A 72089-nucleotide genomic window follows, 5' to 3' on the forward strand; every position below is an offset into this window, starting at 1 on the left:
TGTGACTTTTAGTATTATAATGGACACAGTTGAGCTATAGGATACATGGACATCACATATTTTTGCCAAGTTAATAACTTATCCTTAGAAGCGCATCAACACCTTGCTTTAGTACATCCTTAAAGTCTGTTAGTTCCCAGATGTCCCCGAGTATGTTTTACTGACATACAACGTTTTTGATTTACTACATCCAGCTCACTACCTCTTGATTTGCAACACCCACAGCTTACAACTAACAAGCTTTAGCTGCCGGATGTCCGTGACTGAGGGGCTCTGGCTGCTGCCCGTTGCCCTGGTCACATCTGCTTCCCTGCTTATCGGGCCTGCAGGCGGGCAGAGACCGGAGCCCAGGGATCATCCCGGCCCCGCACAACGCGGGCGCACTCCCTGCGGCAGCCGCGCCGGGCCGGAAGTGACGTCTCCGTGCCGTCAGAGCGGCCGGAAGCGCCGCTGGGAGCAGTAAACAACGGCGTCGGGAGCCGCGGCCGCCGCTTCCATCTTGGAGGAGCCCGAGCCCGAGCTCACCGGGGACCATGGGCAGCGTCCTGGGCCTCTGCTCCATGGCGAGCTGGGTAAGGTGGGCGCGGACGGCGCGGGCGTCCCTCCCTGCCCTTCCCTGCCTGCCGCAGCCTCGGAGCCGGCGGCCGGTGCTTCCCCCCCTTCCCTTCCCCCCCGGGCCTCGCCCGTCGCCTCCCCGCGCCTGTGTCACTCAGGGCAGCGGTGGCGCTGCCTTCCCTCCTCCTCCTGCGGCATGGGGAGGTTGCGGGCCCCCGCCCGGACCTAGCCGGGTTCTGTCCGCCCCGAGCGGCCGCGGCCCCGCGCCGCCGGGCAGGGCTCTCTCGCCGCCGCGCTGGAGGGGGCGGGCCCCGCCGTGGTGCCCCTCTTTCGGGCTGCTCCCGGGATCCCCAGGGAGTCGCCGGAGCCGTTTCGCTGGCGCCATGGGGAGCTTTGTCCTTAACCCAGGCCTGTCGAGCTGCTGGGCGCTGCTTAATCCGCGTTCCTGTGCCGGAGTTGTTACGGTGTCCGCTGAAATCACCTCTCCCCGAATCTGTAAAGAGTCTGATCAAATGCTTTGAACCCCAGCGTTTTTTAAGGGAAAATCAAGACCCGCACGTTTCACTGATCGTAATATTTGTATTTAATTTTTCTTTCTTACGGCTTTGTCTTAAGCAGCTCCACCCTTTGTAGCATCTTTGTCTCTCCGAGCCATCGTTACCTCGCGGCACAGTAATCCGTGGTGATGTGTCACCACCGTGCTGTGGGAGCACCGTCAGGTGACTTTTGTTCATGGGAAACAGTAGATTGAGATGGCATTTACACTGTTGGCACTGTGCAGGAAAGCAAGAAGTTGGTAAAGTCTCCAGCCGAAGCATTGTTTTTTTATCCATAAGTGATATGTCTTTCCAAGTCTAGTCCTTGTCTGTATTGACACAATAAAGTGCTTTTTGAGTTTTTAGATGTTTGCTATAAGAATGCCAGTGGGATTGTGAAAATTTGAATTTCATGCCAAAAATATTGTACCATACACAAATTAAATTACGTATTCTTAAAGCATTGATACACACACATCTAATGATATAACAAAACCTCATATGTATCCAAGCTCCTGTTTTTGGGATATCTGAAAGTATAGGCTTTGGCTCCTTTAATACAGAGTGACCTTTAATTAAGAGAGATGATCCATAATCCTTTAATCTCATGTAAAAATTATATGAAATTATTATAGAATTGGAAAATCTGCATAGGTTAACTTCCAGCTGATATGCCTATAAATAATCAACTAGAACACTGATAATATCCTTTTAACTAATTGCTGTTAGAGTTAATTTCGCTCTCATTAATATTTTAAATACTACTTTAGCCAGTTAGGCTTTAATTACTAACCAAAAATAGTTAACATTATTATTTTTAATTATTGTCTAATACTTCATGACATTGTGACTATAGGCTGTAATTCAAATACTTGAGTTAATATATACTGTATTTTCAGTTTCATCAGCAGCCTTTCTGAAACTGGTTGGTGTTTGTAGTGTATGAAGAACCCCTGTCTACTTTATCTTGATTGTTTGTTTCTCTACAGAGAAATTCAGCTAATGGCTGATAAAATGATTTGCATGAGATCATAATCTTAATTAAACCAGATTTACTGTGAGTAGTTAACTCCTGTCCCTTCTTTTAAAGTGCCCGAACAAATCAGGGTGGGTAGTTTTTGTTGGTATTGTTTTTCTCTTTCCCCTGATGGCTTTAAGGTGTTCATTTTCTTTCCACATTTAAAGCCACAGCTAATCAGCAGTTAAAGCCTGTACAGCAGTTCTGCGTAGGAGGAATCTGTCCATGCTGGTCTCTAAGGATATGGCAGTACTGCCTCTGTGGCTCTGAGAAGGGAGCGCTCAGTGAGGGGGAGGGAGCAGCTGGACCAGGTGCACTGGGGTTGGTGTGGGCGGTGCCGCGGCCAGCAGAGCTGCTCTGCCCCTGAGGACGCTGCTGTCAGTGTTGCTCCTCCGCAGGGGCGGGGCGACTTGTTGTGCTGAGCAGAGCCTCTGCTTGAGGCCCCCGCGTCAGGCCTCATGCCGTGCTTGTGTCTTCTGGGCTTTTGTGGTGTGTTACTGCTCTGCCCTCCCGTGTGCTGATAGGCAGTGCTTCAGGTTAGCATTTTTAAGAGCAGTGGTAGCCTGTCAGAGATGGGCATGAGGCCAAAGCTGTCTGTAAGAGCAGAGCCATCTCACCAAAAGTCTTCTGCTCCTGACAGCCTAGATTGATAAGGCAGTACCGTTTTCCCTCTGCTGTGTCTTGCCTCTGTTATCTTCTCTGAAACGGCTGGGTTGCTGTTTTGCTCTTTATTCTCTGTCAAGGCAAAGGTCTTGATTTAATTCAGTGTCTTTGAGCTTAAGAGTAGGGATGATGTAGCTAAATCCTGACTAGACCCATCAGGGGCTTAGTGTTTTTGCAAATAGTTAATTCAATATCTAATAATTTAGTCATTACTCCAGTAGGAAGATTACGTTTGATGTTAAAAACTAGTTCTGTATGCATCAGTAACATTTGACCTTCCATGATTTTGTGGGGTTTTCTGTCTCCTTCTCTCTCCAGTATGTCTTGTTACGTGTTCCTCATGCAATTTCCACTGCCCTGGGGAATGAAGTGACTTGTTAAGCAGGCATGAATTTACTTGTCTGCCCAGTTGGATGCTCCCAGAGTAGGTGTGTGGGTTGTCTTTTCTTATTTTGCCTTAGTAAACACCATTGAGCTGCTTTTTTTTTCCTCAAAAATATAAAGGCATATGAGTTGGTAGGTAAGTAAAAGAGTTTCTGGAAGGCAGTAGATTTTTTCAGTTGAGTCTGAGTAACTTTTGTCTAAGCTTCCTTATGGAAGCAGATGAAAAAGTAATTGTAGAGTTGCTTTTTGTCTGCCTCTGTGACTAAGCTGAGTCACACCTGGGGAGTTAAGCTTTGATTCTCCATGGTATTTCCATATATATATTCTCCAAAGTATTTTGCTGTTTGTAGTACTGAAATTTTTGTGGGAGGTAGGCTTTAAATTTAGGAAGAAAGTGGCACAAACTCACCTCGTCTCCTCTGCTGGTAAGCTGAATTCCATGGGCAGAATGTTCTTTGGTTTTTTTTTCTTTTTTCAAGTCTGTAACAAGTAGTTTTGCCGATAATATAGTACTGTTTTGTTGGAACGCTATGTATTTTATTATCTTTTGCCAAAGAAAGAGAATTGGACTGTAACATGAGTCCTCGTGTAAGTATCCAGCTTGTATAAAGAGTGTCACATATCAAGAGGTGTCTCTTGTTCATGTGTGTGCATGAGCTGTTTAGGGGCAGAACATTTTAAAAGCTGGTGTTGGAGCTCAGACACTCCAGTGAGGTATGGATTCTCTTAAGGCACATTGTTTTCCAGTGAGGTGGCAACAATCATCTTCATTTCAGCTACTGCTAGTCTCTCCTGTCTGTAGAAGCATTTGTGCTTCTGCTTCCCCTGAGCAAGGAGCGGGTTGCTTGAATTATTTAGGTCTTTAACAAACAATGTAACACTGGGATTCCTTACAGAAGTGAGTTTTTGTAACACATGCTCCTGCAGATGAGCATAGTCATACAGTCTATTCTGCCAAACTCAACCTTTTATTCAACAGTATGTTTAGAAATATTAATGCAGACAGAATTAGTTCAGGACAGTAATTTTTTGAACAGAGAACAGATATTTTTCACTGGAAAGGTTATTTGTATGTGTAGGAAATAGTGTAAGACATTAGTAGTATAAAATTTGGGTGCACTTGGAGACAATATTTGCCATACATTTCCTGCTGCTTACAAAGCATAGATGCCCCTAGTGAAATTGCTTGCAGTAGTAGAGCAGCCTCAAAGGTCCACCTGGTCCATGTTCTAGGAAAAAGATGGCCTGAGTGGAATGATCTGGTACCCTGTCCAGTTGCATTTTGAAAACCTCCAGTGATGGAGACTACCATCTCCTGCGGAGGTTTTCGCAGGGACTGGTTGCTCTCAGTCTTCTAAATAATTTCTGTATTATGTTGAGGTGAAACCTCCTGTAATCAACACCTTCATATCATTTGTGCTATAATGATGCTGAGTGGAGAAGAAGATAAAAAGGGGCAATATAATGACTTGTACATCCTGAAATACTTAATTGACAATCTGCCTAGTTTCACTGGTTTAGCAAGGCAAATGTAATGGTGAAGTTTGCTAATTCAGTGATGATTCTCTAGGGGAGTGGAGTGAAATTTCTTGGCTCCTTGGGAAGGAACATGTGTAAAAGAGAATACCGGAAGTTATGTAAAAGATGAAGTTTGTGGGTCCTGTTTGTGAGTCTGGTTGAAACTGTAAGGATGATAATTGGCCTTTTCCCGAGGGCTTCTCAGGAGGCTGCCAGGGGTGTTGTGGCAATCTGTCTGCTTTTCCCGGCAGCCCCTGGGGCTTCTCCAGTAGCAGCGGACTGCTGGCATTTTTTGGTTGTCGTATGACTAGACTGCTGAGAACTCTTTCTGACACATGCCATACTGGGTGATTGACATGTCCCGGTCATGTGGCCTTGTAACTGCTTCTGTCTTTATGTGACTGCATGTCTCTCATGCAGTGATGAACACCTGGGGCTTTTGTCCCATGGTGGAGTTGTCCCTGGATGTGTGCTGGGGGAGAAGCTGGGTTTAACCCTGGTCAGTATCTTTCTGTGTCAAAGGTAGCATAGTTTGTTGTAGCTCAGAGAACACCAGCGATCACACATTTCGATTGTACCTCTCTTCCTTTGGCTGATGTTTACTTGTGGTACCTTGCCTTTTAATTTCCAAATTGTCATTCAGCAAGTGGCAAGAATTGTTCCCTGCTACCCAGTCCTTTCCTGATGAAATGACTTAGAACAATTTTCTATGTAAGAATGAAATACAGGTAAATTTTTCCCGTTTGTTGTTTTTTTTGGTTTTTTTTTTTCCCTTGTAGTATTACAACTGTACAGCATTCCCATCTACTTCTGGCATTGATGTTTGGTATCAGTAACACATGTGCTTGCATATTTGCTCTGTTCTTAGTGTTCGTAACTTTTACATTGCATAAGTTAATTTTGCAGACTAACAGAATTACACGATATGTGAGTAGCTGCTAATATTAAATAGTTTTCAACCTAAGATTTAGGTTCCATCACCTGGTTTTTGTGTTTGGGAAATATTTATGGCCCCAGTGAGGATTGTATCCCAAATGTGCCGGGTGCTGGGAGTGTACCTACGTGGCAGTTGTGCTCCTATCTTTTTCCTGTGGTGTGTTTATTTAATCTCTGCAGCTGTGGAAGGGAGGATGTAGATGATAACAAAAGCATTTAGCATGTCATTTAGCTGAAATTAAATAAAATTCAAGAGAACAAATGAGCCTGAATCTCCTATTTATTCCTTCTGAATGGCTAAATGATTGCTTCTGGCATAGCCGTAATTTCACTGTGCAGCGATGCATTGGGAAGCGCTGTTGTTTAGTGGCTCTGTAACGTGTTGCAGTGACATAGTCTGCACCAGTGGTGGGATGTACAGGATGAGTCATTTTCCATTATAATTTCTGATGATCTGCCCAGTCTGATTAAATACTGAAATCTAGTAATCCATAGCTTTTTAAATAATTCATGTTCTGTCTTTCTGTCAGATACCGTGCTTGTGTGGAAGTGCCCCGTGCCTGCTTTGCCGATGCTGCCCCAGTGGAAACAACTCCACCATAACTCGGCTGATTTATGCCTTCTTTTTACTTCTTGGCGTGAGCGTTGCCTGTGTGATGCTAATACCAGGCATGGAAGAGCAGCTGAAGAAGGTCAGGTTATTTATTGCTGACATTTTTGGTGGAACAAATGTCACAGATAATAGTAATTGACATCTTCAAAAGCATGGATATCATTTTGCTGCCAGCTGTGCTTCACAGTCACCATTAATTTGTTTGTAAGTCAAATCAAGAGGTTGGGGGAAGATCCCTCTGTAGATGAAAAGCACTATTTTGAGGTAAAACCTCTTCTTTGAATGCTCAGAGCAGAAAAAAAAAAACTTTTGCATCAAATAAAATTTATGTATGTGTAGTTTCAAATTAAGTTAATTATTGAGATGCTTGTATTTATGGCACTTAATTTTTATTGTGGTTGTGATTAAAAAAAAAAACCACGCTAAGACGTCTTCTGGTTTGGTTGTGCTGTACTAGTTAAACTTCTGTTTTAAAGTCTGCAGTAACAAAAATACTTTTCACTAATCATATCAGCATGGTTTCCATCCAGGGAATTAGGAAGTGTTTGTAGGATCTTACAGTTTATTAGCTGTATGAAAACATGATATAAAATTGGAGAGTGGTAATGTGAGTTACAATAGAGGTTCAGGTTCACTGAACTTGGGTTGCATGTACTTCAGTTCTGTTTTGCAGTCTTCAGTTTTTTTCAGTAGATGGTAGCTTTGTTTAGACATGATTTTCATGTTCTTTTCCCCCAAATGATTCATCTGTAAATGTGTATTGTAGGTTGGTGTAGTTACCACATTAGAGCTTCAGTGAGAGCTGTTTTAGTCGCCTAGGAAAGAAAATTACATCCTTCTGGAGCATGATTTGACTTCTAAAATATGTTGCTCATGTCCTGGTAGTGACTGGAGAGATTGTTTTCAGCTGTTTCATGTGGAGATTACTGATACACCTAATTGGTGGTGATGGTACTTTTTTGGAAAAGGCTGTGTCTGTTTTAAAGAGATGTAAGCGGGCTACCACCACCTAGGTGGGTCATAAGCCTGATGGTAACTGTCAAGTCAAATTTACCAGTTCCCAGATCTTTGATTATCTCTTGATTCAGATCAGCAAGGGAAAAATTCATTTCTTTGAGAAGTTCTGAAATTGCTATTAACGTAAAAAACCTGTTAATAAGATCCCTGTCCCATTTCTGGAAACACTCAAGGTCAGGTGGAATGGGGCCTTGAGCAGCTTGATGTAGTTGAAGATGTCCTTGCCCATGGCAGAGGGGTTAGTCTAGGTGAGCTTTAAAGGTCTCCTCCAACCCAAACTATTCTAATGAAAGATTTATTTTATTCTGGCTATAGAGTTTTGGGTTTTTTTTTCCTTGCATGTGTTTGATATTCTAGTTGGACTGTAGCTAATGATACAGTCCTTCAAATCTTATCATATTTTCTATCAGTGTTAATAGTTTTGCGTAATGTTACAATATTAATGAATTGTTTATTGGAAATTTATTAAAATACATTTGATGACAGGAGGTCTTCTGAGGATGACTGACTTGTCTTGTGTTTGTCAGATTCCTGGATTTTGTGATGGAGGGTTGGGAACAAGTATTCCTGGTGTGCAAGGCCATGTGAATTGTGATGTCCTGGTTGGCTACAAGGCCGTGTACCGCGTGTGCTTTGGCATGGCCATGTTCTTCCTTCTCTTCTCCTTGCTGATGATCAAAGTGAAGAGCAGCAATGACCCCAGAGCAGCAGTGCACAATGGGTAAGATGCGGAAATGAGTGCTGAGATGAGTTATTGATTAATTTTTGTTTCATTCCACAGAGATTTTTTTCAGGAAATAAGATTTAAGAGCCTCATCTGTTCTCTGACAATTATATTTCTCTTAACTTAGAAATTTATAAGAATTTTTGTTCTTTTCTGAACAGTTGTCTTTTAAAGGTTATAGCTTTAAAGGTTATAGTTACATGTCTATATCTACATATAGATGTGTAAAATGTATCTTTTCTCTTTCTGCTATGTTTTCAGTTGCCCCTCTCCAAAAAGAAATGAGTTATGTGTCTAGTTTCTGAACTGTACAGCAGATTTTCTTTTGTATTTCATTTTAGCTAGGGTAATCAGATGGAAGAATATAGTGGAATTTCAACTTGTGTGTTGACACAAGTGGTAGCTTTCATCCAGGCTCTGCCTATGTGTAATGTAGCTCTTTGAACCAAGGAGATGTAAATATTTGTAAGAGGGCTTGATGCTAAAAACCCTAAAACCATTTATGGTGCCTAATCTTGGTGGTGCTGATTGCTTAGACTACTGCTTTTTCAAGGTGACAGTATTTAACAGAAGCTATGAACAGCTGAGCCATGAAATGTTAGTTTATATTCAGTATATAATTTATATTATAGTAGCATTAAACATGTCTAGCATAAAATGAGAAAAAGCTTCAAATTATTTCTGTAGGGGAAAATAAAATAATTAAGCAGTATATTGCTTTGTTTATTTTTGGGTTTTTTTGGTCTAAAGGAAAAGAGAGCACAGTATTAAGATATGTTAGCAATAGTAACTCAGTTCAGCCTTTCCCTCCACCCTGCTTTGTTCAGGAGAACATGCTTGTGGTAAGCAAGAAGAAAGTGGTTCAGCTACATTCTGTATCAGAGCTCTGTTGTGTTTTGGGCTTTTTTTTCAGAAAAAGGCACATGGTGAACTTTCATGATGTGGGGTGTTTTTTACCTAAAATTTTCTTAAGTGTTTGGGATTTTCTTGATAACCTTATTTGGAGTTGTGCTCTCCAATACAAATTTAGGTACCGTTTATGCAACCCATAGCAGTTTGTTCTTCTTAGCCAATCTAACATCAGCACTAGGATAAAAAGAAAAAAATATATTATTTAACTGTTGCTGGTAAAATATTTAATAACATTACTTTCAACACTTCTGTAATAACTCATTGCTTTATTAAAGGCTTTATGGCTTTTAATTTTTGAAATTGTGTGTATGTTCAGTAATACTTTGAGATTTAATCTTTTTGTTAGTGATTTGAAATATTCAGAATACGAGGTTTTTGCATATATGCGTACTAACTTTTTCATGCTTGCATGCAGGTTAAGCCCAGTAATATGATCTAGTACCAGTGTTCACCTTCTCTGCTTTTTTTAATGAGTGTTTTCTTGCCTCAGGCTTATGATAACAGTAGAAAAAACTACTATAATGTATCTATGAGACAGTTGCTGGCTTGTACAGGATGCGCAGCAGCTTTAGGTGCTATTTCAGATGACTGTTGTTTTCTGTTGTCATATGGGGTAAAAGCATTAAGACCCCTTAAAAAAGTCTAGAGTTGGAGATTAAATTTATACAAACTTGAACCCATTCTTACTTGTATAATTGAGAATGACATTGATTTTAAAAACTGGGTTCTAAAACTAGTTTTAGTGGGGTTTGTATTGCACTGTAAATGTTACAACTTAATTTGACTTCCAGACTGGATTTAGTCAATTCTCTATATCCCAGGGAATTAGTCCATTTTGTTCTGTATTCTACACTTCTGTCATCACACGTAGTTCCTGTCCACACGACTGGCACTTACTCTTCTGGTCTCCATCATTCGATTGTAATGGCCAGCAAGAGAGATTAAACTTGTTTAAAGTATGGGAAGAAATAGGAAGGGTTAGAAAACTTGAAAAATTGACAAGTATTTGACATTGTGGGGGTGTGGTACATATCTTTGTGCTGTTATATGCAGTTTTGAAGTGCATGTAGATGGTATCATGCCTGTTTTTGGAGCTGCCTTTCACTGGAATCAGAAAAAAGTCTTTACCTTCTTGCAGTTTTGTTGGCAGAACAGTTTGAAGTTCCCTATGCAGGGTATATTTATACAGTTAGTATTTGGGGTGAGTTTGTTTTGTCTTTGGTGAAGGATGCTCCCTTGTGTGGTTTATGGAAACATCTGAGTGTTTTGATGGTCTGTGTATGCATGTCTTTTACCGGAAGAAAAATTCCCATGACACTGCACTGAAATGGGGATTTAGAACTTGATTGTGTCTTTTCTGTGCAGGATAAATAATTTGCTTTTGTTTTGTGATAAATCCTCATGAGCTGTAGGCCTAAAGAATCTGAAGTTGGGTGGGAAGACAGACTTTTGTAGGTCTCTCTCATGTAGGAAGGTGAACCAAGCCTGGCAGGGAGCTCCAGTGTAGTATTTTATGTCATTGTAGGCACCAGTCAGATCTTTGATATTAAAAGCAGTAGGGGTTTTTAAACCCGTTTTTCTAATATGCAGACAATTCAATAATCTCACTACTCTGGTTTAAAATGATCTTAGGAAGAAAAAAACCAGCTCACAATTGGCCTAATTTGTAATTCATGAGTAAGATACCTCTGGGAAACATATCAAACTCTGTGTCAGTCTAGTACAGTTTAAGCATAATTTTTTGGAGAACAGAAATCTTGGGTGGATAAAATTTTTATCCTGCTTCAAATGAGGGAAGTTAAGAATGAGCAAATGAAAAAAAAAAAAGCAAACAACTCCTAAAGATGTCTATTTTATGTGTGAATTAGACCAGACTTAACAGTTGCCTCATTTTTTTTTATTTCCCTTTAGATTCTGGTTCTTTAAGTTTGCAACGGCACTTGCAATTAGCGTTGGAGCTTTCTTCATACCAGAGGGACCATTTACAACTGGTGAGGGAATATTGTCTTCCTTTGTAACTGAAGTGCTTATCTGTGTTCAGGGACACTAAGATGGGGATAAATCACCTGTGGTTCTTAACTGGTTTTGTTTTACTTCTTTCCCAGTGTGGTTTTATGTAGGTATGGCTGGAGCATTCTGCTTTATTCTTATTCAGCTGGTCTTGCTTATTGACTTTGCCCATTCCTGGAATGAATCTTGGGTTGAAAAAATGGAGGAAGGAAACTCAAGATGCTGGTATGCAGGTAAGAAGGGACTGTACTATAATCAAGTTTTAAATTTCATTTAATGTGCATTGTGTTAAATAAAGGAGAGGTGCAGCAGCCTCTGAGTAGTAAGATCTGTTCCCTGGGACACAAGCATGAGTTTCACACAATCACAGAATGGGTGAGGTTGGAAGGGACCAGAGAAGCTCATTTGATCCAGCCTCCCAGCTCAAGCAGGGTCATCCCAGAGCACATAGCACAGGATTGTGTTCAGATGGTTCTTAATGTCCCCAGTGAGGAAGACTCTACAACCTCTCTGGGCAATCTATTCTTGGGTGCAGTCATACACAAAATAAAGAAGTTCTTCCTTGTGTTCAGGTGGAGCTTTGTGTGCATCATGATATCAGAGAAGTGGCAACTGCAGCTTTTTGGTGGTTGTTGTTTTTTGGGGTTTTTTTTCAGCCACAAGGGATTTTTGCCATCCCTTTAGTGCCAATTAAAAACAAAGTAACCTGTTAGTGCTTTGTGTTGAGTAGAATCATCTCAAACAATTGTTTTATGTGGTTGCCAGTCAGCCATTCTTCGAAGGTATATGCTGAGTGAAAGGCCAGGGTAGTGAAGGAGAATACAAGTAATTTCACTGGAGAAATTATATTTTAATAAAGTGTTTCAAGATGTGATATAGGTGTTTTAAAAGACAACATGGCCTGTCTTCATTCAGTGTCCACTTCTCTGTTTATTGTTTATACTAAGGTGTAATTTAGAAATGAGATTTTGTTTTAGCCTCTGCTGGAGAAGGATTTCTTCAGTTTCTTTTTTAAGCTGTTAGCCAAAGTGTGTGCAGTACAACTGTGTTCCTTTATCCTTCTTGCACTTCCTGGTTGCTGTTAGAGCACTGGAGAATCAAGGATGGCTTCAGGATTCCCATGTATTGTTTCTTTTTAATACTTTATAGGCTATTTGAGAACTTTTAAGTTTCAGTGCCCAGATCTCTTGTGTATTGTATCGCACACTTGATAATCATGCAGTATCATTCCAGTCTAAGTAGTCTTCATTATTAACCAGTTTAACTATGGTTTTATTTCTTCACAGCCCTGCTCTCAGCTACAGCTGTCAACTATCTGCTGTCTCTGGTAGCTATTGTCTTGTTTTATGTTTATTACACTCATCCAGAAGGTTGTTCTGAAAACAAGACATTCATCAGTGTTAATATGCTCCTGTGTATTGGTGCTTCTGTAATGTCAATTCTGCCAAGGATTCAGGTACTATTTTAATTCTGTTGCCTCCTGTGTTATCACAATATAATCGTGCCTGCAACTTCTGATTGCCTAACTTCCTGGTTTTGTGACTCCGTTGTGTAGGAATCTCAGCCAAGGTCTGGTTTGCTGCAGTCTTCGGTGATCACAATTTACACAATGTATTTGACTTGGTCAGCTATGACCAATGAGCCAGGTAAGTGTAATGCAATGTCGAGCTTTCTGGGTAACTGGTTCAGCAGTAATTGTACTTCCACCTCTCTTGAAGGGCAGCATCAGAACAGGGTACTGAATGTGCCTGCCTTAGGGCTGAGCTCTGTGTGCTGCCAGGAGCCCACTCCCCTGAGGGATAGGAAGGGATGGGCAGCAGTGAGGGAGGGCACGGTCTGCGTGGCTGGTCCAGGAAGCTCCCTTGAGGGAGAGAGGGAAGCAGAGTGGCACCTTCTTCAGGGTGTGCTCACCTTTTCCTCCCCCTGAAGCCACGTTCCCAGCAACCATGTGGGAGGCATAAAATAGCAACCTGGCCTTCCCCATGCATCTCTGAGCTCCACCCCCTCTGCAGCCAGCATACTAAGTAATGTCTTTTCCCTCTGCTTATATGGCATGTAAGAATTTCTGCTCTTTACTGGCAGAACTGCAGTGTTCTAAAGCTTAGATTTTGCAGATCACCACAACTCCACTGAGGGGTCTAGGAGTTTCATCTTTCTACCAGGTTTCACGTTTCTTAGGTGACCAAGATGCTACTGCTATTAAGTTACATTTTTCCAAAGTGAGAATTTATAACAAGTATTAATAAATGTTATCAATGTTTATTGTGTCTGGAAACAGTTGAATATCTCTAAAACTAAAAAAATAAGTGCAGAAATTCTGGTGATTAAAATTGATATTGATTTTAGTGGTTTTAATTGGGTCTCTGACCCTTTTATCTTAGTTATGGACATTCTTCTGTGCTTCCATGCCATGGAATACATGAGTCATCTAATTCAGGCAGTGAATATGGGGAAATAAGATTGTCTACTACTTTCAGCGGTTTCATCAGTGTTACCTGTGGGTGCTGTGGGTTGGGAACCACGCATAATGAAAAACTGACTTACTGGCATTGTTTTCCAGTTCTGGGATGACTTGGGTATCCCATCTATAGAAAATGTTTGTCAAACTTGTTTTCTAGGAGTAGAATTTCTGAAGTTTATTATACAGCAATTTTTGTTTTGTTGCATATAATTATGTGAGATGGAATAGTAAAGCAGTTGATGCATATCTTACATAAGTTCAGAATCCTTTTATCTGCTTGAAGAAACAGATTTTTATGTCATTTATACTGTCATTTCTCAGTCTAGAGAGATTCAGTAAGCTAAAATTAGATTCAGATTTTACTTCAAGACTGTCACAGTTGCAAAGTTCCTTTCTATTTCTGTGCATTTAGCATGGAAATGTGCTATTAAATATTTGTCCTGTTATTGTTTTATGTAAATTCTAATGCAATTTCCCTCACAGACAGGCGCTGTAACCCCAGTCTGCTGAGCATCATTGGTTACAACAGCACCACAATTCCAACCCAAGGTCAGGTAGTGCAGTGGTGGGATGCACAAGGAATTGTAGGACTGGTTTTGTTTTTGCTGTGTGTTCTCTATTCAAGGTAAGATTCCTCTTAAAAAAATACATTAATTTGTGTCACTTCTTACTGTTGGATACTGAATTGTATTTATTTGGGTAACTGTACCCTCTCCTTTTCTGTCAAATCCAGCATCCGGACATCCAACAACAGCCAGGTTAACAAGCTAATGCTGACCAGTGATGAATCAACACTGATAGAGGATGGAATGCCCAGGAGTGATGGCTCCCTTGATGATGGAGATGATGTTCACCGAGCTATAGATAATGAGAGGGATGGAGTTACTTACAGTTACTCCTTCTTCCACTTCATGCTTTTCCTGGCATCACTGTATATCATGATGACACTTACCAACTGGTACAGGTATTTACATTTGATTAGATGTTGTGCTGATAATAAGCATACATGATGCAATCTCTTGCTGGGCAAGGAAGCACAAGTTGCATGCTCTGGAATGTAGGTCTTGAGTGGGCCTTCTCAAGGGAAGTTACTGCTTGAATTACAGTTAGGGAGCTGTATTTGGAAACTGTAGCCAACTTGTTCACAAGCACCTGTCATGTTTTTTTCTAAGGTGATTCTTGTCATTCACTGAACTGCTGAAATACATCCTGCTGAAGTGAACAGGATAAAGTCTTAAATTATTTAACAATTAGAAATTAGTAAACACTAGGCCAATGTCTGGTACAGAGAGCTAGAAAAAGGACATGTTATATCAGTAGGTCAAGGGGGAGGTGTTTCTTCCCATCTCCTCAATATGAGTGACTCCTCCAGTTCTGGGGCTTCCCAGTATGAGAGAGACATGGACATACTGGAGAGAGTCCAGCAAAGGGCCACAAAGATGATGAAAGGACTGGAGCATCTGTGGTATGAGGAGAAGGTGAGAGAGCTGGGACTGTTCACCTTGGAGAAGAGAGGGTCCAGGGGGTGTCTCACCAATGTATGTAAACACCTGAAGCAGGTGTGCAAAGAGGATGGAGCCAGGACTTCTCAGTGGCACCCAGTGACACAGTCAGAGGCAAAGGGCACAAACTGAGACACTCAGGTGATTCCCCCTGAACATCAGGAAACACTTTTCCATTGCTAGGGTGACTGAGCACTGGCACAGGTTGTCAGGGGAAGTTGTGGAGTTTTCTGTTTTTGGAGATACTCCAATCCCATCTGGGGCAGCTGGATTTAGGTGTCCCCACTGGAACAGTGGAGCTGGACTAGAGAACCTTCAGCAGTCTCTTCCAACCACAGTCATTCTGTGACAGGGCTTGGTGGAAGGAAGAAGTTGTCTGCTCCTTGAAAAAAATCCTCACAATAAAATAAGCCTCCGTTGTGTGAACTGTTGCTAACAGCTTGATCAGATGTTCTTCAGAATTAAGAAATACAAATTAAGGTCTCTAGTTACTCGGCAGAGAACAATTTCTGTCAAAAAAGCAACACTAAAAGGTACTGCTTTCAGAAATAACTCTTAATATGTACCCCTGCTGTGGATTTGATTTGTGGCCCTACCTGGGTCAATGTGACATCAAGATGATTAATTTCTCTAGATGGTGTCCTTTTGTCAAGGCAAAACACATTTCTTTGTATCTCTTGTGTGCCACCCATTTACTCCCTTTTTGCAGATTTGTTAGATTCCTTGTAATTATTTCTGCTGCTTGGCAGCTTCTCATACTGAGGGTTTTTTTGTGCTGCTGTTGTTTCTCCACCTCCTTTGACATCAGTTTACAAGTGCTGTTCTTGTACAGACTGGTGTAAACTGCCTGGAAGAAGAGTCCTTTGAGGTGTGAATTGAACATGATCTCCTGTGAAAACAGTGTTGAAGGGTGGCTTAGAACACAAGTATGTTGTATTGAAAAAATTGGAAATGATCCTTTTTCTTTCCTTTTCACAGTCCGGATTCTTCTTATGAGACAATGACCAGCAAGTGGCCGTCCGTGTGGGTGAAGATCTCTTCCAGCTGGATCGGCATCGTGCTCTACGTGTGGACTCTGGTGGCTCCGCTGGTTCTTACCAACCGCGACTTTGACTGAGCTGTGCTGCTCTGGAGGGAGGCTGTGTTAGCGCTGAAGCAAACAGTATTTGGGGTAATAGCGTGGGTGTAAATACGTGTGTGTGTGTGTGCTGTCCAGGTAGTATTCCCTGCTTTATCCTGCATGATTACCTTGAACCATTTCATTAAATGACTTTTTCTAGCTGAGCTCAATGGTAATTGCTGTAATGATGGTTTTCTTGGGATGACTCCTAGTTTGAGTGCTTTCGGAGCACGAGATGTAAGATCAAGAGCTTTTGGGAGTATGGTTTTTTTCCCCTCAGTTGCATTAAATGGTTTTAGGAAAAAAAGTGGAAGTGTAACTAAACAGTGCTAGGTCAGGCTTTGCAAGTGAAGGAGGGGCTGCCTTTGATGATCCCTGTTGCCTTGATTCCAAAGTAAGCCTTGAGTAAGTGTTGTTAGACTCAAAGTGGAGCATGTTGGGGTTCACTGCACATCTTGCAGCACTTTGGCACTAACAGCCTGACCTTCCCCATGCCGAGGGCCAGCAGTACCTTCAGCACACATTTGAGAGGGGAAAATTGCACCTGGAGCTGCAGAGGAGCCAGTCCAGTGTGTCCCATTGCACACAGGAGGACAAGCACCCTGGGGTGAACTACCCTGGTATCAGAGGCTCAGAAGCATGTTTTTAAGGCACCTGTTTACAATGTGCATCTACATATTGTTATTATTGTTTTTTTAAGTAGTTTAAATGGCATAGCTGTGCTGTAATTTATTGCTGTTTTCTGTGCCACTTGCTTCTTGGCTAAGCTACAATCATGGAGTTTGCAAGGAGCTGAGTGGTTGAAAGCTGTGTAAGCCCTTTGGAGGAATTGAGTATTGTGATTGAAAAAAAAAGTGGAGGAAAAGGAGCACTGAAATTACAATAACTAAAGGAGGAGATTTACATTTACTGAGGCTTCAACTGAAGGGTTTCTTAAAATATTTGGGGTTCTGAATCTTGAAATCTTTTACTATATTAGGTATTTTGCTTGTTGTCCATTGCCAGAGATGGACTTGAGCCTATAAAGTCTAAATCTAAGCATAGTTCTTGTGCAGTTACGAAATCTTAAAGTGCTTTTGTGCTTGCTGCTTTGTAACTGACGTACATAAGCTGCATAAATTCTCTGTTACTTGCTACAACTTGAGCCTAGAGCAGCCTGACTGGGAGTGACCCTGGAGCCTGCAGCAGATGTCATGCTCATCTCTTTCTGTGGTGTTTGTAACTGTGACTTCCTGTTGCTGTTCTCTAAGCTTTTATTTTAATTCTGCACCTGAACACTGACATTTACTGCAAAAGTCTGACATGTCAAGTCAAACTTGAGACAGTAATGGAAAGATTAGTAAAGGCTTGTAATAATTTGGAATATGTTGTTACCTTATTAATAAATAAATTTGGATGAAGATGTTCTGTGACTTGCTGTCTCATCCCCTCTCTGGGGCATGCTTTGTAGCACTGTCAGGTGCACACCTGTGAGTCCTTGGCTCCTTTGGGAGGTCACGTGTAACCCCCTGGCTGAAGTCCTCTGACAGTTCTGTGCTCTTGGCACCCGTGTCCCAGCAAACACAAACATTCCTGCTTTTTCAACTGCTGCCACTTCTCTGCATTGCACCTGTTTAAATTTGGGTAAAACACCTGAACACCACTTCTACTACACCAGTTCCTGAGTCCTGTAACAAAGAACAAGTTGTGAATTCAGAAGACGAGCAGACTGCTCTAAGGATTCAGCTCCTTCTACAAGTGGCCAGATTACTCCTTTGGAAAAAATTTTGGATCCACTGCCAGAGTTGGGGAATGTTTTTTTGTGTAGTGTGTATGAAGTTACTGAAACACAGTTTCTCTCTTTGCTGAGCCTTTGTGCTCTGGAGGTTCTCAGACTTTATTTTCAGTTTGATTTAGAGTTTATATTAAAAGCACGAGCTCAAGATGAGATGATCTGGTTTAAAGTGTGTCAGCTGCCCCTTCACCCAGTGGGGCAGGAACTAGCACAAGTACACAACGTCACTGCAGCACCTGTGGCTTCCATGAGGGCAGTAGTGGACTGTCTTGGTTTGAAAGACAGGTATCTGCTAGGGAGGGGTGGGGCCTCTCTAGGATGGGGGAATTCCGATCCCTTCTCTCTAAATTATTATAATTTAGAAGATTAAAGAGGTTTTTTTTAGGCAGAGTTATGGGGAAAGGAGTAACAGTTCTTTACCAGTAAGTATAATAAGGCAAACAAACAGTAACAACTCCAGCAATAATAATAAACAGAAGCAGGAACCTCGAGGGGCTTTGTTTCACAAAGCCCGGGGCAGTCTGATCTCTTGGGACTCAGAGCACCAAGCTGGAACGGTGGAAAATTTCAGGGCTGGTGGCTGGAGCGGCAAGGGTCTTCAGCAGGCAGGGGGGTGTCCCGGCAAAGTGAGCAGTGCTGAAGGAGCCGTGACTCCCAAGCAGGGCTGACCCAGCTCCAGCAGGGCAGACGAAGGGAATCCGAATTCCTGGGCACACGACCAGATGATGGATGATGGTAGAATTCCCAGGACCGGACTTTCTGTGGACAGAGAACTTCTCCCGCAGCAAGCAGCAGTCTGACCGTCCTATCCAATGCCGAGAGCGGGAAGAGTCTGCTCAGCTCCCCCAACCCTCTCCTTTTCCCTCCCCCACCCTTATGTGATCATCCCCCGCCCTCGGCTACGGCTTTTGTGTTTGTCAAGTACCTTCTAAGTACCAGTATTGTTTCTTAGTAACGTACAGGGAAAAATTCTTTAAGACAAAAAAGGATCAAACCTAACCCCCAACATGGACACACACCTTGGAGGAGGGGTAGGGCTCCTCCCCTGGACGGAAGGCAATGGGGGGGGCTCTGCTGCAGCTCTCATAAGAAATCAGCGAGACCACCCTCGTTGGCGCCACTACTGGAAAACAGTTTGCTGCATTAGACACTTATTTTGGAGGTTTATCAATAAAGCCTTCAGGCTGGAGAAAATGAAACTATGTTCCAGGAGTTGTGCACAGCAGACCTTGCACAGCTACTATGATAAGAAAACAAGACGCTGTTAAATCTGTAACCGCCTGGCACACAAAATAAGAGACAAACTCTTAACACGCATCACACTGAAGTAACATTTATTTTGTCAGCATAGATGGTCCAAGTTAAAAGTACTCATGCAGTCATGGGGCCTGGCAGCTGTCAAGAACTTTTCCCCAGTTTGTGCTATGTGTGAGCACTTCCACTGAAGTGAAAGTAAGGCAGAACCAAGATTTAGCAAGGTACAGGCACTTTGTTCCCAGCTGAAGCAGGGAAAAAAAAAGCCTACATCAGGTCCTGGTCCCCCCACCCCAAAAAAGCTTCATGTGTTTTAAACAAAATGTAAAAAATAAAACCCCCAAAATACAGAAAGTCAGTGTTCCCTAACCATACACTACTAGTTTATGTCATCATAGGTAAGACAAGAAGTATAGGAAACCATAAATCAAAGCTCACTACTGACAAGTGTTGGTTACCCACGGCAACACAAGCAACGTGTGCAACACCAAGTGTTTACATCAGTGCAGCATCAGTGCATCAGCAGCCTGGCTCAGCAGTGCCAGCTGTGCCTGGTGGCTTGTCTAACTCCATAGCTAAACAACTGCTTGTGTAAGATATAAGGTACTTCGGATTCCACATACCTGGTTACATAAAACAGTGATTTACAAAAAACTCTCATACCAAACAATATTCTAAATAAATAGTTCATCTTCATGACTATATACAGAGCTTCCCTCACATCAGTTATCCAAGAAGGACATGTCTGTGTCCATGGGTGCTGGGGCAAGTTCGCACAGGTAGAACAGCGTGGCTTCGCTCGCCTCTGCCTCCGTCAGCGGCTCCAGACGCACCAGTTTGCTCTGGGTGGGCTGGGGATCCAGGCTGCTCTCCAGGAGCTCCTCCCCTTCCAGGGATTTTTCAACAGTGGAAGGAGTTTCAGCTGTGAAGCTCCCACTCTCAACAGCAGAGACTGGGTTCCCATCGAGGAATGCAAGGAGTGGAAACGCAGTGTAGTGTATCAGCTGCTTATCTATGGGGGGAAAAAATATTCAGAGTATCAATTCATGTGTCTTTCTACATGCAGAAGGGGAAAAAAAAAATCTGACCCACAGTACTTACTTAAAGAAGAATTAATAAAACAAAGGTGTTTGTATTTTTAAAGAATTGTTATGTTCATGCATAACATTATTTGTGTAGATTCACCTGCAAAAAATCAGTTTCTTTGCATCTAGTGCAGACAAAAATCTAAAAAGCAAATATACTAAGTATTGTGTTTTGGTTATTTATTAGCATAACATAAAACCAGGTCAGGAGCAAATAACTGAGATGGCTTTTAGAGTAGTGTTCAACTGCTGAAGTGTTTCAATAGATCACTACAACTAACCTGATCTGGGCTCAGTACCTTGCATTTCCTGTGAAGCCGCTGGACCAGCATTATTCTTGTTAGTTTCTTTTCCCTTTGTCTCCGCCTGGGAACAAAAGCAAACTCTTAAAATACATGTTTAAAGCCTGTTCCAATGCCACTGGAAAACAGCTGACCAACTACTACAAAAAAATTTTGATTATTTGTGATAAGATGTAGTGGTGTGATCAGTATTACCCACACTAACACACTTTGGCTGACAGAACATGAAATGGAAACACGGGCTACAAAGCAAGAACCAAAACTAATGCTTTAAATGAACAGGACAATGTCAGAGTGCTACATCTTTGCTCCACTGCTGTGTTACTTTTCCAACCAGACAACACAGATTAAACCATTCTGACAGAAGTGCATCCCATGTTTCCAAGTAAAAAAATCTCACGGGATACAAAAGTCAAGACACTGGTACAATGTAGAGGTAATCTGAGTTTTAAAGGACATTACTAATCAGTTGGAGTGCTTTTTCCTTTGCTGTTTAAAGCCCAACAGGACAAACTCAGCTGCAGTCTTTCTATTCTCATGCAAGTCTTAAAAGCCAGAGCACAAAGTGCCATGATTCCAGTAAAGAAAACAGCAAAAGATGAGTGAATTTTGCATCTCTCACTACTGTGTATGTTGAGCAATGGATTTAAGACTTACTTTGGTATTAGTGACATGATCATGATCTGTGGGATTCATCTGCACAGAACTTGTAAAAAGCTGAGTAAGACAAAAGACATCAAGTTTTAGGAATCTCAGTGTTGCTATTAAGAATACAAGACCATTGCTTCTGCATGTGTGAGAATAACCCCTGTACTTCTTCCACCCTCTGTGAGGACTGGTGTCTATTTACAGGTAATTACTGCTTTTCCAAAGAAAATCTAGCTTTGGAGCACAATGGTTTGGAATTCCATGAACCCTGATCACCAAAGAAACAAGCAACTGTATGGCATCTAACACAGTTTGCTGCAGTTTTAAAATACCAATTTCTTCTGAAATTGCTGCATGGATATTTCTGTCTACAATATGGATGAATTTAAGTTGCAAAGTGACACCAAGCTAGAAGGAGTCATCAGTCAGTGGAGCTGCTTTTAAGAGGGATCTCAGTGAAGTGGGAGGCACTCCAGCAGTCTCAACAGCCACATGTCACCAGGAACCAGTAACCTCATGCACTGGCCCAGGTTAGGGTTGAAGAACAAATGGACAGGGAGCAGCACCTCAGAGAGAGGACATGTGAGTCGTGGCAAACACCCTGCCACCAGCCAGCAACATGGCCTTGCTACAGGGAGCAAGGTTCTTTTTAACCCCAGTTCATTGAGAAGACCACAGATGATGTGCTGGGTTATTTCAAAGCTAGAGTATTAATCGACATGACATCTAAGTTCACATCACAACAAATACAAGCATTATGTCATTAAGAAAGCCATTGTTCAGTAAGAAACTCAAGCATTCACTTGAGCAGTGGTGTAGCATTAAGACTTATACCAGTGCTCCAGAAACTCAAATATTTTTAACTTTGCTTTGTAAACGGAAGGAAAAAGAAGATCATTTGTGATTTAAATCCATATTAAACAGCAACAACACACACAAATGTTCTCTATATCCTATTATGAAAATACTTAAAATTAAGTCAAAATTACATCAACCAGGAGATCTGGATCTATGCTGAACTGTCGTCCTGACAACATAGCCTGGAAGTCCTCTAAACTGCAGTCGATACTGTCCAGATAGTCCAGAAGTTCAACTCTAGAAGGCAAACAGTATTTTATTGCTGTATCCCTTAGTAATTTAAGAGAAATCCTTAAGTAAGCTTTACACAGATGTACTACATGCATCTAAAAATCTTCACCAGAACTAGAATGAACAAAGTCTTTCACAAGAAAGGACCTCTGGAAAAAAATGAAGACTTAGCATCTTTAGAAGAGAACCCAAGTCAGCAGACAGGTGCTCTGGAATAGGTAGCACAGGAATTACATCAACGTAACACCTATTACATGACATTAGCAGAGATGCAATTCTTTCATCCACATAACCCTAATGGGTCTAATCCACCTGCAGGAGTGACAAAAATAAATCCTGACAGTTTAAACAACCTCCACAACATTACACTGCCAGATTAAACAACCCACTCACTTAACAATGAAAATCAGAGGTTGCATCTTTGGTCACATCTTAAAATACAAGGATCTTCAGAAACTGGCTGGAGTAAGTGGCCTGTAAGTTTAAGTTCTCAGTAGATACTGCTATTCAGTTCTTTTTACTTCAGTCAAATATTAAGTTCTAACATTTGAAAAAACAAAAGACCAGACTACTCACTTTCCAAGAAGATTTATATTCTGTGAAATTACGCCATTTTCATTGAGTATGGAATCCATCACAGATACTGGGTCTTCTGCAGTTAAAGTTGACTGGTTATTCAGCTGTACAGCACTTGACATGAGTGGACTTGTGCTGTCACTGACAGGGGTGACTGGATCATTACCTGGGACAGCAACTGATTCAGTGTTTTTATCCCCTTGAATTACAGGGGCATATTCATCTTCGTTATCATCTTCCACAATTACAATATCGGGAGAATGGTAGCTACAGCTGTAATGTGAGATAAATTAATTACAGTATTTCATACATATTTAAACTGGTATTATTCCACAGGTTTAGTAACCTCTCACTTTAGTCAAGCTACTGTTGAAGCTACTATCAGGAACTAAACTTTTCTATTGCTTTTTAATAATAAACAAAGATACTCAAAATATCTATTTTCCACTGATACAGTTCTGTAATGATCAATGCAATTAATGCAGCTCAGTTAGCAGGCACTGTTGTGCCAGACCACAATAACCAACTGCTAAAGAGCCATAGGAACACTGACACTTGAACAACTGTAAGTTTGCATATAAATATAAAGCATGTATGAAGTTCAAATCATACAAGCTCATCAAACCAGACACAGTATATATTTTGCGTATTTCCTGTTGAACAGCATCAACTCCAGAGCACTCATAAAAAGGCATCTCAGTCTACAGGTTTGTAGTTAACCTTATTATGCATACCAGGAATGAAACCTGAAAACCAAGAGCAAGGCCCAACTGATTTGCTTTCATCCCTATTCTGGTTCTTAAGCCTTAAGAAGCTGTTAGTTATGTTGCCTCTCTATCACAGCCTTTTTCTCACTAAACTTTTCTGTCAGAGAATGCATTCCCAGGTATCAGCTGAGAAAGAACAGTGATGCCAATTCAAGTCTAAGGTACAAATACTGAGTTTTTTTCCTTGAGACATTAATACAGGCCCTATCAATCCAATGCAACTCAAGAATAGAGTTGCATCTAAATCCCTGGACCAAGTTTTGACTTGCTTGTAGCTGAAAGATGAACAACTTCTATAGTACTGGAGTACAGACAGAAAGGAACATAATCACAAAAAAACAACTGGGACTGTAAAAAACCCAGAGCCCTGAAATTAATTGGCTTAATGCAAAGACCACACCAAAACCTGAAAAACACCACGTGTAAATTATTCTACACAAAAACAAAGGAAGTCATTCCTGTCTGTACACATAATAAAAAAGTAAGACGACTTCTTTTACTCTGGCTTTAGTATATTTAAGTATTATTCAGTAATACAGACTGCTTTCACTAGTTTCCATCTATCCTCCTGGTATTAAAACTCCAACAGCCAATTAACTATTTTGGAACAAATCCAGAGGTCAATAAATCAAAAGCTAGTGTGAATTCACAGATGAAGTTTCTATATATGCAGGAGTGCTGAATTATTCTAACCACTTCACAAAAAAAAAAAAATCTAGTTATCTGAATTAGTGCATATTATACAACACGGAAGGTCATTTATCAACACACACTTCTTGAAACTTCTTACTTGGAAGAATCTGAAGTGGTATCTTCACTTGTTTCTGGTGTAACAGGAAGATTTTCTTCATCAGCCATGGGATGTTCTTCCTCACCCACATCCTCAGTGACATCATAAATAACAATGTCATCTGAAATCTGTTCCCTTTGTTTTAAGCCCTCATTTCTGTTGAGAGGTACCTGAGAATTATTTTTAAAAGAGTCAGGGCACAGAGGGATGATAAGCTTCAAAATTTTGACAGTTATCATTGTATCTTACAATGCTTTGCATCTAATGCAGTCTAAGAGCTTCCCTACACCTTGAAGATTACAAGCTGTACAGATCTGTTTAACAGAGAAAGCTCTACAAGTAAATAAACAAGCTGGAGAATGACAGCTACAGGAAAAAGAATTTGGCAAATACCACAGGTGTAGAAATAAAATTATACTAGCACTGTCAGATAATAGAAGTGAAAATATTGAAACAGCACAGTGAGTGCTGCTTAAACAGTACTTTGTTATAAAGCTACTAATTCTAGTGCCATACTACAGCACTTGTTTTAACGATTTCCTCACCAATCATTATTTGGACAGCAGAAAACAACTTCCAGTGGCATGACTCATTCAAATGTAATGAACATGACATGATTTTGCTGCATTGGATGCTGCCTTTGCAGAGCAACACACTGGACCCTTGTCCCTGTATGGGGCCAGGGATGCCACATTCCCAGAGATAACAATGCAACATTATCCACGCTATTTCTAACAGCACCATTCTTAAAAGCAAACTGCTTTCAGCAGGATCATGTCAAGCTGTATTTAATACACAGGTAACTGTTTCATACGTGCTTATGTTGGAAAGTGAATGGTGATTATCAACACATTTAGCATCTGAAAGGAAACAACACAGCCTATCACTTCTGCAAGCTGACAGCTCTCAGCACACAGCTGCATTATAGTCTCCATACAACAGTAAATTTGATCCATGTGCCCACCTGCACTCCATCACAACAGAAAGTATCCATAATAGAACACTTACATGGTGGCTACTGTCAGCTGGTTCTTTCACAATTTTCTGAAATACATTTGACTTTGTAGGTCCGTTAGTGTTCAGAAGTAGAGGCCTACATCAGAAAGAGTAAAGGAAGAAGGCCATCTTAAACCCACCTCTTTGGTAATCAGTCAACAAGGCCTGTCCATTTACCAAGTGGACAGAAACTTTTCCAGAGCATATTTACCTCTTGCGTTTTAGGCTCACTAGTTGGTTATTCTGCACCAAGGTAACAATGAATTGTACAATCTGTAAGGGAGAGAACACTATTATTGGTTGCTCCACTTTGTTATTGCTTCTCTTGAGTACCAAGGTATCTTATAGCAAAAGACGCCAATAATAAAATCTATACATAACAGCAAAACACTTCCTTAGTGTAGTAACTTTTATAAAGAGCTGTTCAGAAAACCTAAAAATCAAGGTAAAAACCAGTCCTGATAATATCTAAATAGTTATTCAGTTGTTAAAGAAAGACTTTTCACATAGCAGGTGATAAGAGCTGGCTTTTACACGACATCATACAATACAGAAAGACATGCAGCGACTCAAATTATTAGAAGACTTCTAATTAGCAATGACACATATAGGGATGTAGACTATATAGATAATCTGTAAGTACTGGTTCTGGTGAAAGGCATTTTTGACAGATTCAGAATAAAAGTTACATGTACAATTAACGGCATTCATCAGCTGTCTTTCCTTTTGAAATGTTAGCCTTCCTACTCTTATGTTTTATATCTAAGGCTTTAATGTACATATTTGGCTTGAAGAAACTGGGAAAAAATCAGTAAGTCTCTGCTACAAGGCTACTTGCAGTGATGCCCGTTCCTGATAATGTTAAAAAAATAGATCTATAAATTCTATACACTAATATCAGTTTTGGTAGATCATAAATCTGTTAAATAATCTAAGTCAACATCATCAGTAGGTTCCACTCAATTATCTATTCCTCTGGTAACTAGGAATATACAGTCAGTGGGTCAGTTAAGTGGGGCAGCAGTGAACTTCCAATACAGAATGTTTAAATTCCTGCAGTGAGAAAGTTTCTCCTGAGATCAGCTGACACAGAGAACTAGACATCTGATTCCCAAAGTAATAAAAAATGGATGGACCAAATTAAAGGCAACTTAATGATTGATGTAGGATGTTCTAGAGCCTCATTCTATGAAAATGTTTAAAAGATTTTGGCCTTATTTTCTGCTTATGCAATAAAATTCCCTGAATATCTGTATCACTAGGGTTTGTTCCTCATATACCACCCTGCTGTTTTTTCTAATAGAGAGATTTGACATTATAAAAAGCTAAGTGAGGGCAAAGCAAGGAAACGTGGCAAAGCATTCCTACTTCAGAAGCACTCACTCAAGCACACATGACACTTGAATGAAGCCTTACCTTTCGAATAACTTGCTGCTGTTGCAAGTGTTTTGCTCTCAGTTCTGACACTTCCCTCCAAAGAGATTCATTCTCTCTGTTTAAAAATGATGTTTTAAAAGTCACATTAAAACTAGTTATTTGTTTTGTTAAAGATCAGTTAGCTTCATTAAACTCTTTGAAATGTGTTTCTAGATCAGGGGTTGCTGTGAGAGTGTCACACAGGCAGCAAGCAGCCTTGGAAAGTAACTATGAAACAGAGACCAAAACACAACAAATAAACTGCAGAGAATTTCCAGCTGCTTTAAAGGAAAAAAAAACACCCAAAATTTGGCAATAATCATTACCCATACATTAAGCATTTAAAAATTAACTATCAGCATTTAACAGTTATCTCTATTAGCTCCAGTAAAAGGGCATGTTAGGTGATAAAAAAATAACAGGAGCACGTCAAAAGTAGCAGTTTTCATAAAACACTGCCATTTTAGTAATCTTGGTTCTCCCGATACTGACAGAATTCCAGTTACTGAGACAGCGTAAAAACTGCCCTACTGTAACCATAAGCCTTGTTGTTTCCAGGTGTATGCCATATTAAAAGGTAGATAATGAGTATCAAAAACTTCAACGAATATGGGCAGACAACATACCATCCTCCTCTCTTTTGTAGTTTCATTTTCTACACAAAGAAGCCAACTCCACTGGTGGCTGGGTTTTTAGGAAACCTTAAGCTAAGTTTTCAGAAACAGCTCATGTGCAATGTCGTGCAGGGCACTACTCACTCCTCAAAATGCTCATATGTCCAACAGATAATTTAATAGTACAGTCACATCACAAAATTAACAGCAGGAGTCAGGGATTCTGAACTTTCTCAACTTTTTCACTACTTTTATCAACATGCTTTGTAGGACCAGGTCTTCTGATTTAGCTCCAGTTTCTACCTCAATCACTTTAAACTGATGGGATGACAATATGGATGTCAAAGACCAGCTACTGTGTTCTCATCTCTACAAACTGTCAGCTCATTAGCAACTGGCTGTCATTTCAGTCAAAGCCAGCCCTGCTCTGGGCAGTGGTTTGGACCTGATGGCTCTCTGAGGTTCCTTTCAACACAACTTTGTCTAGGATTTTAAGAGGGCAAACATGATTTTTACTCTAGACTGGCCAGATTCTAACAAGGACTGTGCCTAAGCAAAAGAAGTTTGCCTCTGGAGATTCTACCAATCAAGTCGCCACAACTGAAGTCTAGAAATGAGAGAATTTACTTCTTAAAACCTGAACTTATCAGTGACTTCTGCCACACAGATACACTGTCATGAGACCTTCTACTAGAAGAAATAGAAACTCTATTAAGAGTTTCTATTGAGGTGAGTGACTTAGAGTGCATGACCTTATACTCAGGTAGCTTGTCTGTACTTACATGTTCTAAAGGATTAAGTAATTTGTGACACACATCTTTCACTGTTGAGAATAAATCATAATTTCTAAGTAGGCAGTATGCAATTCAAAAAACCCTCTATTTAGATTTGGATTTTCAATTCTGTTTCTCTGTCAATGAGGTAACTAACGAATTTCCAAATTAGATTTCTAAATACTTTTTCATAGGTATTAACTTTTCCACAATTTTAAACAGCGGAGAATGGGGAAAAAACAATAGGAAAATAAAAACAATTAGCAAAGACATTAATTGTCCTAATTATATGCAAACCGCACAAACCGAACTCTGCCTCAAACCAAATACAGTAACTATTTCCAACCTGAAGACAAAAACCAGCATATTTTATACTAAGAGCTGATTTAAATAATCACACTCAGCATCTATATGGAGCTATTATTAAAGGTGTTGTTTAACTGCCTACTACTAGACACTTCTACAAACATCAACATTACCTATTACTTTTAATAATATCAGAAAAATCAAATTTAAAGCAATTTTTCTATTGAAATGCATGTTCCTAAAGCAATAATTTAAATTAAGCAACCAGAAATCAAGAGACACCTAGAATTAGGTCTTTGTCCAGATCTAGTATCACAATCACTCAGCATTAAGGATCAGATACTGATGAAGCAACTTACCTCTTCAAGAGAGACAACTGAGATTCAATAGTCGTTTGTTTAATTTGCACTTTTTGAGCACTGCATATTATTTTAGAGAGATCTTCCTGACGTATCTTGTTTTCTTCAGGTCTTGAAGAAGAAACCTTTAAAGGAAAAGAATCCAGAAACAACACTTCCCTTAACTCCTGATTAATTATTACTCTTTTTGGTGATCAAGTATATTTTCTTACTAAATGTTAAAAAAATATGCACTTAATTTAATAATAAACCAAGCATCCAAAAATCCCCAAAACCAGAAACACAGCTGTCACCACATTAGCTTTAGTTGTTACAAACATTTATGTACACTCAGACTCTTCAGGCATTTTCCCAAGTACTCTACTTCATCGTAACTGTATCACAATAACCTGGTGATAACAAGCACATCATTGTTTGCTGGTTTTGGCTGGAGTAGGGTTATTTTCTTCACAGGAGCAAATACAGGGCTGTGTTTTAGACTTGTGCAGTTGTGCTGCAGTGGTGGCAATACAAAGATTTTTTGTTACTGCTGAGCAGTGCTTACACATGGAGTCAAGGGCTTTTCTACTTCTCACCTCACTCCACCAGCCATTTGGCTGGGGCTGCACAATAAATTGAGAGGGCACACACACAGCTGGGACAGTTATCCCCACCATTCCATACCATACGGTGCCATGCTTAGCATATAAAATTAGGGGAAAAAGAAGGAAGTGGGGAGGATGTTCAGAATGATGACATTTGTCTTCCCAAGTCACCATGACATGTCATGGGGCCCTGCTTTCCTGGGGATGGCTGAATGATGATCACCTGCCTGCCCACTGGGAGTGGTAGATTAATTCCACGTTTGGCTTTGCTTGTGTGTGTAGCTTTTGTTTTACTCATTAAACTGCCTTCATCTCAACCTGTGAGTCTTCTCACTTTTACTCTCCCAATTCACTCCCACATCCTGACATAGGGGGAGTGAGCGAGTGGCTGTGTGGGGCTGGGCTGCTGACTGGGGTTAACCCTGGCATCCAGTTTAATTTGCCATATTTCTATTTGCCGTCTGTAATCACTTGACTCAGTAACAGCAGAGCACACTTCAGAAGCATAACAAACGTGTTTATAGGTTTGCCCCATTCTCTTGGGTGTAAAGTCTAATGCTTACAGTAGCTTTGTTCTGAAACAAGGTACATAAACAAGCAGTTTCTTATATTGATGATGGTAAAGTCAAAGCATGCTCTGCACTTCTAATAGCCATCTGCAAATTGTTATATTACATAACTCACTTTTTTGCCACCTGTGAAACTTTACTATTATGACAGCAAAGTAGGCCAAAAAGGCCTTGTTGAATCTCTCAAAATATCTTTAAACAAGCTCAAGATATAAATGAAAGCAGGGCATTTTGTTCCCATAAACTCTGAACTTATTTGTACTCTCAGTCCTGCAGTTCAGCTTGACACAAACTTCACCATTCATCAATATTAAATAGTACAGGTTTTCCACATACTGAATTTTCACTAACCTTCCTTTTAATGTGTTCCAGCAAGTCCTCCCGGCCCTGCCTAAAATACGCATGCCGAAACTCTACTGGACCATATCGCTCCAGTTTGACAATTCCAGAATCAACATGGACGACTTTACGGAAGCCATCTTTAAAAAAAACCAAAAACAACAAACCACAAAATAAAAGAAAAACCTCAAAACACACATTAAGAAATTAAAAGTATGCTCTCCCAACTATACAGTTGCAAGTTTTGAGGATAAGACAGTATCTTAATTGCAGAGAACACAAGGCCACTGCTCAAAGGAAATTATAATTTAACTTTTATGTACAGGATATAGAAATTTGCTAGAATGCAAAAATCCAGGAACTTACACATGTTTAACTGTCTGACAAAGCTTGCCATGTTGTTATGCTTGAAGTATTTGGGAAGAATCTCTTTTGCAAATCTCTGTTCATTCAACACCAAGAAACTCTTTCCATTCTGAAATGAGAGAGACACATTAAACTACTTAAAAACCATAGCACAAAATAAACTGGGCATTCAGAATTAATCAACAGATTGGAATGTTTCCTTTTGCATGCAGTGCATTACTGATCTGCTTGCCTACAATTTTCCAAAACAAAAAGCATACAAACCTTGCAGTTGCAAAGCAACTGAGTGCTATCCATTTACATCATCACCTGCAGCTACAGGGGAATATCTCTATTGTTACACACTGCTTTATCAAGATACGAAGTAATACTTTATCAGCAATTATCCCAGTTTCACTACAGGACAATACTATCAATTTCGAATGCAGCCCCGGTAAGAAATCTTATTAATAAAGAACCTGAGCAAGGAAAAAATACCAACAACCAGCTGGCAGTGACACGTGCTTTTCAGTATAAAAGCATGATTGGTTTGATAGGACTTGTAGAGCAGATGGAGCTGTCAAAGAGGTGAGGGTGTCCACAGGGTTTTGGAGTTACCAAAAAAGGTACCCACCTAAGCAAGATTCCCCTTCTGGAATGCAAATTGTGAGAGAAGACTGATCTTTTATTTAATCCACAGGCTTTAAGTAAAATAGAAGGATCAGCTCTTTGTTCTTCAATGACTGCACTCCACATAACTACAGGGCAAGGAGTTGGCAGAATGCAAATTATCTACTTCAAAATGGTTTAGGTTTTGTTTACACATCCACAATACTCTCACCCTGTAGTTAATAAAAAGTTTTCTCTTCAACAAATGTCAACACTTTTCCTGCATCTTTTTAAGAGTCCTTTTTAGTTTAATGAGTCACTTTTCTTATCCTCAAATGCCAGCAGTTCTGTAATCTCAAGATGCTTAAAGAACCAACTCTAAGACCATACAAAGTCCTTGTTGAAAGGCGGGTGTCCTTGTTTCAGATAGGATAAAATTATTTTTTTTCTTAGTAGTTGGTAGAGTGCTGAGTTTTTGGATTCAGTGAGAGAATAACATTGATAGTAAGTTGATGTTTTAGTTGTTGCTGGGCAGCGCTTACCCTAAGTGAAGGTCTTCTCAGCTTCCCAAGTGCTGTCAGCAAGCAGGCGCACAAAAAGCTGAGAGGGTGCATGGCCAGGACAGGTGACCCAAACTGGGCAAAGGGATATTCCATACCAGAGAACATCATGCCCAATATATAAACCAGGAAGGGTTATCCAGCAGGAGGGCCAACTGCTGGTTTTGGATGGGCTGGGTACTGGCCAGCAGGTCGCCATCATTTGTTTTTCTTGTGTTTCCTTTCTGTTTTATTACTGTTATCATATACTTTACTTAATTTCAATTTTAAATGGTTATCTCAACCCAGGAGTTTGACTTTCTCTAACAGGGTGTGGGGAAGTGAGCAAGTGGCTGAGTTGTACTTAGCTGCCAGTGGGGGTTAAACCACAACAGCTTGTTCCTACAAATCAGCGGGGAGCATCAGAAACAGGATGTTACAAATGGCTCTCCACTGAATGACTTAAGCGATTAACACTGCGAGGAAGGTAGGGGGAGATGAATACTTCCAGTAATGCCTACCTACCTCCTCCTGACAATCAATCAGTAGAAGAAAAAGGGGAAGCAAAAGAACTGGCAAGAACAGACTATTTTAGCCAAAACTGTGTGTGAAACTAACAAACTCAAGGTGCTGAATCAAGTGACATTACAGCGACCCGTGACACCAATAGATAACTTTCCTGTGGTGCCTCACTTTATCATCACTTTGACGTTGTCCAGGCCTAGTACATGAAAATCTGGGAAATGCGTCCACAAGCTGTTGTTGCCCTGACAGTCATTTACAGCAAAGCTGTACAGACATTAAAGCCAGTAAGCTTCACTGCACAGCTAAATACAATTGTCAACTCCTAGTGCCAATGACTACAGCATACAGCAGTACTCCAACAGCATTATTTGGTACTCTTCATCCATATCACAAGTAATCCCCATACTTCCCCCCGCACGAGAACTGTTGGTTGCTAATAAAATCAACTGTGATGGATGGACCTTCTCCTCTATAAACACCCTCGCAGAATCTCAAACAAATATTTTTCCTGTTAATTAAAGAAATAACACAAGGATACCTAATAGGTATCGGTGTGTTTACTTGAGATAAACATAAGCAATGGATTTGGAAATTCTCCATTAAAAGCGTAAAGCACCAAAGCCAGCATTTTTTAATGTAGACAATATTAATCTTCATACAACCTTTAGTATCTCTCTTAAAAGAAAAAAAGACCCAAGCAAACCCCAAAAACACTACAAAAATCCTACCCTAAAACAAAAATAAACAAAATGAAAAAAACAAAAAAAAACCTGCCATAATCTACTGAGGCCTCCTGCTTCCCTCTTTGGGAAGTTTTGTCTGAAGATACTGGTAAACCATTTTCAGTAAAATATTTAAGACATTTCATTATTTCTAGAACATTTAAAATAAGGAGCCCTCAGTTGAGTTTCACTCAATACCACTAAAAGATACCGATACGATTTGAGAACAAGGTTTTATTGAAAACAGCATATAGGAAAAAAAATGAAGTAGCTATTACTAAAGTATGTGCTTAGCGTTTGGCACAACTGTCAATGATGCTCCCTGTAGCAATTTGCCAGCCCTTCGCTGCACTGTAAGATGGGTGCCCAGCTCGACTTCCCCCGTGGCCCATTCCCTTCCCGCCACCCCAGCAGGTGAACACCGAGCCCGGGAAGCCCCCAGCCATGCCCCACGTGGCCGTTCCCAACCTCCCCGCGGGATCCCGCCCCGCGGCAGCACACAGGAAACAACACAAGGCCCGAGCACACTGCTCTCCGCATCCCCCCGCGCTCTCCCGGAGCCCCGGCTTGCCGAGGGCGAGCCCCGTTCCTGGCGCACCCACCATCCCGCGGTGGGAAAGCCCCCCGCGGCTCCAAGTTGCCCGCACGCCGGCCCCTTAAGCGCGTGGCAGAATCCCCCGGCTCTCGGGCCCCTTTCCACCCCCACGGAGGCCCTCGCCTGCTCAGTCAGAGCCGCTACAGACAAACCCCCCTCGGTGGGGGTGCCTGGGGACGCGCGCCCAGGTCGGGCACCGGAGCTCCTACTCCACGGTTAACACAAGGGAGAAGCTGAGGGCCGAGCCGAGCCGGCCTCTCCCGAGCAGCTCAGCTCAGCCCGGCCCGGCCCAAGCCCAACCAAACCATGTGGCCGTGCCCTGATTTTCCACCCTCCCCACACGCAAGCCGAGGCCCATGGCCCCCAGAAGGCCCCGGTGCCCGGCGGAGCGAAGCGCAGGGTGATGGCGGGGGCTCCACCACGCGCGGGCGGATAGGGGGCGGGGGCGGCCGACCTGGCTCCAGGTGATGAGCTGGTTGCTGGGGGTCTCGCCCAACAGAGCCCACAGCTTGCTGAGGAAGGCCGGGACCCCCGGGCTGGCGAAGGGAGGCGACGGCTGCGGGGGAGGCTGCGGGGCTGGGGGTGGTGGCGGCGGCGGCTGGTCCTGCTGCTCCTGCTTCATTGTCGCTCGGGAGCCTCCGCGGCCTCTGTCTGAGAAGGCAGCACAACCAGACCGGCCTCGCCCCGCCCCTCCCTCGCACCCCGCATGCGCGGCGGCCCTGCCGCACGCGCGTGTGCCGGCCCCGCCCCTTCCCCCCGCGCCTTACATAACGTCCCCACGTGCGCCGCCCTCACGTGTCACAACAGCGCCGGCACGGGCGGGACGGAGCCAATAGGAGCGCGCCTCACGCGGGGGGGGCGGGGCCGCGTCGCGCGGGCGCACGTTCCCGGCGGGGCCCGGCGCGTGGCGAGGGGCGGGCGCTCGGCTGAGGGAGGCCGGCGCGTGAGCGGGAGCGCTCCCGGTCGAGCTCCCGGGGAAAGGCGGACGAGTGTCCGGAGCGGGTCCTCTAAGGACTTATCCCAGCCTAGGGGTTCCGAACCGTCTGGAAGAAAAGTGAAGAGTTGCTAGTCAGCTCAAAAACACGAGTACACGGGGCGTATGCACAACGGGACTACCCCCAAAAGCATCTCAGGCAGGCCCTAAGCAGACCTGTCTGCAAGGCAACTTGTCTTTAGACTTCAGACCTATCAGCTACTGAAACTGCGAAAAGAACCCGGGTATCTCAAGGAAAATAGCCTACTGGATGGTGAAATGCACTTTTTTTTTTTTTTTTAAATACTGTACCAAGTATTTTGCAAAACTTAATCACACACTAACTGCAAGTAGTTTTTAAGAAGTTGTTCTTTGGAACTAAAATTAGTATTTTCACAACAAACCTTCATCAACTAGTAGTGTTACTACTTCGTTGAAATTTCTCCAAAAGGCTCAATCTCAGTTCGATCTGCTTCAGTTTGCAGTGAAAATTAAGCACAATGGCACAGAGAAGATAACAGAACCTTTAGTGGGGTAGCCTGCAGGAAAATTAAGTTAAGTATTTCTGTTTCAAGCTGTGTCTCACACAGCTTCCCTTTGGTCACATCATTAGCAGCCTACCACAGCCTGTAACAAACCCTTTGACTGATGTTCACTAGATCACTCCTGAGAGAAGTCACGGTTGTTAAGTTTATGGTTCAGCTTTTCAGGGTCAGTATTTGCAATGAGAAAACTTATATGAATGCCTTTTCAATTTAAACACAAATTTACAGTAATTTTCCAAGTAGTTTTTCTTCCTGACATGCATGTGCAGCAAGGTCCCACCAGATTCCATTATCTAGATAAAAAAGATAAGCAGAGCGAAGAATATGGTGATTTAATGTGGACACAGTACTGCTCTGCATCTTATAGTTCTTGTTTACAACTTCCGTTTGAAAATAGGAGTTGATTTGCAGGCTTGTTGGACAGTGCTTCAAAAGGTCAACCCCTAATATTGATGTCTGGCTGAGAAGTGGAACCATGCACTTAATTTTTTTCATTTCTCTAGTAGACTGAACATCAGCATGGTGAAATGTAACTTGATTTCCAGTGTCTTACAGTTGAGGGAAGTCTTTTCACCTTTCTAAACCTCAGTTTAGTGAAAGAAAAAATAATTCTGAAGCCTTAAGGCTTATGAACTGGAAGTTATTTATTTAATACTTACACTAACATAAAGTGTTAGCAATGTACAACTCAAATAAGGCTTCCATTAAGTTTTTATTTTTTTGTCTCACAAGGTCTGAGCACAAGGTAGTTGCTTGTCCCTGTTCATAAAGCTTTTGGTTACATTATTTTACAATCCAGCCATTTCAAAACTCACGAGTCTTTAATCTGAGTCTATTTGACTTCCAAGTACCTTCATAAGCAGTGCTGTAATCTTTTTCCACACTGCAGTAAAATTTTCCTTCACTTAGCTTGCAGAAATCTGGTAATTATCAGCTCTGAGACAGGTCAAGCTATTTAAATCTTCCCTGATGCAGTTCTCACCCTCCCCTCTCCAGAAAAACATAACACTTTAAAACTCTTCACATATTGTGAAATGTTGAGAATTCAGATTTCTTCCCATATCCCTGACTAACCCCTCAAGCCCCAGCAGATTCTGTTCCTCCTGAGCCTCATTCCCCCTCCCTTGGGCCCATAGTTCCCCCACATGTCAGAGTTCCAACTAAGACCTAGTGCTCAGGACTAAGGGAGCGCTGCCAACAGTGAACATCTGATTTCCAGCGCTTTTTTTCCACAGTTTTCGTGGAGAGGCTACATAGCTAGCAGCACCTCAAATCTGGGCAGGAAGCCAAAGAATAAAGTTAGATCGCTGTTCATATCACTGTCTGTTTATTCTGACATCCCGTAAGCCTAAAAATCGCATCCATCACTGGTCTCTTCCTCTTGTGCTCGAGTAGCAGACGGCCCCACAGCACTCCTGTACTCCTATAGGAGCTTTGGCCACTGATATTCTAGTTTTGATGCACTTTAAGAAAAATAATTTGGGATGGGGACTCTGTTCCACAGCACATTTACAAGTAGGGGTCACAAAGCAGCCCTCATGTAACAATACTTTTCTGATATGAACTTAACCTATCTTCTCTGACTTCCTATTTTCTTCCCCTACAATGGAATATGCAGCAGGGGTCAACAGCTCTGCTTGTGCTGTTGGTCTGGCTCTTTTAAGTCTAAAGTGCAATCTCTGTGAACTCCACTTACAACAGACCTTGAGTAAAGCCTGAGTCAATTCCCCTAGGGATACCAGTCTGCAGATTTTTCTTAAGACAAACAGCATGATGCAAAACAAGAAACTGCAAACTGACAGGAGAGACAAAGGCAGCGTGACAGATTTCAAGGCAGTGCCCTCCTCTTTTTGCAACCACTGTTTGCCCTGCCTGAAAGGCCAGCATCTGAAGGTTATCTTTATTGATTCATCAATATTGATACATGTGAAAGCAAGACACAAATCAGACGCTGAACTTGCCCAAATGTTACCCCCAGAACAAGCACAGGCAGCCAACCACAAGTAGGCTGTCCTGCATCAAACACTGCAGATCACCTGACAGCCAAATCTGATGCAAGCCTTCTACCTTTAAAAAATTATTACACTGCTTAAATTACTGAAAGTGTTCCTGAAAGTCCCAGATCTGTACATATTAGGATCTCCTCGAATCAAAAGTTGCCCTAAGAAGCCTAGCTTCAATCCTCCTTGAACCAAGGATGGTCTGATATGTCTGTATTTGTGATGAAACTAGCTAGAGCAGGCAAGGTAGATAACATTTCAGAGAGCTTCTACAGAAATTAATCTTCCAAAGTAATACCCATTCAGTTAGTGTTATGCCATCCTTATGCATCTGATTCAAGTACCACTCAGTGTTTTGGATGGCTAAGTAATTCATTTTCCTTGTTCTGCCCCGCAGGAAGAACAGATGGCACAGTCAGCACACCGGATATTTAACAGACAGTGATAAAACAAAGGCTGGCATCAAGTTTCAAAATTAAATTTTGATAACTGTTCCCCACAGTATATTTAAAATTAAGCTATGATAACTGAAACCAACTTCCATTCATGATCATTCTTTTCTTTCTTGAAACGAAAACTCAGACCTATATTCATATTGACTACAAACCTTCCAAGATAGCTTGCTTTGCAAATAGCACAGAAGTGGTATCCATTTCTTATTTGCTTATGTGTGAGGAATACTTGAAACAGCTTGCCCAATTAGACAAGATCTTCCATATACCTTGGAAATGCTCAGTGTTTCTTAAAAGACTGTTTTTTCGTAATATGAGGAAAAGTTACAAACTTGGAAAAGTTATCTTTTAAACAAGCATTACTTAGCTCAGATACCATTCAATTAAACTTAGTGTTCTTAAAAAAATGCAGATTTAAAATGCTTGAAGCCATGAAAAAACCCCATCTTTAAAAAGGAGGCAAAGTAATATCTGAGTTGAAACCCCTTTCTTAACCTGCTAACAATGAGTTCAGGCCAGATTACCTGATTTTCAGGGTTTTTTACAAAGTTAATCTTTACATTGAAGCTTTTGAAAATACGGTAGATTTGGAAAAAAAGAGGGAAGGAGTTTCATGGGCAATACAACTGGCAGAAAACTTTGAGAGCAGCTTGCTGTGACCATGTGTTGGCAATTATGAAAGTTCAGTGGTAAAAAAAAAAAAAAAAAAAAAACCCTAAGTATTTGTTCTCATTTGGTCATCCAAACTTAACACTGTTTTGCTCTAAAATGAAAAGTAGATACAAAAACCTGTTAGCGTAATTTTCTCTGCTTCAAAGACAATTTTGTTATGCAGAAGTTCTGAACGCTGTGGCAATGAAGGGCTTGTAAATCAGAGTAAAGCATGAAAAGAAACTTTCATCTCACCTGAAGCTAGTTTATAAACCACATACTACATCTATGATTTACTTATTCTAAGGTCTCCATTTCATGCAATTTCACATTCTAAACATTAGGACCTCCATAAAATAACTGTTCTGTCAGCTCAATTCCAGAGCATGACAAAGCTTCCTTCAAAGACAAATGTCCCTTGCATTGCTTAATTCTTATCAAAAACACAGTGGAAATTCTTCACAAAGTACCAGTGAGCAACCTTAACCATGTATTTGACACAGAAAAGCAACAATGTTCTGATTAAGCTTTAAAAGTAACATTATTTTCAAGAATAAATTAGATTAGATTAGTCTGATCTCAAGGCCCTTCAGAGGAGATATGATTTGAATGGATAAAAAACACCTGCTCTGTGGGTGTGGAGTCTGTCATATCATGTCTCCCCATACTAATCACCATTTAAAAACTCTCTTCATCCTGTTTAAACCATGAAACACAGACTGAAAACAAAACAAGCCAAACTGGCTAATCTCAATCTAATTTACCTGAATCCGAATAGGTAATCTCAATCTAATTTACCTGAATCCGAATAGGTGGAACTGTAATATCCTATGTCTGTGCCTAATCTACTGTTCTTGTTGTTGGTTCAGGCTCCTGTAAGCTTTTATAGAAGAAAAAAAAAAAAAAAATTCCAGAAACATGGCCCAAATTACTAGTTTTCCTGTATTGTCGGAGTTACCAGAAAAAAAGCAAAGAGTTACTCTAGTGTCCACAGGAGTCTGCTATTTCCTTCCAAATTTGGTTAAAACTAGTGTTGTAGCAGCCACACACCACAGCTGAGTGGACAGCTGGTGACTGAAATGCTCTCTATGCTGTAACTGCAATTGCAGATGTCACCTTTGCTAAGATGGTCAAATGTAATCAAACCCTTATCAAATGTGCATCAATGTTGTCTTCCATGCTAAGCTGCTTATTCTTCCCCACACAAATTGACCATTAAGTTGAAAACCCCTGAAACTGGTAGTTTTCTATATTATGCAAATGTAAAAGCCCAACACAGACAGAGCATCTTGACTTCACAGTTCTGGCAGGTTCTGTGGTTTGCACATATTTGGTGCCTTATCCTGGGATTTTAATGTAGTCTCAACACTGTGTCATTTTTTCCTCCCCCTGCCCTACATAAAAGCTACAGTCATAGCCCAATAACACATCTTTCAGGGACATAACAAATAAACTAATATTCATTTGACTTCACTCATCATTAAGGTCCGTCCTCCCGTGCTGGGGTACAAGTGTCAGGTGCTCTGTTAGAGCGTCTGAAAACCATGAAATTGTAGTCATAGTTTACTGTATAAGCAAAGCACCTGAAAATTAGAAAACCATGGAATCATTTAGGTTGGAAAATACCTTTAAGACCTTTTAAGACCTCAAGTCCTGCCATCAACCTAACACTGCCAAGTGCACCACTAAAACATGTCCCTAAGCACCACATACACACGTCTTTTAAATATTTCCAGGAGTGGGGACTCCACCACTTCCCTGGACAGCCTGTTACAATGCTTGACCACCTTTTCAGTGAAGGAATTTTCCCTAATATCTAATTCAAACCTCTTCTGATGAAACTTGAGGCCATTTCCTCCTGTCCTGTTGCTTATTACTTGGGAAAAGAGACTGACCTCTACCAGGTTGCACCTCCTTTCAGGCAGTTGTAGGGAATGAAGAGGTTTCCCCTGAGTCTCCTTTTCTCCAGGCTAAACAACCTCAGCTGCTTTTCATAAGACTTATTGTCCAGACCATTCACCAGCTCAATTGCTGTTCTCAGGACATGCTGCAGCATCTCAATATTTTCTTGTAGTGAGGGGCCCAAAACTGGACACAGGACTCAAGGCGTGTCCTTATCAGTCCCAAGTACAGAGAGGCAGTCACTACCCTGGTCTTGCTGGCCACATTATTTCTGATGCAAGCATTACTGGCAAGTATTATGAACCAGAATCTGTACTCTAAGAGCTGTATCCTAAGTTCTTTTACAAAGACCGTAACACACACAGAGGACTACTAGGACATTCCACTTGCACATTTACTAATTACTAAAGAAGTCTCATTAACATAATAGTATTTTTTTCTCCTAAAGAAACAAAGTTTTTTGTCCATGTTATTGTTAAGGAACTGCTGTCCTTAACTTCAACTAAGTGCTGCTCCTTCACAGGGAGAACACTGCAAGAACCCCTAAGGACATGAAAGTATCTAGTTCTATAACATTTTGTCCCCCTTCTGCCCCCCTTACAATGCAGTGCTATTCAATGCTTTTCACTCCCTTACTGCTGTGCAACCTCCCACACTAGGCTGCAATAACTATTAGATCAAGGCAAATTGGATTAAAAACACACACACAAAAATAATTCTTTAGACATCTGGGGGAGAGTAAGCTTTTAACCTGTATCTATAATCCAGTTCAAGTAATTCAGATCCAAAAGCAGTTGCAGCATCCCAGCCAAAATAATGTCCTAGAACTGGAAGGGAAGAGCTAAGAAGCTTGAGTTAGGGTGCACTATACCTTGGGATCCTCTCCTCCCTGCAAAGGATTTATGACGAGAGGTTCATTGTGCATATGTTGCACAATATAAGCCAGACAATTATATTTTCAAGTACTTTAAGTACTTGAAAACAGATCCTCGCTAAAGCAGATCTCAGGTTTGTAACTTTATTATACAGACTAGTTCCTTTTCACAACTATTCAGCAGACAACACAAAATCCAGCTAGCTAAAAAAAAAATAATTCAAAAACAGTTGAAAATCTTATTACTGCTGTAAAAGCTGAATTTTAAAGATAACAATGAAAATTCTAGAACTAAATCTCACTTTCTGCATGCATTTCTGTTGAAGCCTTTAGTAGATATTATCGAAATAAAATGAAAACATTGTTTGTGTAATAATTTTAACATTACCCTGAAAGCAAAAACGAAACACAAATCTACTCAAACATGCAGCCATAGTAACCATCAACAAAATCTCAGGAAAGCACTGTTTCATTATGCCTATAGACCTGAAATTTTAAATAAAATTTGAAAAGAAATACCAATAAAAATTTGCTGTTAGGTCTGTGGAGTTTCTTTGGAACAGGGAGGGAAAAAAAAAAAAATCTACGACCAGAGCAGTTTTAAACTATGGCTAGTTGAAAAGGATAAAATCACTCTGTTGTATATGCAGTTTCCAGGTCGTCATGAAACGCGGAGCTCCACTTTGGAAGGCTACAACACCTAAAAAACAATCTACAGGCTCTAACGACGGTTTGTACAGAATGACTTTCTATGAAGTATTTTCTTATTCTCACTGTGAAGAGGGGTATTTCTACTTAACAACATCCATACGGCAGTGCTACCAAAACCATCATGTGTATGAGAGCAGCACCCCCTGCTCCTGACCGTGCATTGTGTGGTTGGCATAACCAATGCTATTCTGTAAGCCAGGCAGCCGCTCTCTGTAACCAAGTAGGTAATGTTCACTTTTCCTCATTATCAGGCCCCGAAGGTCCAGTGAACCAAGCAGACAAACTAAAGAGATTTCTTGTTCCCCTCCCGGCCTGCGTCAAGGTTGCTGGGCGCCAGGATAATTACTCCCTTCCCTTCCAGCCCTGGAGCCCCCAGGCACAGGGCCAGGGAGGTGCTGTTATTGACTCTGAGGGAAGCCTAACAGCACACAGAGCTGTCTGTACCTTGGGTTGTATTATAAGCTTGAGTTAGGGCGCAACTGTAATTGTAAGTTAGGTTGTACTGCAAATGCTGTATTAGGCTACTTCGAAATTGGACTACCTTGATTCTGCTCCTAGAAATCCAGGGCCATTCTAGCAATAAATTCTTTGATATGCTAATTATAATAGTCTGCTAAGAAAATAAAGCATGGTTATCCTCATCATCACTCTGCCCAAGATCCCTAAAAGAACCTGTCTGTCCTCTTAGCATTGGGTGACAGAGGTGTAGCTATCTCGGGACTGAACACATGAATTCAGTCTGTGTGTATGCCACGTATATAGCTACCAAACAGAGGAAGTACCCAGTTCTTAATGGAGTCCTCTCTGCCTGGACCAGACACCTTCCTTTCAGACTCAAGGGGCCCACAGACCAATCGCATCCTGTACCACATGTGTTCTACAAGTTCAGCACCTTGCCCCAAATGTCAGTGTAGGAAGTGAACAAAGTATTCCATACAATCAGCCTCAGAAGTTACCAAGGACACTGTTTCTATTATAGCCTAGTCAGCTCAGTTCCCCTGGAAAATACTGTTTTCACTATCAGCATAGAATAAAACAAAGGACAACAAGACTTTCCTCTCTTTCCCTGAAAGATGCAGGAACATTCTGGAAAAGCTGCTGTCACCTCAGTAATACACCAGTCTCCATCTCGCCCCAAGCTGCCAAATCAGCTCTGGTGTAACAGCTGAGCTTTCCAGATTTAGGGAGTGTTAGTTGTATGACTCCACCTTCTGACTCATCCTCACTGACAGGACAGCTGGAGAGGTTAAAGACATCTGACAAAGGCATTTTGAGTCACCCCACTATCTAAAGGATAAAATCAGTATGATTTGAATTAAGAGTCTAACCCTTTAAATATTCATTTGAGATAGCTCATGTAAGCCATCATTGCTATACTTATTAACTAGCACAAGGGTTTGAGAAAAGGCTGCATCTTAGAAGAAATTAATATAAAAGCAGGTAGGTGGACATGCTTTTTCAAAAAGGCTTGGTTAACCCACCAAGATTTAGATACTGACATGCCAGAAGTGACATTATCTATAGGTATTTAAGACTCATTTTCCTAAGCATTCTTACAGAGAAGATCCAAACATGGATGCAACACTCATTTGAGTGTTGAAGGGTCCTAACATAATATCTGCTGTGGTGATCCAGATAAAGTAGCATCAGTTCTGCTTGTTCCTTCTTTCTTGATGTAATCTAGGTTTGTGCCAGTGACATGGTGCTCTGCTCATCCCCGAGTGGCTGTTGATGAGAACAGTATCAGTGCAAAGCCGTTTATACTGACTCAAACGTGTACAGAATTCTCACTTCAAAACCTTTTCTACCATGAGGGAAAAGGAATTGTGTTAGAAGACACTGATACTAAATATGTAAGTATTACTACAAACAAGATTGTGGGTGTATGCAGCTCTATTTAGATACTGATCTGGATCTGGTAAAGAATACAGAGATATTGCATTGAATCAACTGCTTACTCAAGATTTTTTTTTTTAAGCCATGCATAGGTGTTGTCAGACAACACAAATTTAACTGTGGTGTTACTGAATTAAGCATGTCATACACTGACAACAAAAGATTTTTTTTTTTTAAGGAAGAATAATAGGTTTTGTTGCTGTGTAAATAAGTAAAGCACCAACTCCTAATTTATGGATTAAAGATTTATGGCAAAATTCAGAGGCTGACAAGCACGGTATATGCCTAGCCAGTTCTATTTACTATTTTATCTCTTTTCTAAAGGGAAAGCTTCCTAGGGCAAGCTGTCAGAGCAATGGTAAAAATGGAAAGAGCCATTACATCCAGCTCTACCACCTGTTCTCTTTTTCCACTATGGGATCACAAGATCTATGACTCTTGCTTAAAAGCAGTTTTAAGTTCAAGGCTCCACCAGTGGAAGCAGTTCTACAAAAGTATGCTCAGAAATCCTAGGGAGCCTGCTGCAAAAACTGCAGTTTGTGAACTGCAGGCAGCTGTAAGTTTGTTAGTATTTTTAGATCAATAATTATTGAGGTAAAACAAGAAGTAGCAACCTCTGCTGCTTTGTAAATATACAGTGCTTTATACCACAACATCCCGTAATAATGATTTTGTTTTGGATGAAGATTATCAAGTGAAAATCACCCACCTCTCAGAAAATATAACTTGCTAGCTGAACACGAATGCATCCTCTTTTAGGCTACTTCACTTCCTGATGTCTTGGAAAACATTCAGATTCTCCCCATGTATGAGACAACACATTTCACACTGCCTGCCCTAATCACAAATAAACTTTTGCTCTTTGCTTTTCACAAAACACAAGTCATTTTGCCAGGGAAAAAAAAAAAAAAAGTCCCCCAACTGTCACAAATGCTGATTTTAGATTAAAAACTTCCAAATAACATTTTCTTTAAAAACAGAGGCTGTTTGATTTTGCAGTAGCAGTGGAATGTGCTTGAGCAAAGCACACCACAAAATTTTATGTTTGATTTTAATTGTTAATGACTTAACACAACAGTATCTTAGCATCACGATTAAATGTACTCTAAAAACATTTATAGGCAGATGAACTGCAAGGAATGTGACCAAGGAAAGCCAGCTCATGCTGTAGGGTGGAACAGATAGTTCTAGCATACTAAAAATAAAAAGAAAGCATTTACACACCATATGCTGTGCAAACCCATTTTATTTAGAAGTATTCCAATAAAAGGTAACCATGACAAAAGTTCAGACCTACTGAAGGAAACAACCCAAAGTGATTGAAGCCAGCCACATGCTTCATTGCATAAAATAAGCGGAAGTTTTAACTAACAATTTAGTTTCTTTGATTTTATGCAAACTTTAGGATAACATTCATCCAGTCTCGGTAACACGAGTAGTAACCATGCCAGACAGGAGTTGAGATGCAAGTGATGAAGCAAATTTTGGGTTGTACACAGCCCACAGCTGTTTTTTCTTAAATGACTGACTTGTCTTGCACCTCAGCTGTAGTAACTTCTTATGGAGTAAGTTCCATTATAACTCCTCTGTTCGTATTACTGTGCTGATGCACATTCTCTCTCAAACTGTAGGAGCAAAGGTATAAAAAAGGAAAGAGTTCTTCAGTGAAGCAAAGGATCTTATTAGTAAGTCAAATTATTTGATATCATAGAATCATGTCATTTCAACTATATGTTAATTTTCAGCATTTTTGGAAGCCACAAGCAACATGGGTGCCTCTGTGTGTACACATAGTAAACAGACAAAGAAATTTTTTTTCCCCATAACTTAATACTAAAAATAGAAACCAGAATTGGATTATTTCTTAATATGTTTCAGCTAATGATCTTGCAGCTGGGGAGAGGCTTAGGAGAGGTAAATCTTTTAAACAGCAAAGTGCTTCTAACTACAACATAGTAGACAAATTCTACTGACTGTAGCAGGGAAGTGGGTGAAATAATTTAATGACACCACAACCTTGTGCAAATCTCAATCAAGTTTTCACTTTCTTTATAAAGTGGTGGTAATTTCATATGCCCTGCAGTAGAGATGTGAAATCAGTTAGTTACACTCAGAGTTCCTCAGAAATGGCAGCAAGTTTCTAAATCTCGGCCTTCTTGAAGTGCTCACTCGTACTGTTTGGGTAGCCAGCTCCAGGAACATACAGACTGCAATCACTAAATCTTCTTAAGCTTTTGTCCTATTCTCTTGGAGTCAAAACATGGTGGTCTGCCTATCAAATTATTTGGTCTTTTGCTTTCTAGCAATGAAGTTAAAGCGTGGCATCAAAACAGGACACATTTACTCAACAGCTTCTCAACAGCAGCCCACCAGAAAATGTGGAGGAAAATGCAATCCACTTTATCCATATTAAAAAACTTCATTAAATTACCATTCTGCAAGATAACCTGACATCAGCAAAAACATATGTCAATGATTAAAACACTCTTAAGCATATTCTAGAAAGGCACCTTTAAACCAAATGATGCCAGATTCAAATTTGTCAGATTTTAACTATCAGATGTCGAGTACTACTGAGCCATCTGAAAGAATTGCAGTTGATTCAAAACAGCAACATCTTTGTGTTGTTCAAGAAGATCTATCTCATTAGCATATCAGATGGTACTTCCAGAGTCCACAATGTATGTTCATTCTGGCATATCCATATGCTGAATACTACTCAAATTCCTTTTTAAGAGCCTGACTAGAATACCTGTTCTTAACAGAGAAGTTGGACTAACAGCTGGCACATGCACTCCTAGGGGTAAGGAGCCAGAAAAAACCCTTTCCTGACTGAGACCAGCACTGAACCCAAGCTGCCATTCTGAGGCCTTTGTGCATGGCAGAACTCCACACTCAACAGGAAGAACTAAAATGCATCTGGCTCATGACTCACTTGGAGCAACAGTTTGACCACAACAACTTACATTGACTGAACACTTTGTCCTCACCACTGCCTCCTTCTGCCTTAACTCTACTTACAACACAAACAGAAAATCCAAACAAACAAAAAAAAAACCAAAATTCACTTTTCAACTCATAACCTATCAAGTAAAGATGAATAATACCCTGAGAACTGGCCAGCCTGTAAGGGAAGAGTCTCTGCAGATACAGAAGAAAGGTTTCCTTTTCTCACTCTTGTTCTGTCACCATCTCTTTGTATCTTAATAGAACTTGCAAAAGCTCCATTTCTTGTTTTTAACTCATGAACAGAAATGACAGGTAGGATTTTGGAGCAGCACATTATTTTCAGCCATCTCACTGCTCTTTTTCAACTTTCAAACATATGTAGTGTCTACTGATCCTTCCTAACACACCCTCCTACCCTAAATAATACTCTTCCTTTCTCCTACTGCTAATTTTCCCCTTTTTCGTTCAAAATCAGTTAACTCAAACCAGCTGTGATAGCAAGCTAGAAAATGCTGAACCAGCTGTCATGAATCAGGGCAACTTCAGCCACAGCTGAAGGCAAACAGGATACAAGAAGGAAGGACACTAGTTCAACTTGGTTACAGAAAAGCTCTCTCTTCATTTTTACACAATGCTAAACTTCAAGATCAGTCTTTTTCCTTGCTTAGCTTGATCTAAAAATTCTGGTACTGTTTTCTTCCTAAAATTAAATGCACTGCTCTTACTCTTCAGCTGTTCTTTTCTGTATTTGAGATGTGTCTGGTCCAACTCTTCACTGATCAAGACCACCAACTCCAGCTTCAACTTTGGTTCTGCTTCCTGTCCCATCGCATTAATTTTTCCAAACTTTGAAAGGAAAAAAGAGGCATCTCAGTGTCTCAGTGGTTGCTTTTAGGCAAACCCCACCCCCCCCCCCAAAAAAAAAAAAAAACAAAACAGAAACAAACAAAGAAATCCCAGCCCCAAACTTTTCCCTATACCAGGCTGCAGTTTTCTTTGAAATAATTAAATCTCTATTCAATGTAAAGCAAAATAAAAAATAAAATTCAGAACTTTGTGGCCCTATTTAATTTACATTGCCAGGAATTATCCAAGTTTAGCTTAGATTATACAAGCAATGTGACGAGGAGACTGCTGCAGTCACAAACGGGAAAATGACAGTATTGAATAACCTCTAAAATGGCCCTGCTTCAGCACTGCTAAGGGGCAATAGAGAGGGTTTGTATAAACACAGAATAAGTGAGGTTGGAAAAGACTTTGGAAATCATCAAGTCCAGCCTATGACCTAATACCACCTTATCAACTAGACCTTGGCTCTAAGTGCCACATCCAGCCTTTTCTTGAACACCTTCAGGGATGGTGACTCTACCACATTTCTGACAGGCCATTCCAGTAGTAGGTTTGCTCTTGAGTGTAGTTATTACACAGCACATGAGGGCTTTGAACTTCAGTCATTGATAACACAGGATTTGTTGATCAATGTCAACAAGGGTCAAGAATGGGCTTCCTAACACTGTATTTCCAAATTCAGAAATTTGATTCATTGATTTTACCATAATTCCCTTTTCAGAGAAAAAAAAATCTTCTGACATTTTGATCATGATCACTACATTTAACAAAATAACTTTTATCTTCATGGTTGTTTAGTGGTTTTACGGGAACTTTTCTGGCAAAATATCCTCAATATCCAAACAGCTTCACCAGCAACAGTTCAATATCTGTCATGAAAAGGAACATGGTCCTTTGATGACTGCAGCTCTGAGGCCACCAATTCATTTTTCTGCTCTTTCAGTAAGGCATACTGTTTTTTATACAGTCCTTCAAAAACTCCTCTCCTTTCTGAAGACCCCAAACCACATTTCTATCCATATTTTAATTTTATCAGAAGTTTAAAATAATAATAATAAAAAACTTTTAAAATCCAGGAAATTGATCTTTTCTAATCCCAAAAAGGAATCTGGCACTTGAAAATTCAGTAAGGAAATGAGTTCTCCCAAGTGACAATCCAAAGAATATGAAAAAAAAAAAATTAAAATTTTATCCATGCTGGCTTAATTATAGTCCCTTATAACTAGTATGTAAAAGATTAAACTCAAGTTACATAACATTCTTCCTCAATATTTCAGATATTAAGTAGCATAGCAAGACTTTATGTAGTATATCTTTCAGGAAGTGAATATTTTCCAAATGAGTCTAATAATAAAGCTAACTCCTGAATTTCCAAATATTGAGATTACCATGCTAACAGTATAGTGTGACTGCAAAAACATTTTTTTAAACTTTGAGGTTCTTTGTCTCAAGACTGAACAAATGTCATTTCAACATTTCATGATATTAACTTGAATATTTATAAATAAACATATTTTCAAAAAAAGCAACTTAGAATGACCATGTGTAGGTAGTAAGAATTACTGTCATATGTGGCATATTTTTGCAATTTTGTGAAAAACATGCTTTTTTCAATCAGGTGTTTGACCCTGAAAAATACGCAGCAGAGCACATGAGAACTATTCCAGTTAAGCACCTGGTTTTTCCTTTTAATTTAAACACCCCCACTCCTTAACGCTGAGACTACCCAAAAATTGCACTGGTACTATGCAGAATGGACGAAAGCACTCTATCAGGGAGGTCACAAGAGGTTACTTCATATTTTTCAGTGCATATACTCCTCGTTGTTTTCGTATTGAGTTATTTAGATCCCACGTCAGCAATAAGAAAAATAAGCACACTTCACAAACTCCATTAGCTGCATCAGTGTTGTTTTAAGTGATGATAATTACTACTAATCTAAAAAGCTAATGAGAGTTAGAACCTAGGGCCAAATGAAAAACCTCTGTGAAGAAGAATTCCTTTCTCTACATCCTTAGGAAGGATCAAGTACAACTGACTCTGTATGAATTAACTATCTATGTTAATTTTAACATCTATCCATAAGCTATGAATTCAAGTGCAGACTGAGTGAGCTCGAGCCATGACAGAACAATTTTGTGTTGAACATCACTAGTTACTCTAGAGAAGAGCTCTAAGTTCTTGGGGATTGTGGTATAACAGTTACTATCTAAGAATACAGGGAAAACAAACAAACAAACGTAAGAAATTTTATGGGAATAGAGACTTGTAGTTTTCAACTTCTGTCTCACGCGTATGGATCATTAATTACTTTTAAGGGACCTGCAAAAGACATCTGGTAAAAACAAACCTGAATCTACTAATAATACAAGTTCTGTATGTGTATGTTCTTACCTATCACTTTCATGACCAGTGACAGGACTCGAGGAAATGGCATGAAGCTATGTCAGGGCAGGTTTAGGCTGGATATCAGGAAAAAGTTTTTTACTCAGAGGGTGCTTGGGCACTCCGCAGGCTCCCCAGGGAGGTGGTCACAGCACCAGCCTGACAGAGTACAAGTGTTTGGACAACAGTCTTGGGCACATGCCGTGACTCTTGGGGTTCCTGTGCAGGGCCAGGAGTGGGACTCAATGATCCAGATGGGTTCCTTCCAACACAGCATATTCTATGATTCTATGATTACAAATTTTCCAGGAGTTCCATTTAGAAATAGGCTTGAAACAGATTTAGGCATAGAATTCAAACACCACAAGATGTTATGTTAAAAAAAAGGTTCTAAAAAAAATGTCTCTCATTTACAAGCACTTGTGTAGAAGTATAAAATTTAAGTCACACAAGTAGCCTTGAAACAAATACTCGATTTGTAACCAATTAATTTTCTTTATGTAATTGCTCATCACCTTATGTATTTTGCAAAAGGACTAAAACCCCACTAGCCTCACATTTAGATTATTTGAACATCATGAGATGATATTTCCTAAAGTGGATCTGAAAAGAGATTGAAATTCTAAGAGAAACCCATAGGAGATACTGTAGTAGAGACACAGATAATGCAAAACAACTGGCTCAAATATTTTCAGTTTCACTATTGTTTTCATTTAATTGGGGTTTTGTTTCTTTGAGGGTTTTTTTTTGTTTTTTGTGGGTTTTTTTTTTTTTTTTTTTTTTTTTTTTTTTTTTTTTTTTTTTTTGGTGTCAGGCAAAGAATTGGACTACAAGATTATTAGGTGATATTTTGTGGGGAAGGGAGGGAATGTGAACTGGTGAACAGACCACTTGCCACTCCAGTTAGTAAAAATAATTTTTCCTACATCAATTGAACTCCAGATATTCATTCATAATCAAGATAAGCAACATGTCAGTTACTGTTTGCAATCGTAAGACAAAAACCTCAGGACTGAGGTGGCATTATATTAAATTCCTCTGTCCTAACATTAAGGATGCTGTAACTTCCAACCAAAGAGGTATGAATCAGAAGAGTACTGATACCCAGGTAAGGATAGGTAAGGTAAGGACTTTAAATATATAATTTTCAAGAGCCAAAATAAAACCTGTAAGTGCTTGGAGAAGGCTACAGCTAGAGGCTTATAGATTACTTATGAGAGTATTATAGTTTCAGTAACATTGAAAACACAGAGATCTGACTTCTTCAGTTAATCATTAGAAGACTTGAGGAGTGTTTGCACATTTTAATAGGAAAGTGAGTGCACACAGCATTTAGCCTTAAATCGCCAGGAAAAAAAAAAAAAAAAAAAAAGCTGGTGAAACAGAGGTACTATAGGGATTGTTGACAGTATGAAAACCAGAGCAAAGGTGTCTTGCTGGCTCCCTCCTCTGGATCATTTTAACTGCCTGGACAGTTACATCATATTGATACTTCTTATATACAAACACACAGGTATATATGAGATATATATATGAGATAAGGGAAGACATTAAATATTTCACCTGAAATACCTCAGAATAATCAGGCATAAGTAAAGAAATCTGAAGAGAAGCAATATAACCCCCCCAATATTTTACCTCTTTAAGCCAAAATTGATCTTGGAAGTCCGTACAGCTGGCAAAACACAGTATGCTCCTCTGTGTCAGACCTACTGAAGTAAGCTGAACATAATCCCACAATTTTAAACCATAGCAAGTTTTATGTTTTAGCTTCCCTCTGGAGCAATGCTTACTTACTGCCACAACAGAGCTATTGATGCCTCATTTGTTTCTGCATTAAGATCAAGAACTACCTATTGAAGGACTCTTCTCCCCTTTAAAGTTCAAGAGAAATATTTCAGTAGATCTTAAAAAACCCCAGCATTTACAGAAAAAAAGGTGAAGGGAAATTGGAATTTTGTAAGCAACACTAAACTCTTTGAAACCATCATTGAATGCTCCTGTAAAACCTATTTACATGAAAACAGAGATCGGTGGAGATAAAACAGGGCAAGTAAAGAGACCATGCATTGTACTAATGCATTGTAGCACTTCTTTAGTTAAACTGCTTTTGAGTAGAATCATTATCTCAAACAGGAAATAATCTTGCACAAAAGTAGATCTCATAAACAAGTTTCTAGTATCTCTCACTCAGTAACTGACAGGCAACAATAAATGTTGTCCCATGAAGCATTGTGCTGCTCATGCACACAAATTAGTTTTAAAGCAAACATGACATGGTGATAGATTACACCAACTTATACCTGAAACATGGATGACCTTTAGGTTCCCTGAGTTATAAATCTGTGTCTCACTTACTAAAAATGTGCTCTAAATTGATGGTCAAACATGCCAGAGGCACTGAAAAGCGAGATTTTCTATTTCAACTTAGACACATTTTGTTTCCCAATTTACTTGCAATTCACATTGATCGAAGAGGACTTTACATCTTGGATATAAAACCCCCTGGACCTGAAAAAAAAGGTGCATGTGGCAAACAAGAGAGGAGGGAACTGGTGTGATTACATAGAAAGCATGTTGCTCTGTCTCGATAATAGTTGCCACATTGCTGTACATTTAGACTATGAAGGTTGCAAGTCAGGCAGTGTTTCTATGGAGAGGTGATTCCTTTTAATAGATTAACCAATACAGCTGGAAAAAAGTCCTGATGAGCTTCTGGGCACATAAGCCTTCTGAGGTCACCACGTCACCAAAAGCTTCTGTGGTGCCCTGTCCCATTATAAGCCCACGTAATAAAAGACAACTACCTACTTTCAAAAATTTCAACTGATATGGAACGTTTTACCACACTTAGTCTCTGCAAAGAGATGATAGTGAAAAATCAGGATACTGGTTTAGCAAGATTCATGTACCTTCATAATGCAGAATTTCTCAAGACTTGTTACAGCAGTTCATCAAAATGTCATGCACAGCAAGAAATCTAGGCCAGACAAAAAAGAGCCTTGATATATCAGAAAGCATTACATTTTTGGGAACTCCCTAGATTGAGAAAGCAGCACTAAGTTGCGTGGCCAAATGGAAAAATTTAGTTGCACTTTTGTCCCCAGAACCAGCCAATTGTGTCATTTTTCTTTCTACAGCGCACCAAAATTTGGCGCTGTAGATTTTATCTGGGTATACTTGGGGGAAGTGCAGAAACAGCCAGCAGACAAACCACTATAACTCAGCCTTTGATATTTTAAGTTGGGCAGATTGAACTACTGAAACAAAACTATAATACAAACTCTTTTGGATGACTGAGACTTTTGCGCCCATCTCTCAACAAAAATCGTCACCCCCAACTGACACCTAGACGAACTCAAAGCAAAAATAAAACCAATGCGTGGATTAATTCTTAGAACCGAGCGGGGGACCCCTCCCACACACCTGAGGAACTGTGAAAATAAAACCGGTGGACAGCACAAAAATCTGAAGAACCGCCACTGCGTGAACCCACTTCGCGACAACTAAAGGTTTAACAACGGAAAGGAACAGAAGGGGACTAACAGGAGAAACTGAATCAGGGGAATGAGGCAAACCACCACCCCCCTGGGCTGCGCAGACAGAGTTCTATTTAAGAAGCCCTTCCCAGATTGGGTTCCCTTCTTTTAGGGCAAACCTCCCAAAGGTGAGTACTGCTCGAGGCAATACTCACCCCTGTCCTAGAAAACCTGGAGTCATTGGCCGGTTGCCTGAAGAGGACACCAAAGGCGCTGTGGAGCTGTCTTCTTCTCCCCCGGGAGCGAGCTTCCCACCAGAGCCGCTTCCACCGGGGGTAGAGCGACGCCCAAGGACTTCTCTTCAGGCTTTTTTGGCAGCCTTAGTCCTTGCCGCAGGGTCCTCCTCATTGCCAGGGGGGCCCCACGTTGGGCGCCAGACCGTGCTGTCGCAGTGTCCCTGAATCACCAATAAGGTGCAAACCACAGGCTAGCTCAGTTGTTCCACTGCGGCTGATGCGTATAAGGTCGGGGCTGCAAGACTAGGCGAGCAGCCTCCTCCCTTGTGGGGCCTTAAATCCCCACACCGGCAACAGGACTAGGTAGTACTCCAGACAACCGCAGCAACCAGAAAAGCGTCAACTCGCTTGAGGGGGTAAAACTGATGGTTTATTGAGGGGGAGTCTAGCAAGCAGCTCCACACCTTTCCACACCTGCTCAGGAGAGCCCCGATCAGGGCTTGGACCCCAGCTTATAACCGGGGGAGGACCAAGGGGTGGCGACAACAGGCCAGCCAATGGGGGTGTCAGAGGGGCGTAACAGGGGAGTCAACTTCATAACTGGGGACAAATCACAAGAGGTGGGTGGGGGAATCTCTCGGGCCCCAGCCTATCACTCGACGCCCTCCCTGGAACTTTCCAGAGCTCAGGGAAGGGCCCCGAAGTGGCAGACAGGGCACCCAAGAGAGGAGAGAGAGGATTGACAGGGGCAAGTGAGGGTAGGGATGATTGACAAGTAACAACTGGTTATATAACAAACAACAGGTGGGGGAGAAACCATTGGAGAAAACCAGGGGGTACAGAGGAACAGTCCATTATAAGAGCCCATACAAAACATATTAAACATAAAAACACAACTTGCACCACCACATCCTTACATACTTGTGTTAATTTTGTTATGCAATTCTGTGGAAAAAGGCAGCAGGCAGAAATTGAATCCCTGGGGACAGGGGAGAACTTCATTATCGCAATGATGTTTAATGAAAGAAATTCCTGTATTACAGGAGCTGTTTCTCTTAGAAAACAAGAAGCAGCATGGGAGAGGAAGTTAGCCAGCCATCATGATGAACAGATGAAAAGATATGGTATTTCACCTGAAGAAGCAGAAATTATGTACATCCAAGGTACTCACATTGACTGTCTCCTAAATTAGCTTTAAAGATCAACTCTTCGAGCAAGTGTTCAAAAGCTGTCAAAAAGTCTCAGTGAGGTACCAGTCCTCAGCTGGCTCCTTGGCTTTCACCGCTAGGGGTTCTCCAAGAAAAAAGTTGTACAAGAACATGCTGGGCAATTTAGGTTCCCTGACTTTCTTTTACAATACAAGATTTAAAATTCTGCTTAAGAAATGCATTCTCAAAAACCAGCTGCACATCAGACTTAACTGAGTAACTCTGCCACAGGCATAAGGCACTCCGGGCATGCTGCATTTCAGCCACCTTCAGACATCTAAAAAGATGACATCTAAGCTAATGAATCCAGATTCCGAGAGCCATGAACACCTAAAAAGTAATTTATTACACACTGGAAGGAGGTGACTTTAGAGATCTAATTTTCAAGTTTGAGTCCCTCAGTTTAGTAGTTAGATTATCTCTTGTCTACCCTGCTTGGTACGTGGTCACAAAGAAAATTATTGCTAAGTTGGTTAGTATTGGGATCTGGAAACTCCCAGGGGTCCAAGCCTGGGAAATCAGACCCCTTTCAGTTTCCTCAGGACTCTGCCTCGATGGCGACTTGGTACAGAGAGGCAGTCTTGATCCAGTTGTCCAAAAAGGAATTTTAATAATACAAAAACAACATACAACAAGGCGTACACTGTGTAAGAATGAACTGGAACAAGGCAGTAACAAGGGGCCAAAAAGCATGAGGACAGGGTCAGACGGGTATTTATACATCACAATGTGGGAGGAGAGCTAAGGCAGGGTCTGAGAGAAAGGTCCAGTAGGGGAGAATGATTAGGAATATTAAAATTCCTGCACCAAAAATCAACCTACAGTAACACAAAGAACGAGGAACCTTCTAGCAGCGATTTGCATGCTTGAACTGAAGGAAAGTGTGAGTAAGCCTTTAGCTTACTGTACTTAGAAAGGGGTTTACCAGGGCACCAAGCAGGGATTTTCTTCTTCCCCGGGGAAACCACTCTCTGCAGGATCCTAAAGATGTTATTTAGGAATGTGGTTCAACATCGGTAAAAAAAGGGTAGTGCTTTACATAAGTCAGGTGCAGTGGCCCAGCCTATGAAATGCAGTAGACAGCAAGTTGTTAGCTACCAACTTTCATCAGCAGATCAGTCCAATCCCATTAAGCAGTCCTGTGACAACCAACAGATGTGCAGTTTTGTAATGGGATAGTTTTCCAGAGAAAAGCTGGAATTACTGTTTCTCAGCAGTACCCAAACATACAAGGATTTTCACTGTTGAGGATGATGGTAGAGAAAAGAAAACAAGTAACCTCCCACCTATAAACCAAGAAAATGCACATGCTCAGCTCTGATAAATACCAGCTTTAGAAGGATTTAACATATTGTTTTAACGATCAAACTGTGGAATCCATCACATCGCTCTTCCCTTGAACCTGATGAACTAACACCTTGTCAATCTCCTCTAGATCATGCTTAACAATCTCTATGCAAGGTAAAAGTCTCTAAAACAATCAAAATGGTTGTTCCCACTGCTTTTATTCAGTTTAAAGGGACAAAGCAAATGCTAAACAACTTATTTTATTCAGTATCTCCCTCACATTCTCAAAAGGTTAAGGAAAAGGAGAGCACGTATCTGTTGGTCAGTATCCCCCACTGTGGTTAGCCTAACAGGGTTTTGTAGGTCAAGTCACTACTCTGTGTCTGAGCAGAGAATTCATTCCATTCCCCTCATTATCAGGCCCCGAAGGTCCAGTGAACCAAGCAGACAAACCAAAGAGATTTCTTGTTCCCCTCCCGGCCTGTGTCAAGGTTGCTGGGTGCCGGGACAATTACCCCCTTCCCTTCCAGCCCTGAAGGCCCCAGGCACCCAGCCAGGGAGGTGCTGTTATTGACTCTGAGGGAAGCCTAACAGCACACAGAGCTGTGTAATCCCAACAAGTTCTAAGTGGAGAATTTGGACCCAAACTGCTGCTGGACTGTGAGACTCAACACCGCCCCATGACCAGGGATTCCTCCACTCTTAGAGGGAGTCACTTGTATTCTTGTATATGAATGTGAGTCTAGATTATGATTGTTATATTGATACAGCAAACCACATATTAAGATCTGACTCGACCTGCAGAGGGTCCAGGTGATTAGAAATTATAAGATCAGTTGCATTGCAAATGCTGTTTTATGCAATTATAAATTGTACTACATTGATCCTGTTTCTAGAAATCCTGTGCCATCCTAATTGCAAATTCCGTTCTATACTAATCATAGTAGCCTGTGAAGAAAATAAAGCTTTAATTGTAACTACAGGTTAGTGTCATCATTATTATGCCCAGGGTCCTTAAAAGAACCTGGCTGTCCCTTTTGTGTCATATGACAGAACAGAAGGAAAATGAGCTTGAAGAATCAGAACAAACAAGCTTGCTCACTTCTAACATTCACATTAACTGAAATGAGGTCTTTAAATTCCAAAATAAGACTGTTTATACTGATCTTTAGACACAGCAGTTAGATTTGCATGAGTTGTCAGCATTTCAGGATCAGACACAAATTGTGCCTTTTGAGACAGCAGTTTGTGCCTTTGAGTCTTTACATTTTTAACTGAAGATAATGTTAGGTGGCTCACCATGAAAAATTTTCTTGTACCACAAGTGCTGACAGAGGACTACGGAGCCTGTAGCCACACTGTGTTCAACCAGAAAAACTTCATAGCAATACTGACACTCTCCAGCAACCCCCATAAGGGTCTCTCATACCTTACAAGATGAAAATGACTAACCAGGGGTCCCAGACTGGAAGATATCTGTATCTGATATGTGAGATGCCCTAAGACTAAGGAGATCTGTAATATTTCAAACCAAGGAACAAACTCAAGTTATTATTATCTAGAAGCTTAAATTGAAGTTACTTTTCTTTTTATCTTTCACAGCAAATTTGGCTGAGCTTTATTGAAAAAATGAGGTGTTGGTGCTTTCCAGAATCAAATTGTTCTTGCTTAGCAAAGCCCCACTCATATTGTATAAATTATTGAAAGTAATTTTAAAGGAAATGAAAAACACAAAGTTTTTTGTAAATGGCATGGCTTTGTGTGCAAATAAAAAGGCAAAAAAACCCAGTTAAGACTTGCATTAGCAAGGAGAACAGTACATTCAGCTGCCAAAACTGGACACAGCTGTGGCCAAAGTTTTGACCTTTTGTGAAAAAATATAAAAACCCTAATAAAACAGGCTGAAGTTTTTCCCTAGAATGGGACTAGGAGGTGGGAAGAAAGAGAAGGTGATAAAGAAATCTCTCTTTGGAATTTTAAGCTCCTTTTCAAATATTCTAAAGTCTAAATCACAATTGAGGTATCCACATTTTGACAAAGACCCAGACTGAAAAAACCTAATCACCTCTCACTCACCACAGAAACATGCCCCCACTGAAGTTTTTGGCCTATGTTCTTAGCTTCTGTACAAAGATACTAGCCAGATTGCCAGTCCAAGTAAACTGCATTATGGATCCTGATACCCTTGAGGAACTACTTTAAACACAGTCTCTAAAACAAAGAAGCTCTTCAGCATTAGACTAAATAACTCAGTGCTTAGAAAAGAACGACACTACTTTCCTCCAGTCAAAGACCCCAAACTCAACAACTGAGGAGCTGAAAAGGACAGAATTCACAGAATTACAGAATATTATATGGAGCCAGAAAACAGAAGAAAGTTAACAAAGGAACTGAAAGATGAATGTACAATTGTACTCTGCCAAAATCAGAGGAGCTTCTGTTCCATAATGTAGACATGCACATGCATTCTCTTTCCTCTCCCAAAACCTTACTTTTTAGTAAGTACAAAGTTTGAATTTATTTTAAACTTATAATATTTGTTTCTGAATTCTGCCACAGAATTACCAAGCATAACATATAAAGTATTTTTTTACCTGTTAAGCTAAGATGAATGCAAAAATTAAGGTCAGAAGTAGTCGAGTGACCAAACAAAACAAAACAAAACAAAACACGCCCCCCCCCAAAAAAAAAACCCCAAAAAACAAAACAAAACAAAACAACAAAACAAAAAAAACCAACACCAATAATAATAATTACCCCCCAACCCAACAAAACAAAACAAAACAAAAACAAACAAACAAACAAAAAACTCAAAGACAAAAAATTTTTTTGCTGTCTTAGGGTAAATAGAATATTTATGAAATTTGTCACAATATTTGGAACTGTTTTCTTGCATTAGGATGTGACAGACTGATTAGTCAGCCAATTTATGCAAAAAGAAAAAAAAAATAGAATCACAGCAGGTTCTTCAAATGTATCCATAAAATGTTAGTGAAACATTTTTGCTGTGTTGACTTGCAGCTTACATGCGTATGTCATGCTATTAAATATTACTGTAGTCAACAAAGAGAAACTAGCTAAGAAAACTAAAGTGAAAAAACAGTGTGAGAAGTTATCATAAAAAGATGATGCAATCTTGTTAGAGGAGAACACCAAAGTAGGAACAGATTTGGCAGATCAGCAAGAGACATCTCATCAAATACAAAGTCACCTATAATACATTAATAAATTAGACAGTACACATGCTGTCCTGTAGGTGGAAACACTGCATTTTTCTGCAGAAAAAATAAGAGGAACAGTCATTTGACTGACAGGCTAACAAAACAAGCTTTTAGAACAAAGTACTTTTTGTCCCAAGGCTTTAAGGCAAGGCTTAAAGTACTGAGTTTTGAAGCTGTAAAAATTAATCCTGCCTATGCAACTAATAGTTGTTCTCTGTGCCTGGATTCTGACTTTGGACAAGACAATCAAGCAGATATATCTACAGTAAATCTGATGGAAATGTGACTAAGACAAACCAATGTTTTTTTAGGGCTATGGTAACAGTCTTTTACAAACTCCAAAATGCCATATTTAAGCATGTAGGAGCTTAAGCTTTGCACAGGAAAACAATCAACACCAACTCTGGGGAACAGAGATGCAGAGTAATTAGTTCAGTGAAGGCTAAACTATATGGAAGACAGAAGACATTTAAAAGATTTTTAGTAACTCTTCATTACTAGCAATTATTTGAAATAACCAAAGTAATGTAACATTTAAAATAATGCTAATCAATTTTAAAAATTGAGCTAATGATGTTTTTTCATACTTGCTCTGCCCTTGTCAGAAAGCTTAGCACGACTTTCAAAACCTCATATTGCCTTTCCTGACAGTGGAATTGCTGAGCTAATTATACAAATGCCCAGAATGGCCCACTGCTAAACTAACATCTTGGGCCTCATATTTGAGATCTGATTTAATAAACATGTTCTATTTTCAGTCTTTTGAGTCAAAAGAACAAGTTTAGGTTTGTATAGTTTATTTTCTTAAAAATAACCAAACAAGAAACCAAAACTCAAACCAAAACTGAAAATAAAAAACACCATTCAATCCAGTAATCTGTCCATACAATTGCATTCAATTTTTCATTCCTATCTCTCACCTTAAAAGGCCAAAAGCAAACTAATTCTCACTTCCTCTATGTGGAGGTTAAATTACTAGATTGTGCTTTCAGTCTTCTTGACACTATAACCCAATTCTAGACAATTACTTCCACTTTGATTTAATACTATGATTGAGAATGATAGTGTAGAAGCACTGAGTGCTTTGGCTACTATCTTTTCACCTAAGAACACTCAGAGTCCTTAGCTATTTCAGAAAACAATATGTTGTTGAAAAAGCAATATCAATGTTCCATCATTACCCAAACTGACCAAATGATAAGCAGTAGCCTCAAAAAAATACTGTCATTTTCCCATATTAATTAATTTTGTTTTGTTTATGCTTTTTGAAGAGCAGAATAAAATTGACAAGAAAAATTGTCATACATCTTTCCCAAACTTTTTGTGAGCCTCCGTCAGAATCACTAAGCCTTTACCAGGGACACTCTGATAACTTGAGATCACTGGCATGATATGGACCAAAAAAAGATAGCACACAAGCTATATCTGAGCCTTAAGGAGATGCCAAAGGTGGCTATACATTGCAATAATCTCAGGGGGCTGAGCTTACTTAAAAGACAGACCTGAGCAGCTGTGTTCAAAATCAGGTGTACTAAGAATGCAGTTTTAGTACAATTTGTTAATTTGTTTAAAACAAAATCATTAGTGAGTTTTGGCTCTTATTGCCGTGGAGGTTTTTCCATTCAAATTATATGAAAAGAAATTGGAATTAATTTTCTTTGTAGTCTTCTTTCTTTCAAGGCAGAAGATAAAAGCAGAGCAAACAATCCTTTTCTTTGTGATTAAAAGCGTCATATTTGATGAAGATGTTGGAGTAAAATTTTATATATGAAATAGCCCTCAAAACAACTGGCCCAGAGGGAGCGTCCTTAAACTAGAGGTATGGCATAAAGACAATTTGAGATTAAAATATTTCTCGATGACAGACAGACTTTTTCAAATTAGTCTTTCTGGGTAAAACGTAAGCGTCTTTTTTTACTTGTGCCTCTAGGTGGTGCTAACGCTATTCCAGTAGTTAAATCACAGTTTTAGGAAACATTTCAAGCACCAGCGAAAAGCTTCTGCCCACAGCTTTTGAGTAGAGGGAGGTGCATCTATGCAACAGACCGCATATTGATGATTTGCAACTAAGAAGAATTCACACAATTAATTTCTGATAAATGAGTCAACATTTAGAGGTCTTGTTCAAACCCACAGAAAATTCTTGCTTCAGAAATGGATTTAAAAGCCCATCTTGAAGCAAATGTCAAGTTAAAGAACGGCAGCATGGATATTAGTTTACTTGCTATTTGGAGCACCATCTTACACAAGCACTAATCTGATGACTGAGCTCATGTTTATACCATATTACAGCTTGCAGTTTTGATTTTGCCTGAAAGTAGTACAGAGCAATTCTCAGGTTGGATGATCTGTGGCACTTGAGCCACAGCTCTGTCTACTAACATTTTTCAGGCCTTTGGGAAAGCTAGCCCTTGTAAGCTTTTAAGTATTTTGGTGAAAAAGCAAAGCAAAACTTTCTACTGGAAGAGATTTGTGTGCAGTATACAGGAAATGGAAAAAGACGTTCATGCCTACAGTAAAACAGACTCTGTTCTTTCATACTAAATAAGACCCGGTTATTCATTCAGACGTGTTTCCTTTGGACTGTAGTGTAAAATTTCTACATAGTTCAGAAGACTTTTTTCATCCTCCTGCCTCATTCACACATACTTCCCTTGGCAGCCTAGGATACTTGGCATTCTGATACTTACTTAATGGCTTTTGGATAGCAAAAAGTGGGAACTTGCTTCTGAGTCAGTGTTGTTGATTGATAATTTTCTTCTTTAGCATTACAATTTCCAGTTGAGGCAAAGTTCAGAGACAAGTTGTCCTGTAACTCACCTCAATGTTTTATTAAATTAAATCTATTCAAAGAAGTGTCTCATTTGTGAGATTGTAGGTGGGCTGCGCAGCCTGGTGAGAGAGGAGACCCAGAGGAGCTGGGTGGTAGTGATGTGCCTTAAACTCAGCCCAATCCAGTGCCAGCCAGGAAGTGCTTTGTGCCTGGTGCTGTGCAGCATGAACAGGCTGTGAACCCACTCCCTTCATGACAAACAACTTTTTCAGGCCGGGTCACAAAACGACCTTATGAATTCACCAAGGAACTTGGTAGTGCAGTGTTGTCAGGGGACATTTTGGGTTCACTGTGGTCAGTATAGTAAAATTCCACAAATGTCTTCAAATTTAATCAATAAGGTTTATTTAACCATGGGTAACTAACTCTGTTTGTAACTTACAAATTGCATGTGTAAGTGTTTGTATGACTGAAAGCAACAGACATGAACTAAAGAAATTTCAGAGAAACTCTATGAACATGTTTCTGAGCAAAATGAGAAATTTCTCATTTTCCTGAAGCCCCAGGATGGGGTGGGTGTTGGCATGTATATGGTCAGCAGCTGAGGCCACTCCAGCAGTAATGTTTGTCTCATTTCCTACAGCAGATGATTCCTGTGATTTTGTGAATACTGAATAGACAATAAAGGAAAATTACTATAACCAGAAGAACAAGTATTTAGTTTTGCTGTGGTGGGGTTCATTCACTTAAACTTGCCTCTTCGTTTGCTTTTCTTGACTATTCTTTTCAAAAGTACATTGTCCTAGGGCATCCCATCCATTCCACCACACATTTGTCATCCCTTAGGAATCTCTTTTGGATTAGGTGTTGCACACTGTTGTAACAACAATAGGACTCAAAGATAGACAGTGCCTTGCAGGGTTGATCCTTTAATTTGTAGTGCAACACAGACGTGCAATCAGCATGGGTCTGAGTGTGGTGAGCTAACCACATAGGTAATACAAATTACTCACTGCTTATGGGTAATTAACCTGCTAATTATTCACAAAACATTTTGCTCTGTGGCAGTCTTGTAAGTTGACAGGAATCACCCAAGCTGAAAGAAACCTTTAAAAAAATCTTTTTACCATTGCCTCACTTCATGTCAAATCACATCATCTCTCAGAAGAACATTTTTGTATATACAATGAGGTAATAGTGAAAAAAGAAACTCCTTCCTTCCACATGAATGCCAGCTGTCATTTCTAGTAACCAGAGATACCCATCTATGTGAAGAATAAAGGGATACAAAGAATTTGCCTTTGAAGACCCTGTACCTGTTTCTCTTTCAGATTTTAGTATTTGGATAAATTTTAGATAAGGTCTCTTTTAGATAACAACAGGAACTTAAATAGTGATTCTAACCTTTTATTCCTCAAGGTATTGTGTTGTTGTTGTTGTTGTTTTTAATGAGAGAGTTTCTTAATGCTTGCATTTTCTCTAGACTTTTTTTTGCTCACAATATCTTACAAAGGGTGACCTGTATGCCTTCTATCAGTGCATTCTTAGTACAAAAATGATGGTGAGTACCTGAATCTTCTATAGTAATGAACAAGGTAAGTATAGACCCGCACCAAATATTGTGAGCTACACTGTGTTCCCGGGTGTGTGATCTTTGAGGCTGTTTGGGCAGTCAGGTCTTGTTTTCTTAGGACTTCAGACTATGGTAGAGACACTGGACTTGCTGGGGCTTCATTTTTTTCCCTTCATCTCAAGCAGAGATAGACTTCTGTCCGTAACCAGTTCCCTTCTCCTCTCTGCTGGGATACAAACACTTAATATTAAGCTCCCTGGTAGCTTTTTTTAAAATTAAGGACACCCTAACCCACCAGAACTTTTCTGTTACTTTCCCAGAATTGCCATGTTTTCTCCCTACACTGCTCCAATGTGTAGCACTTTCTCTATTCCTGTTGCAGCTTTTTAGTAGAAAGAAACCCCCACTTTACGGTTTCTAAAGTAGATGGCATTATTATCTCAAATATGACACTGCTTGAAAAATAGCTGTGCTCTGAAAAAACCCTGTCTTTCCCTTAAATGGCAGGATGTGAATATCTCTGAAGGTTTCTAGACACTGAAATGGTGTATGTACTGTAACTAAGCTATAAGGATAACACAAAAGCTCCTTTCCAAAAGGGCAAGTGGAGGACAGGGCAAAAGCCTTTTAAGATTTGTTAGTTCATACTAAGCCGTTTGTCCATCATTCTTTTGTTGCCTTTGAAAATGGCTATTGTTCTGATGTGCAGGAGTAGCGGCACTCATATCATAATGCCCTTGAGCAGTTGTGAGTTGCAGTGAATTGCCAGCCACAGGGAAAAAAAAAAAAATCATCTTTCAAGACTCTGTACTCATTATGTTTCTTGTGGCAGTGTAAAAAGTACTAAAATTGGACAAAGTATCCTGAATATATTGGAAGTACGCGCCCACCTTACGGTGTTTTGGTATATCAGGCAGGTTATGGGGATCATATTAAATATGGGTTTGTTAAAGTCACACTGATTGAGTAGCAACTGCCTTTTATGAAAACATTTTTTAAAGTGCTTTCCTTTATCCTAGATTTTTAATTGCTCTTCAGTTTGTGATTTTCCTGAAATTTCAGAATTATTACCTCTATGTTTTCTTCTAATTGACAAAAGAATTTCCATATATGAAATGGAACAGCATTTTAACTCTCATTTTGATCCTGTCATTCAGGTCTTTTGTATATTTGTTTTTACCCTTTTCTCTTTATATTATGCATTCAGGTAAGAAAAAGATTTAGGCCTACTATTTTAATGAATAAATGGGGAATAGGCTAATAAGATAACTGATGTTTACCATTCCCTACTGGGTTTCAGCATTAAGAAGGTAGAGATTCACAACAGAAATGTTAAGACTGACATGAATGATATATATAAAAGTACCTGTAAAATTAATTTTAAAAATACCAAAAATCAAGAAGAAGGAATAAGAGAATGGCACATGTTGATGGCATCCAGAATAGCAGATAGTAAGTACATTTATTTCCGTATTCTCAAGGCATCACAAGAAGGAAAATGAAGGACGGGCTAAGATGAAGGGCAGGCTACACATGGAAATAGAATGCAAAGAGTAATGAGAAAATCATCAGTGTTACCTGATGACTTACAGGAGTGCTACTTGGTGGAAAAAGCAAAATACCAGCATTCCTGTCAAGCCCTAGCAGGCAGAAAAGGCAAACCAGGGAACCAGCACACGCTTGCCAGTCTTAAAACAGGATATATCATGAATAGTCAGTGTCTCTAGTCTTGTCACTGAAGTGTCCCTAGCCAGACTGTTTGAGCATGAGAATGGGGGTGTGGGAGAATCCATGTGAGTGAAATTAATAATTTTATTTCAGTTACCACTGGTTATTTTAAAGTTGCATGCTGAGCTTTGTGCAACAGAAGTATTGCAAAAAGCCTAATAGTTTGTGGCTGTCCTCAGAACTGTAGATATCTGAGAGGTAAATGAAGAACAGATTGTATTATCCACAGTTAATAATTTTCCCTACATACAATGTAAGCTTTGTAAACACTGGTGTAAACTTTTCAGTTGCTTTCTGTGTTAGACACAAGTTATCCCAGAATATCACACTGCCTATAGGATGGTGCTGAAGTAAAATACAGGTTGGGACTCCAAAGTCTAAAAGGTCTTTTTACTTCATATTTGGTAAGGGTTTTCAAGCCCAATCCATCCAGTTTCACTTAATTTCTTTGACTGCATTCTTTGCTTGAATTCATGTCATGAAGATCGTAAAAAATACTGTAAACTTCACCATTTAGCATGCCTGAGACTGAAGGTGAAGCTCAACAGCAGTTTATCAAAGACTTCACAAGGAATCAAAGATCCAAGTCAGCTGATAGCTTACACACATATACCCAGGACAAGTCTGTTATGCATTTCATCCTAGACGTGCTTTTCACCATGCTATTAAAGGAGTGAAAAGTTTTCTGGAAAGTATTACCACAGTCCTGCTTAAGTAAATCAGAGTCATAGAAAATTTGTTTATTGTATAGGCTGCTTTGAGAAGGTCTTTGAAGAAGTTGTTGCCAGTTGCAGTTTGCAATTGCCAGGTGTACTGGGTTCTATTTTATTGCCAGATGATGAGGAAAAATCACGCCAATGGTCTCACCATTCTTTCATTTATGCACTATTTGACACAGAGTAAATATGCATGATGGAAAAGCTGAAAATGAATTTCTGCAGAGAAGCAATGATTTGTTTTCTTTTTGGTATTTTCTTTCCCCATCAAAACACAGGTGAAACTAAAAAATACCAATTTGGAACACTTTGGATTATATCTTCCTAGGTGGATGGCCAATTACTGTGAATGAGTTTGTCTGTTTTCAGAGATGGAAAACATTTCGTCTTTTACTGAGGCCAATATAAGGTCTTCATTTGGTCTTCTTAATGGCATCTGACCATGAAGTTTGAAACACAATATAGAGATAAAATGTCAAGCACAACCATATTACAGTGCACTTACTGACTTCTCTGTTGAATGCATAACAGCTAAATTTTCCTTTTGTTTTGAGGAATGACATTGCCTTCAGAGAAGTCATGCTGTTTTCATGATTTATTACTTCTGTAGTGTGTAATGGCAATTCTTACCGGAGTGCCGGAAGTTTAGTGGAACACTGTACAGAAGAGTAGAGCCTTCTCATACAGAATAGGTTAAAAGAATAATCAAAGGCTTTGCTATCTGACCTTTTTAGCATAGCTTTTAGTACTTCAGTCTGTATTTCTTGCATCAAAACCATTACTTGTGACGGAGTGAAAATATTGGATGACCTAGGAGTTAATATTTGTACTGTGGGGGAAATTATTGTCATATTACTCCTTATTTTTATGGTACACATATCTGCACCTGCCTCAGTTGCTCGCCTCTTGTGGAAAATAGAGCCGAGTAAATACTTAGAGTGCAAGTCATCTGATTTATTTAAGACTTTTAGAAGTAATGGGGTATAGATAGAAGGAGCACTGCTCAGTATTTAATTACCCTTGAGGTCTATTGCCCACAGCATAATCTCTGTGGCAGTCACCTTCCCTTAGAAGAAGAGATTGCTGTCAGAGGTGCCCAAGGACTTTTCAAAAGCCCTATGGCATCTCGGAAGACTTGGTGCATGTGGAACAAATCCTATATGAACAAATGCTGCTATCTTGGACAGGCAGCTGAGGCCAAGTGGGATACATTAGGATATCTAAAATGACATAAGAGGATAAACTAACGCTGTCTGTTTTTGAAAGATTTACTAGGTCTAACCTCACCTTCTCTTCTAATTTTTTCTATCTTCCCTTACAAAGGATGTTTTCTAGTTCTCATTGTTCTAATTGCTCTGCTCTACACTTGTCTGGTTGTTCTAAATCTTCCTTAAATTTTGGTCAACAGATACATTTTATAGCAAAGTTCTTGATGTTGGATGGAACAGAAGGATCCCTTTGTAAATCTTGCTGTCTGTAATCTTAATTAGAAATCTAATGCACGGTTTATCCTTTTTTATTTATTTATTATAGCACTAGCATGAAGTCATTAACTTGTGTTTAACTTGTTATGCTTTATAAATTTCTGATCTGTTTCAGCAGAACTGAGATGTTTTCAGCAGCTTATAATTTTGTTTCAAATAAATTATTTTTAATTTTTTTTCATACTTGAGTAACACTTTAGTTTTCCTCAACAAAATCGATTTTTTGATCTAACATGATTTCATTCCCTTCCAGTTTAGTATTGCCAGTGTACCCTGTATTGTATCCCTGTGGTGGCTAATATGAATACTGAACATATTGCATCCAGGGAAGACCCTTACAGAACTTTAGAATTTGTTTGGTAGCAAGAAGAAGTAAATAGTTGCTTTGCTAAAGCCAGTTATTACATTGCCCTAGAAGAAAGATAGAATGGTTTGAAACAACATATTCTTGAAAAATTCTCAGTCTCCTCTTTTTCTTCTAGGTAGTAACTTTTTTTTTTTTTTTTTTTTTTTGGGTGGGGGGGGGTGGCATGTTAATCTGAAACAGAACTAATGTTCTGTTGACTCAAACTTTTATCTCCTTTTAAAGACTGGCACTATTTTTCATTTCTCAGGCCTCTGTTGCCTCCCCTGTCCTCCAGGAGTTCTCAGGAATAACTGCTGATATGGTGGCATCTTAGAAGCAACTCTGTAAGATCAAGCAGATTTGAATACATCTAGCTTATGTGATCATAATTTCAAGGCTATTCTCCCCATCCACTTTTCATCCTCTTTCTTGCACTGGGAATTGCAGGCATTGTCATTTCTCATCTTTTCTAGTAGACTTATTGATCTGTGGTGTCATTGATCTGATGATGGACACTTCATTGGGAGTCAGTCTGAAGTAGTTTGCTAAACTTGGTATTTTCTGATTACAATTGGAGTAAATAATATTACCTTTACAGTCTTCTGTTTTCAGACCTTTTCTTTCCTTCTGTTACCTGGATGAGGAGACTCCCTTGCTAGTTGGGAAATGTTCAGTGCCCAAAACAGACAGTATTCGATAAATTCTGGTTCCTGGACAACTTCTCCTTTTACTTCTGTAGAAGGCAGAAACTTTTTCCTTCAGGCTCCTTACAGACAAACACAAATAAGAAGGTAAATCTGAAATGTTTAAGTTTTAAACTTAAACATGGAGATCCTGAAGGACGACTGGAGTTTTGGGTTTGTTTTTTTTTTTAACCTCAGAAGTGTTGTGATTTGCATCTCTTCAGGGGTGACAGCTGTGACTGCTCTGGTCAAAACTGGGAAAAGAAGTATCTCAATACACAAAAAGTAATGATCGCTATATTCAGGGAGAAAAAGGATGAGAGGGGAGGATTATATTGCCTGTCAAGACAACAGACTGTTAAATATTTAAAAGGGGAAAAACTGTGTAAGATGAGCACTAAGGTCTGTGCAGAAGCACAGATAGACTCATCCAGGAATGGAGAATGCAGTCTCCAACCATCAGATTCTGGATGCTCTGGAAAAACCTGCTAGGACAAGTAACATAGACCAAAACCCAAACTGCTTCAGATCAAATTTCTGAAAAGAATGACATGGCAGGGTGTGATAGCAGACATTTGATTCCCAGGCTTCCTTTCCCAGCTTTGTCTTTTATTTGCTTGAAAAAATGAGGAGTTAAACAAGCATCCCATGGCTTCCCCACCCCCCCACCCCCCCGAAAATGGGGTTTTCATATGCATTAAATATAAGCAACTGTCTAGGTAACTCCTTTCCAATGCAAGTTTCTTTTCTGAATTATCAGTCCTGTCATCACGATCCTTCAGGTTTTCATAATGAGCAGCCAGTGTGTTTTTGTCTAGAACTTGTTATTGTGCAGAAAGTTTCTTCAACCTTAATGACTCTATGATGATTTTATGATCATGAAGCGCCTGACTTCTGCTTGGCATCGGCAGTCAATCCCTGAATGGCATTTCATGTAGGAAGGATTTATTAGAAAAAACTTTCAGTTATTTGGTAAATTGGCCATCACTCTTCAAAAGTGATTGATGTATCTATAGTCAATCGTTTAAAGTAGACCAGACTAAACCTGACATTGTAAATAATAGGGACTGCTTTTTTTGCTGATGTTGAGAGGACAATTTCCAGTGGAGATTATAAGCAAGAAAAAAAATGAGCATAGAAGTTTTTTAATAGCTATAGGTCATACATGAATGAATTGTATTTTGGCTGCTGTTGCCAGAGCTGAAAAATGGGAAAAAAACTAAAGTTCCTGCAGATTCCACCATTAATTTATCAGACTCATGAAAGGTAAATTATACTATCTATTTACCAGATACTGGATATAGCTACACAGAGGAAATGGCCAGCATGCTGATAAATTAATTATACTAATTTCTTGCACTACAGGTATCTCAAATTGGAGAATTGCATTTGAATTTATCCCAAATTCAACTTACATGCGGTTAGGGCAAGAGCAATGAGAACTTAAAGGCTGATAAATTATGTTTCATATATCCCAGAGCCGTATTGACCAACAGCATCCAGCTTTCTAAGTAAATTCCTATTATAAAGTTAAGTTTCAGTGTAGACCCTCATAATAGAAACATCATATGGGTATTAAATTAATTCTGGTCACACATTCAAGGTGCGTACTTTTGCTTTAAAACACTGGCCATGATTTAGTTCATTTTATAGTTATGTGACCTTTCCATATCCCTTTTGTTTAGTTGCCAGCCTGTTCCAGGTCAAAGGGACTTCATTTCAGTGATGATTTTTTTTTCTCATTTGAAAAAGCAAGTAAACCAAAAGAAACCAAAAGAAACCAAACCCAAAACATTTTGGGATCATTCATGCTGAGAAGCATTGTAAATATGAAAGTGCTTTCATGACAGCTAGTTGGCTATGACAAGAAGCTAAACAAAAACATTTGAATACAAAATATTCTCAGTGACTTAATTTCCTCTCACTATTTTTTGGAAAGATTTTATGAGGACAAAACTAATTTTTGTGGTCAATTATATGCTTTTATTTTAAGTCTAACTGGATACAGAATTATGCAACAGAAGTCCTTCTGTCTGATTCTTCCCAGACCTTGGCAGCAATAACCTTTCTGCTTACCAATTTTCAGTGAGACAAAAAACCCAGTGAATTGAAAACTAAATAATGCACCTATCTACCAAGTACAATGGATTATCAATAAATCAAATAAAAGTAAAACTCCTTCTTGGGAAAATTACAGACAACATACTTAGAGTGTGATTGGCATTTCTTCAGTCCTGTCTACTCATTGATTTCAATGGAGTTGAGCAGAGCAGAATGTGCAATAGCTTGTGACTTATGATGTGTCATTCTTTCATCGATAAAAATGGACTTTCTCCAATGGTGCTTACTATTGCTCCTTGCTTCTTTTCCTTACTGAATCCAATATGTAGTGATTTTCATCCTTCCCATGGTAGCAATAACCCATAATAAATTATATCCCTCAGAATAATGTGGATTCACAGTATCTTTTCAGTTGTCCTGGACCTTCCTCTGAGCTGTGTTGTAAGCCTTTCACCCAGAGTAACCTCCAAACAGCATTCAATTTATAATCAAGGAAAACCAGCGGAGCTTCTTCTCACTCTGATCTTGAAGTTTTGGTCTTTCCAGCATCCTCTTGTAGAACTTCCTCTCCTCCTTCCAAAGGGTTTCTGGCCATTTGATTCTGGTCTCTGAATTCCTCCACATGACTATCACTCTTACCCTGGCTTATGGTTACTGCTGTAGACAAAGACCACCTCCATCCCCTAAGTGTCACTACTCAGAGCAAAGAGATTGCTCTCCATTTTATATTCCTTGGCTGTGGGCAGCTGGGCTCAATGGGGCAAATGGAGCTCTGGGGATAGAGCTTGGTTCAGTATTGTCCTACCTCATGCAGGGAAAAAAGCATAAGGGAAGAAGCAGTGTGGACAGTCAACTGGTTCCTATCCTTCCCACACCAAGTTAAAAACCGCCCAGACAAATCTATCCCTTGAGTGATAGATGCAGCTCTGAATAAGGCAGCCACACCTTGACTTTGGATCTCTTCCTGAGTCCTCTTTAGATCATTGCCAATTTAAATGTCACATAGAACAGAAGTCGTATTTGGGATCATGGTGCGAAGTCTTTTTTTCAAGATGACATATTTTTGGGAGAAAAGTGTTAAGGATAATGATGATAATGCTAATTTTTATGAATTAGTAGTTGCAGTTTCAGAGAAACAAAATTAAAATCCCAAACAGGCGCAGCACATTGCTGGATCTTGATTGCCAAGCCCACAACCCCCCTCAAACACCACACCCAGTAAATATAATCACTGGAGAGAAGAGTTTCACTGGGACAGAGAAAGCATCTTCTTGCCTTTATCTTCCTCCACTGGGCTTCTGGGATGGTTTCACTGTTTTTTAAAGGCCAGGTTTAGGACACTAGCCATAAATAGCCACAGAAAGAAAACGTTTATGTTTGATCAATTTTTTTTTTTTTTTTTTTTTTTTTTTTTTTTTTTTTTTTTTTTTTTCCCCTGCATGTATTTTGGTTTTTCTTCTAAAACTAAGAGTGACAACCCAGACTGTCAGGGCAGTGAGTTGCTATGCAGCAGCAGCAAGAGCAGCCATATTTTAAAGAACATTAGGGAAAAGCAGTAAGGC

General features: G+C 40.0%; 2 protein-coding genes across 13 annotated transcripts; one reads left to right on the top strand and one right to left on the bottom strand.

Annotated features, from left to right (window-relative positions):
• The first annotated feature begins 414 nt into the window (after positions 1–414).
• Positions 415–17381, top strand: SERINC1 (serine incorporator 1). The gene is made up of 10 exons (XM_040058384.1): positions 415–572; positions 6141–6302; positions 7768–7961; positions 10788–10867; positions 10982–11119; positions 12173–12342; positions 12442–12532; positions 13831–13972; positions 14081–14311; positions 15828–17381. The coding sequence occupies exons 1-10, from the start codon at positions 534–536 to the stop codon at positions 15964–15966; spliced, it is 1386 nt and encodes a 461-aa protein (XP_039914318.1). The 5' UTR covers positions 415–533; the 3' UTR covers positions 15967–17381.
• A 1679-nt stretch (positions 17382–19060) lies between these two features.
• Positions 19061–34244, bottom strand: HSF2 (heat shock transcription factor 2). 12 transcript variants are annotated; one of them, XM_040059509.2, is made up of 14 exons: positions 34000–34240; positions 30577–30685; positions 30223–30350; positions 28719–28843; positions 26667–26742; positions 25462–25523; positions 25263–25347; positions 24255–24424; positions 22864–22970; positions 22698–22773; positions 22022–22127; positions 21042–21101; positions 20382–20448; positions 19061–20009 (listed from the first exon to the last, which is right to left on the bottom strand). In XM_040059509.2, the coding sequence occupies exons 1-14, from the start codon at positions 34165–34167 to the stop codon at positions 19720–19722; spliced, it is 1629 nt and encodes a 542-aa protein (XP_039915443.1). In that variant the 5' UTR covers positions 34168–34240; the 3' UTR covers positions 19061–19719. The 12 variants fall into 12 exon arrangements, with proteins under 12 accessions (XP_039915443.1, XP_039915442.1, XP_039915445.1 ...); XM_040059508.2 differs by having other exon boundaries at positions 20364–20448; XM_040059511.2 differs by lacking the exon at positions 21042–21101 and having other exon boundaries at positions 20364–20448; positions 34000–34244.
• Positions 34245–72089: the final 37845 nt, after the last annotated feature.

The sequence above is a fragment of the Hirundo rustica genome, chromosome 3 (assembly GCF_015227805.2).
Source record: "Hirundo rustica isolate bHirRus1 chromosome 3, bHirRus1.pri.v3, whole genome shotgun sequence".
NCBI classification, from domain to species: Eukaryota; Metazoa; Chordata; class Aves; order Passeriformes; family Hirundinidae; genus Hirundo; species Hirundo rustica.

Bases quoted from the DNA above. Each gene is read 5' to 3' on its own strand.
- SERINC1 (XM_040058384.1), top strand. From the start codon at position 534: ATGGGCAGCGTCCTGGGCCTCTGCTCCATGGCGAGCTGG. The intron at 573-6,140 runs GTAAGGTGGGCG...TCTTTCTGTCAG, and splicing joins TCTGCTCCATGGCGAGCTGG to ATACCGTGCTTGTGTGGAAG. The intron at 13,973-14,080 runs GTAAGATTCCTC...TGTCAAATCCAG, and splicing joins CTGTGTGTTCTCTATTCAAG to CATCCGGACATCCAACAACA.
- HSF2 (XM_040059504.2), bottom strand. From the start codon at position 34,167: ATGAAGCAGGAGCAGCAGGACCAGCCGCCGCCGCCACCACCCCCAGCC. The intron at 22,128-22,697 runs GTGAGTAGTCTG...TTTGCCTTCTAG, and splicing joins AATATAAATCTTCTTGGAAA to AGTTGAACTTCTGGACTATC. The intron at 21,102-22,021 runs GTAATTTTGACT...TGTCTTACTCAG, and splicing joins ATCCAGATCTCCTGGTTGAT to CTTTTTACAAGTTCTGTGCA.